At 46.0% G+C, this 72,089-nt stretch overlaps 1 protein-coding gene across 1 annotated transcript; it reads right to left on the bottom strand.

Annotated features, from left to right (window-relative positions):
- Positions 1-3,618: 3,618 nt before the first annotated feature.
- Positions 3,619-46,755, bottom strand: TTI2 (TELO2 interacting protein 2). The gene is made up of 7 exons (XM_082254558.1): positions 46,029-46,755; positions 40,569-40,755; positions 38,406-38,498; positions 34,929-35,119; positions 11,036-11,179; positions 8,831-8,993; positions 3,619-3,720 (listed from the first exon to the last, which is right to left on the bottom strand). The coding sequence occupies exons 1-7, from the start codon at positions 46,703-46,705 to the stop codon at positions 3,634-3,636; spliced, it is 1,542 nt and encodes a 513-aa protein (XP_082110684.1). The 5' UTR covers positions 46,706-46,755; the 3' UTR covers positions 3,619-3,633.
- Between the last annotated feature and the right edge of the window lie 25,334 nt (positions 46,756-72,089).

Genomic DNA, 72,089 nt, shown 5'->3' on the forward strand with positions numbered 1-72,089 from the left:
ATCGGATCAGGTTGGTAGCCGATGAGAATCGGATCCCTTGTTGCCGATATAAAAAATCGGATCAGGTTGGTAACCGATGAGAATCGGATCACTTGTTGTTAGGGTGTCTGCTACATGGACCCCTCACTAGAATCGGACGCATAACCATCCGAAGTAATCCTAGTAGACCTAGCAACCAATGCTTCTTCAAACATCCTCAGATCCTTCCTACATACCACCGTGCCATTAGAAGCACGTACGCAGTCAGGTGCAAGAATCTCTGTATTTTCATCGGAAGCCAGAAATGTGCTTGCAAAAATAGGAGTATCCTCAGGAGGTGGTACAGGAGGGTTTTTTGAACGTGGTATAAAGTTCACTGGAGTTGAAGGAATATCTATTCCAATATTTGTTAATTTCTGGGTGTCCTTCACTGATATAGAACGGGGACAGGGCTGGCAACAGCCTTGATAATTTCCAGGCTGTTTTTCAGGGAAGACCCTTCGGATTCGCCTGGCCTCCATTGGGAGAGCCTTAGGCCTATGGGGTCTGGTTGGGCAGAATGTAATGAAATGTCCCCCTTCACCACAATAAAAACAAAGGCCACAGATTCTCCTGTGATCTCTTTTTTCTTGTGAGGACAACCTAGCATGTATGGCACCAATCTCCATAGGCTCCTCATCCATCTCTGTAGGATCAGGGTCCAAATGGGATGTGTCAGAGTGACAAGGTCGACTGTTTGAGGCAGGCTCGGACCATGACCAGGCAGGATCACCATATCTACTAGGTCTCCTTTTTTCCTTAGGTAGCCGGGGTCTGTGGTTACCTGGAGCGGGTTTAGGAGTGGGGTCAATAGCTGAATTCTGAGAAGAACTGGATAATGGCATTTCCATTTTTTCAGACTTCCTTTCTCGTAGTCTTCTATCTATGGTGATACTGAGTTGTATCAATGTATCCAGGGTTTTTGGCATCTCTGCTCGGGCGAGCTCGTCCTTGACGGCTTCTGATAGGCCAAGCCTAAATTGGGTTTTCAGAGATGCATCATTCCATCCTGAATCAAGGGTCCATCTCTTGAATTCTGCGACAAAGTCTTCTACAGGCCTTTTTCCTTGTTTCAAGGATCTTAACTGAAGATCAGCAGTACTCTGCCTATTGGGGTCATCATATAGGCTAGTGAGCTCTGCCAGGAACAAGGCATAGGAGTTGAGAAGCTGGTCGTTTTTTTCAAAAAGAGAATCTGCCCAGGCTCGAGGATCGCCTGATAGGTAAGAAATAATAGTACAAACCTTAATGTGATCAGTAAGGTAGGTACGAGGTTTTAGCAAAAAAAGTAACTCACATGTGTTTTTAAATTCGCGAAATTTTTTGCGATCGCCTGTAAATACCAAAGGGGGATTTATCTTGGGTTCAGGAGACTGTGCAGAGGTAAGTTGTGTCAGTCTAATTACCTGCTGCGACAGAGCCTGATTGTCGTTTTTCAATTCAGCAAGTGCGTGTATTAACGCAGATACCTGCTGTTTTAATTGTGTCACCTGAGTGGCTACTTCTGCTGAATCCATTTTTTGGGTTCGTTCAATCTGTAACGCTCCTTGCGTTTCTTATAAGGTGTGGATTTTCAGCTGCAGAAGTAGTTCCACGTCAGTAGTCATGTAGGAGATATGCTGAGATACCAATCCCAACCTCAATGACTCATCATGTATGGAAGGTCTTATTTCAGCAAGTAAATACACACAGTAATTAAGCTGGTTCCTAGTGTGACTTTATATACATGTGGTAGTACAATGATAAAGGTCTTAGGGATAGGTTTGAGTGGAAGTGGTAGGTGACAGACACTTGAGGTGAGACAGTGCAGATGGATGCAGGAAGGGTTAGCGATCATGTATGATAACAGATGACAGAGTAGCAGGTGCATACAGGAGAGATCAACCCAGTGCAGGAAATAGCAGCAGTAGCCTCAAGAGCTAGCAATCTAGTTATGCAGATGTAAAAGACAGTCCTTGCTATGCAGAGCTAAATAGTGTAAGCCTAGTACAAGTCTATAGAGATTTCCCCTGTGGGGTACTTAGCACTAATAGCGATAGCCGAAGGATCGCTCAGGAGATGCGGATGATCCAGTAGCAGGATGCAGGGATCAGCGCAGCGAGGTTTGTCAGCGAGGAGAGCTTGCAAGCATGGAAGCTTCAAGCAAGATTAGTATCCAGGTACTGGTGTTTGAACGAACACGTGAGTGAGAACCGACGCCCTAAATAGCCATCTAGTCCGGCGCTGGGTGATGACAGCTTCAGCCTTAAAGGGAAACACACCTATATGTGTTTCTTCTGTCTAGGTAGATGGAAATCACCCGGAATAAATGTGATAGGAGGCACTGAGAGTGCCAGAACCTTACACATGTTCCCAAAGGTGAACTTATCCTTTAAACTGTCCAATCAGAGACGTCTATAGAAGGTCACTTATTCTGTGTTGCCTAAAGTGGAACTTTAGTTAGAAAATTAAGTCTTGCTAGATCACTTCATGCTGGCCCCTTTTGCAGGAAAAGTTATGTAAAAATTAAAAATAAGTGCCTATACTATCTCACCCTGCCTTACACATGCTAAGTTGCGCTTAATTTTTCAGCCTAAAATGTGGAGTAATAAGAATAAAAAGCAGCGCTCAAACATCAAGAGACACATGAAGTACAATGTGCAAAAAAATATCTAAGAGATGCAAATTTATGAATGTGTGATGCATGCATCCAAAAAATAATTTTGAGTAAAAGGAGACTTGTATAGGAAAGTTTATTTATAATATATACACATATATATATAAGCAATATGAAATATCCAAAAAGGTCCAATGGGACTTAATGAGGAAATCCATTACTGAACACCAGATGGGCTACAGCAAAAGACCACAGGGGGTGCCACTCCTGTCGGCTAAGAACAGGACACTGAGGCTTCAATTCGCACAGGCTCACCAAAATTGGACAATAGAAGATTGGAAAAAACATTGCCTGGTCTGATACGTCTCGATTTCTGCTGAGACATTAAGGCGATAGGGTCGGAATTTGCAATACAAACATGAAAGCATAGATTCATCCTGCCTTGTATCAATAGTTCAGGCTGGTGGTGGTGTAATTGGTGTGGGGGATATTTTCTTGGAACACTTCGGAAATCTCTGAAGAATGTTTCCAACACCTTGGTGAAACTTTGCCAAGAAGAATTAAGGAAGTTCTGAAGGCAAAAGGGGGACCAAACTGGTACTAGCAAGGTGTACCTAACAAAGTGGCCTGTGAGTAATATACACACACGCACTGTCAGATATAAACAGTTCCCGTATGTATTTTAGTGGTGCATCTACAAGGGAGGAGCAACTTTCTTATGTCCAACCTCCTATACTAGGCATGTTAAATACCCCAGATGCAATTCTGTGTTCCCAGTGAATGGAACAAGAAAAATGTATGCTCGTGATGTACGGTGACAAGCAATGGAATTACTATGAAATGGTCAGGTCACTAGTGCTTATCTCTGCGATTCTGGGACAGAAGTTCTAATGCAATCCATTTCTGGAGGCAGTGACCACAAATTTCATAGTTTTGGCTTGGGAAAAATAAATAAAAGTCAACTGACAGCAGAATAAAGACCGAATATATTTAAAAAATGGAATAAGAGTTTATTTTGGTTACTGGTGTGCATCTTGCAGCACTCTGTTAATGTACTTCTCCATGTCATGATCCTTACAAATTGTGGGGATTCCCTCCAGTGCAATCTGCAGAAAATAGGAAACAAACAACTGATTATGATTCACAGTCGAGACAGTTTTACAATGGTTTTAAATGTAAACAGGAGTAGATAAAGTCATTTCAGAAGAGATTTGAGAATCCTAAGCTGCACACTATATCATTCATTTTTGAGTGGAGAAATAATGAAGCGAGGTGGGTGAGAATTTACTTTGCAGCTAAAGCAACACAAAATTTCTCCCTCTCCCGTTAGTCACAATTTAGGGGTTCAGGGTGAACTAACGGAGCCAAGCAGGACTAACAGCAACCAGGAGGAGTAGTTTCATGGCTCTGAAACTAAAGTTGCTCATTTAGGACAGCATTTGACCTACTTGACTTTTGTCTACCAAGTTAAAAGTAATCTTTACACTGTATAAACCACCCTAAAACTCATACATATTACCGTTCTTTGTAGTATTGCAATCATTTTTAACTGTGTACACATTTCCCCCCCCAATTACCAGATAGAAAGGAGAATGATTAGAACCCCTGCCAAATTTTACTGCTATCTGAGGCTTCACTGGACAGATATACCTAGGGCTGGGCTGAGGCAAAAGGTAAAAGAGGCACCTGCCTTGGGTGCCTTAGCTGCGGGTGTAGGGCATGCAGCTGGGGCAGGAGCTTGACCTATTTCTGCATCAAATGGCCATTCCTGCACTGTGCAGGACTGAGCTGTCAAAGTGACAGCTCCTTCCTGCAGATTACAAAGGGAGATTGCGGTTCTCCATGTATAACCTGAAGCACTTTTGCTCCTTGTCAGTGTAACAGCCATCTGATCTGTATCAGGACCTTCCTGGGCTCTTCATACACAGAGCACAGCTTTGGTAGATGGGGGTCCTGCCCTGCATTAGCTTATGGATGAAAGCCACTAATGTATTGGTTTGTTTTATTAACCCTTTCATTTTCTTTATTTCTGACTTTAGTTTTTTTTTTTTTTTTTTTGGGGGGGGGGGGTGATTTCATTCCTGTTTGTAGTGCCAATTTTTAAAAAAATTTGTATCACAAACTTGATTCTAATCCTTTTGTAAAAGGGGTCAAATGTCTGAACAAAAGAATTCTGGTGAACTACAAATTTTATGCCAATATACAATTTGTAGGGAAAAAAATGGAGCAGACAGGTCAGACTGGGGCCAAGCCCCTATTAGTGGGTGGAATGGGGAAAGATGGGGGGAGAGTTATGGCAGAGGATAAGAAGGTTCCCATGTTACAAACAACCATTGGAAATGGTACCATTTGTACCAAAATAAAAAATATGCAAAATAATTGTGTGAATTGTGAAAATGAATTGGTGTGTTTGTCCACAAATGCCAGAAGTCTGCCAAGCAAAATAGGCGAGTTGGAAGCTCTGGTACACAAGAACTAGGATTTAATTGATATTGCCGAACCTTGGCTTCATTGTTAACATGACTGGGCTATTAATATTCCTGGCTATGCTCTCTTTCGGAAAGACAGGGTAAAAACGGAGGGGTGGTGGTGTTTGTCTCTATGTGAGAAGTGATCTCAAAGTGAGTGTGAAAGGTGACCTAGTTGATGGAGAGTGTGATGAGTCTGAAGCAGTGTGGGTGGAAATGTACATGGGTGTGCGTAATACAAAGATTATCATTGGAGTTTGTTATAGACCCCCCAGTATTAATGAGGAGGTGGAGACTCAGCTCCTGGCACAGATAGAAAGGGCTGCAAGGGCTGGGACAGTGATAATAATGGGGGATTTTAACTACCCAGACATTGACTGGAGTAATGGCACTGCTGGAGCAGTTAAAAGGGCAAAAATTTCTAAGCCTATTACAAGACAATTTTATGGTGCAGTTTATTGAGGCCCCCAACTAGGAACTATGCTCTACTGGACCTGGTAATCTCAAACCATGCAGAGCTTATTAATAATATTCACATAAAAGAACATCTGGGTAGCAATGACCATAATATGATTTCATTTATTGTTAGCTGTAAGCAACAAACGCATACAGGAAGTATAAAAACACTTTGAGAGTAAATTTTCCAAGATTGACGGCTGCTCTACAAGACTTAGACTAGGAGGGAATATTGGCATCGATGAACACAGAACAGAAATGGTAATTCTTTAAAAAAAAAAAAAAAACTGTTTGTGAACTCACTGCAAAGTATATTCCCATGGGAAATAAGTTTAAAAGACTAAAAGAAAAACCTGTGGCTCACGGCCAAAGTTAGAAAAAAGCTATAAAAAATAAGAAAAGAGCTTTAAAAAATATAAAAATGAAGGAATAGTATCATTGTTTAATTGTTACAAAGAATATAACAGAATATGTAAAAAGGAAATCAAGGACGCAAAAATTCAAAATGAACGACAGATTGCAAAAGATAATAGGATAAACCCCAAAAAATTCTTCAAATGTATTAAATAGTAAAAAAGGTCAGGCCCAAGCATGTAGGCCCTTTACAAAATAATCAGGAGTGGGTGACTGGGGACAAAGAGAAGGCAAATTAATTAAATACTTTCTTCAGCTCTGTATATACGAAGGAGCATGGGGGAGCTCATGTCCATAATGAGGACGTATTGACACAGCCCCAAATGATCCACAATGGTTCAAAAGTGATATGGTCCAGAAATATATAGACAGAGTAAGGGTGGATAAAGCGCCTGGACCAGATGGCATCCACCCACGCATCCTAGAAGAATTGAGCTCTGTCATTTCAAAGCCTTTGTTTCTAATTTTTAGGGACTCATTAAGGACTGGAATAGTACCACTGGATTGGCGTAGGGACAATGTGGTGCCTATATTTAAAAAGGGATCAAAGTCTTTGTCAAGTAACTATAGACCTGTTAGTTTAACTTCTATAGTTGGGAAGATATTGGAGAGTTTAATAAAAGACCACATAGATGAGTTCTTGCTGGAAAAAAATATTTTAAAGCAACAGACAGCATGGATTCATGAAAGACAGAAGTTGTCAAACAAACCTGATTTCTTTTTATGAACCATTTACAACCTTGGACAGAGGAGTGGCTGTGGATGTAGTATACTTGAATTTTGCAAAAGCGTTTGACACAGTTCTCCACACACGGCTAATGTGTAAGGTAAAGTCTACATGCTTAGAATTCAGAGAAATGCCAAGCTGTGGTTTCCAAAGCAAGCAAAGTCCTTTCTTGTATTAGCAGAGGCATTGACTCCAGAGAGAGAGATATCATTTTACCCCTGTACAGATCATTATTAAGACCTCATCTGGAATATGCAGTTCAGTTTTGGGCACCAGTTCTCAAAAAGGATATCAGGGAACTGGAGAAAGTGCAGAGAAGGGCAACCAAACTGATAAGAGGCATGGAGGAGCTCAGCTATGAGGAAAGATTAGCTGAACTAATTGTATTCTCTCTTGAGATTAGGGGGGGATATGATCAACATGTATAAATACATAAGGGGTCCATATGATGAACTTGGTGATGAGTTGTCCACTTTAAGGTCATAACAGAGGACAAGGGGGCACTCTTTATATCTAGAGGAAAACAGATTTTGTCTCCAAATACGGAAAGGTTTCTTGAAAGTAAGAGCTGTGAAAATGTGGAATAGACTCCCTCCAGAGGTGGTTCTGGCCAGCTCAGTGGATTGCTTTAAAAAAGGCCTGGATTCTTTCCCATGTGTACATAAAATAACTGGGTACTAATATTTATAGGTAAAGTTGATCCAGGAAATATCCGATTGCCTCTTGGGGGATTAGGAAGGAATTTATTTCCCCTGCTGTTGCAAATTGGATCATGCTTTGCTAGGGTTTTTCACCTTCCTCTGGATCAACTGTGGGTATAGGATTGTAGGCTTGTGTTTTCTTTATTGTTTTTTGTTTTTTATTGGTGGAGCCAGATGGACTTGTGTCTTTTTTTAACCTAACTATGTAAGACTAACTATGTAAATATTGAAGCGACATGAAAGCTTTATTTTTTAAAATTAAAATAACAAACTTGCTATACTTACCTCCTCTGTGTAATGGTTTTGCACAGAGCAGCCCCTATCCACTTCTTATGGGGCCCCCACTAGTGCTCCAGCCCCCCACCCCATACCCCCATCGAAATCTGCTTTCCATGGGGGGGCATGCTTGCGTGCTCGCCCCCGAACCACCCTGTCTGCGTCTATTGACAAGTGGGTGGCTCAGCCCCACCCCCCAGCTCACGCGGGACAGTATTTGATTGACAGCATCGGTTACTTTCATTTAACTATGTAGATAAACTCTTTAAATTTGCCCTTTTTTTGTAATGCTGGATTAAAGAGTTGGGGGGTTAGTCTGCACAGGGCAAACTTTGGCATCCTCAATTTGTGGCTGCCAGATGACCTTGTCCTCACACTACATATGCTGTTTTTTTACTGTCAGTTTCATGAGGTAGGAAGTGAAAATAAAGCCTCGTACACACGCAACGATTGTTGGCCGACCGATCGGCCGTCTTTTGTCCAGTGTTGTTGTGTTGGTTGAAATGTGCTCTAGACTGCACACGAATTTTATCGGCCAACAAAAACCAAGTTCAGAAGTGATGTCATGTCCTGGTTTACTTTTTGTGTGTTTTTTCTTCTCTGAGCATGCCCAGTCTTGCTCATCAGATTTTTGTCTGCCGAAATCTGTACTGACTGAAGAACAATCGGCCATTCTGTTGACGGCCAACAAAAATTTTATAGCATGCACACCAGATTTTGTTCGGCCGAAAAGTCGCAGTCGGTTGTCGGAAGCATCATACTAACAAGCCGACAATCGGCCGATTGGACGTTGGCCGAAAATTCACGGCCAACAATCGCTGCGTGTGTACGAGGCTTAAATCTCCAAGAGCAATACAGACATTTTTTATTTATTTTTTTTTTTTTTAGATAGGGTAAGCTAGAACCCCATTTTTATCTCTGTCCCTGTGTCAGATTTGTCTTCACTTCCTTTCTGGTGAAACAGTTTTCACCATGACAGTAAGAAGAAATTTCTCAAATGGAGTAAATGTCCATCACAGGTTTCTAACCTTTACCCACATTATTCAAAATTAAAAAAAAAAAAAAAAAAAGCCGTGGCTGGATATAAACTATTGCTCCTCTTCTCCAAGGTTTGCTTATACGTTTTCTTTTTAGCGAACTATAAGACATCGCTATGTGTAGTCTGCTGGCTCACCTTGACTTGTCCTTTGGAACAGCAATTCAGAAGCATCAAACACTCAGTGGCACTGTGTAGTAAAGCTTCTCGGACTGGCTCAGAATGCTGACCTGGGTCAGCGGAAACGTCATACATCAGTTTCAGCAGTGCCTTCACTAGTACTGGTAGTCTTGGTGGGATCCTAGGAAACAAAGAAGGGTGCATTTTTTAAATCTGAAAGCATAATGCAACTTTTTAGTGAACTCTAATATTGTAATATTAAAAGCCATTGCTGGTCCTGCATTATCATATTAAAGCGATTGTAAAGTCTCATTTTTTTCCCTATAAAAATAAACATATTATATTATATTTACCTGCTTTGTTGCAGTGGATTTACACAAAGCAGCCTGGATCCTCCTCTTCTCGGGTGCCTCTTCTGCTCTCCTGGCCCCTGCCTCCTGTTCAGTGCCCACACAGCAAGCAGCTTGATGTGGGGGCACTCGAGCCAAGACACAGAGCCCCAACCCGGCCCCATACCCTCTCGCTCCGGATTGGCTAGCTGACTATGATTGACAGCAGCGGCAGCCAATGGTGCAGAAGTTTTTTTTTATCTTTATGCATAGAATGCATTGTACATGTAGACCACAAGAGCTTGCAGTGTTTATGTTCATTTGGCTTATCCATCTGACGAGTATAAGGAGAAGTGGGAGTGCTGTAGAGTTACCATCTTTACAGATGTAATGACACTGGACTGCTGACCGGAGCTTGGATGTGTGTACTATACACTCAGTCTGTCACCCTAACACATGCCCTTTTGACCACACCTAACCGAGGGTCAATTGTTTTGGTAAGGAGACACCTTCTTCAGAGCACATGGTGTTGTATTGTCGTCTGTGGACCAGATTCTATTGGTGCTAGATTCTCCTCCATTTCTGCTGATCGTTGTCATCAAAAGGGGAAAATTATTTGCTGTGGACTTATGGACTGTTCTTGGGGCTGACCTTTGGCTTTCTATGGGCACAGATATATGAATTTTTTCCTCCATTATTTTCTCTGTGTTTCATGTATGTGGCATTGTACACCTTATTTTCATTTATCTGTGGTCTGATCTTGCCTATTGTACCGGCTGCCTTCATTGATTGACCAAGCGCGGTTATTTTTGTTTTCAATTAAGGTAAAAACCTTCTGATTTTACAACTTCTTTAAGGATCATTCAGAGGACACTGAATTAAGGTAATAATGCCACTTTTTTCGAGCCCACTAGACTAAAATCCGCATTACATCCCTTTTAATTCTACATTTCATTTCTTTTATGCAGACCAGAGTTCAGCTTTAAGCTTCCTATAGCCATAAGATGGTGGAAGTTTGTTTTAAATATCTCCTATAAATATGAAGCTTGCACAGCGATAACCTGCTCATTTGTGCCTATGAAGGAGGGAGGGGGAGTGCTGTAGGTACCAACTGGCTCAAAAGAAGCAATAGATAGGCCAACCTGGCCATTTACCCCCCACACCCTCTTCTAAACACCTTTTATCTCACTTCCTCTAAACATCAGTCAGAGTTATAGAGGGCCCTGAAAACTGTTGATTTCCTAGTCCGAATGTATTTTGCCAGATACTAGGAATGATCTGTAGGCACCTTAATTTACCTAATCTGGGAAGAAGCTTCTTAAAAATATGACACCGTCCATAACCAATCCCTCCCAACGTTCCATCAGAAATGGAATGCTTGGATGGAAACCTACAATCTAGAATCTAAATGGTAATGAAAGCAGAAGTGTAAAATATTGGAACTCATTGTGATGTGTGAAAATATATCTGAAAATTCTACTTTTTCTTCTGATTACTGATATAATGATAACATAATGCATGCACCAAACCAGTTAGCCTGCTATAGGGAAAAGGCGGCATGGTAAAGAAAATGAATATATCCTTCTACTAAATGGACACCGAGGTAACTGGTTCGTTTTACATTCCCACTCAACAAAGTTACCTTTATGGGCAGCAATGAGGAGACATGATGTTGCTCCGAGTTCTTGCTTTAGGTTATGTTTTTGACTTTAATCTAAATTATTTTTATACTCATCAAGCCAATCTTACTTATTGTACTCTTATAAAATGTGAGTATTGTATACACTCTCGGGATATCTGAGAACATTGCTTTGTTCAACTTTTTAGGTGTTAAAACTTTCAAATAAAAACTATTGAAATATAAAGATATGATGCCGTCCATGAATTAGCTCACCTAGCCCATGCATACTTGATGGTCCCCTGTAAGGTTTCCAGGATACACAGCCGGGCCATTTCTTCTGGCCCATCATAAACTTCCAGATAACTAACTATAACACGCAGCAGCCTTTTCATGTGGCGGACTATCCTTACACCCAGCCTGCAAGGAGAAGAGAGATTAGAGGCAAAAGGTGTTAAATAGGAGGGAAAACAGCTGTCATATTATCTTCTATCAATGGTCTTTCTATACCACTAAGTGCCCTAACTTGCATGTAATGCAAACAGTAAACATTACAGTCTGGTTGTATGACTTTTGTTAGATGCACTAACAAATATTTAAGGGCCTAACTAAATGTATTGTTTAGTCAGGCCTTCATATGACAAAGCTTTGGTAAATCTAAAAGCGGGTTGTAGAACCAGAAAGTAATGTTGCACTTCACGCCACTACAATGCCTCTTCAGCCCCAGAAGGTTTACCCCCCTTCTTGGCTAGGCCATTTTTTGCGATAACGAAATGCGTTACTTTAACTGACAATTGCGCGGTCATGAGACGCTGTACACAAATAAAATTGAGGTCTTTTTTTCCCCCCACAAATAGAGCTTTCTTTTGGTGGTATTTGATCACCTCTGCGGTTTTTTTTTTTGAAAAATGTAAAAAAATCTAATTCTTTTTCAATTCAGGACAATATGTATGCTGCTACCTATTTTTGGTAAAAAAAAGTCCCAATAAAGCGTATATTTATTGTTTTGCGCAAAAGTTATAGCTATCTACAAACTATGGCATATTTTTATGGAATTTTTTTTTTTACTAGTAATGGTGGCGATCAGCGACCTATAGCGGGACTGAGACATTGCGACGGACAAATCGGACACTAAGTGACACGTTTTGGGGGCCAAGGACACCACTACAGTGATCCATGCTAAATAATATGCACTGTAACTTCCCTAGAAAGTGCTTTCTAATTGTTGGGGGAGGGGGTGCTTGTAATGTAAGACGACAGAGATCAGTGTTCCAAACACAAGATCAGCTATCTGCCTTGTTTACATAGGCAGTCCGCCATTCTGTCTGCCTTGGGAACAATCAGGGGGTCCTGGCAGACATCAGGTCCACCAGACCCACTGATTGGCTCCCGCTGTGTCCAACCACCAGTCACCGGCTGCACACATGCACGCCCCAGACCAGGAAGAGTGAAATCACGTACAGGTACATGATTTTCCACAGAGAGGTCACCCCACTGCAGTAACTGTACGTGGGTCAGTCCAGAAAAGGTTAATGGTGCTCCCTGTATCTCTATACATGCATGTATTTTTGTTGGTTTGTATTACCAGTGGAGCCAATACTGTACCTACGCTGTTGTATGCTTGATGTAACATGACATACTTGGTTATTTGTAGCTTTTGTATAATTTGTATGCATCTTTCTAATACAACTTTATAGTAAAAGCATTTTTTGTTATGTGGTGTGCTTATTCTATATTTAAAAATCCTCTGTATTTCCCAGGATCTCTCTAGTAAAAGGGAGATGCAGGAGCCATTGCTGGATGACAGTGGTAAGGAAGCCAACTTTACTATACATGTACCGTTTTGGACTGAATATTATAAGGAGATTTTACAGGGGAAGTCTGAACATTTTAAGTGGACCCTGCATCTTGCTGCAAAATCCGATTTAAAGTATTATGTATAACCAAAATATTTGGAAAAAGCATTTTTTAGTTTTATATTTTGGTCTAAGACCTCAGTCAGTTTTCATACACCTATCCAAAAGACACTAGCACCCACCTATCCAAGAAACATAGCAGAAAGTAAGAAAACATCTCCCCAAAGCATGGTTTACGTGACAACTCAAATAGTCACCACAACCAGTAGCAGTAGAGGGTGAATCCCCCCACAGACAAAATCCTTCCCCATTCTATCCCAAGCTTTACCTAGTGTTTAAACTCCATTGCATCCATGAAATAAAAAAAAAAAACGGAATTTTTGTAAAATCTTACCTGTAAAATTCCTTTCTCTGAGTCCTCCGACAGTCGCCGCCTCTTCATATTCGTCACATATGGGGTATTAGACTGCTCCGAAGGAGTAGCTAGGCAACAGAATATGTTAACATTAAAGCTTTTAACATATCCCACCCTCAAGGGGTGGTCCCCTCAGTCAATACCCTCCTACTTCCTGCAACCATATCTCAGTTTCAGTGGAATAGCAGTAGAGTATACAACCAAACCCCAAAAGAGGGGCGGGGGCAGCGACTGTCGGAGGACTCAGAGAAAGGAATTTTACAGGTAAGATTTTACAAAAATTCCGTTTTCTCTTATGTCCTCCGACAGTCGCCGCCTCTTCATATTCGTCACATATGGGGACGTCCCAAAGCAGTGCAAAACATGAGGGGTGGGAAACGCATCCGCGCCGAAAGGCAACGCAGTCTCCGCATCAAAGAAAGGAACCTTACCAAAGGAAGGAAACCAGCTGAGCAACAGGAAAAACAAGTGCTCAACAGGAGCAACAACCCAGGAAAAGACAAATAACCAGGGGATAAAAAACTTATCCCAACAGCCAGAGGTCCCCAACAAGGGACCCTAGGGAACTGCCGCACTAAGAACCTTGCGGCCAAAGGAAGCATCCGCCGATGCCTGAACATCTACTTTGTAGAATTTTGCGAAAGTGTGCACGGTCGACCAGGTCGCCGCCTTACACACCTGGGCTACAGAAGCCCCATGACGACAGGCCCAAGACGTACTCAGAGATCTAGTAGAGTGCGCCTTCACAGGCACAGGGGGAACCTTCCCCTGCAAAGCATAGGCCTGTTCAATGGTCTGCCTGATCCATTTGGCGATGGTAGAGGCCGACGCCGCCATGCCCTTCCGAGGACCCTCTGGAAGAACAAACAAAGAGTCCGTCTTTCGAAAGGACTCAGTCGATTTAAGGTAAACCCTTATCGCCCGAACCACATCCAAAGAATGTAGTCTCACCTCCTTTGGTGGTTTAGGCTTCGCGCACAGCGAAGGCAAGACAATATCTTCATTAAGATGGAATTCCGAAACTCGCTTCGGAAGAAAAGAAGGATTAGGTCGCAAGACCACCTTATCCAAATGAACAACCAGATACGGAGACTTGCAGGACAAAGCCGCCAGCTCCGACACTCTGCGAGCCAAAGTGATCGCAACCAAAAAGGCGACCTTTTTGGACAACATAGACAACGAGATCTCCCTGATCTGTTCAAAAGGAGCACGTTGTAACACAGATAGAACGAGATTCAAGTCCCAAGGGGGCAGAGGATCCCTCCTAGGAGGAGCCAGATGCCGCACTCCCTGAACAAAAGTGCCAACCAAGGAGTTGGAAGCCACGGGACGTTGAAACAGAACGGCCAGCGCAGACACCTGACCCTTTATCGTAGCCAGCGCCAAACGCTGATCGACACCCGTTTGAAGGAAGGACAGCACTCTGGAAACCGAGTACGTGCGGGGTGAAAACCCCCTGGACTCACACCAGGCAAAATAGGCCTTCCAAGTACGGTAATAAACCTTCCCCGAGGAAGACTTCCTCGCGTTGATCAAGGTATGAACGACCTCTGGGGAGAGACCCTTCTCCTTCAGGACCTCGGTCTCAACAGCCAGGCCGTCAAAGCCAGCGACCGTAAAGCAGGATGGTATATCGGCCCTTGAGACAGGAGATCGTCTCGAAGAGGCAGACGCCACGGGTAGTGTTGAGCGAACACGGACTGTATTATTCGTGTTCGTACCGAATAATTGGATTTTTTGTACCCGAACACGGACACGGACACTTTACTGTATGTTCGGGTAAAAATCCGTGTTCGGTCGTTTTATTTCCGGGTTTTGCATGCTTTGGCGCTCTTTTCATGGCGGGCTTTCAACAGCCAATCAACAATCGTTTAACTGGTGTGCCTTAAGCCATCCCAGCCATGCCTGCAAATGTCTCGGTAGCTGAAGCATGTGACCAAGTCTTTATAAGTTCGAGGCAGCCGCAGCGGCGTCATTATGCTGCTTAGATTCAGGGACAGAGAGCACACATCAACGTGCTGGCTGCTGATTAGGGAAAGATAGGCAGGAAAAAACCATTTGTGTCCGGATAGAATTGAGGGACAGGTCGGAGTGTTTAGGCAGGGCGAGTTGTAGGCATTTTAGGGATAGAGTCTGCTGAATTATATAGGGTCAGTGTCTTCTACAAACTACAATCGATATTGCTGTGTGGGGGGTGGGGTGAATCTGCACTCAATCCTGATCTACGATCTCTTCTCAATCCTGTTAGGGACAGAGTCTGCTGAATTTTAGGGAAACTGTGTTCTACAAACTACAATCGATATTGCTGTGTGGGGGGTGGGGTGAATCTGCACTCAATCCTGATCTACGATCTCTTCTCAATCCTGTTAGGGACAGAGTCTGCTGAATTTTAGGGAAACTGTGTTCTACAAACTACAATCGATATTGCTGTGTGGGGGGTGGGGTGAATCTGCACTCAATCCTGATCTACGATCTCTTCTCAATCCTGTTAGGGACAGAGTCTGCTGAATTTTAGGGAAACTGTGTTCTACAAACTACAATCGATATTGCTGTGTGGGGGGTGGGGTGAATCTGCACTCAATCCTGATCTACGATCTCTTCTCAATCCTGTTAGGGACAGAGTCTGCTGAATTTTAGGGAAACTGTGTTCTACAAACTACAATCGATATTGCTGTGTGGTGTGGGATTGGAGATAGGCAGGTGTCAGTGATCCACATCCATTTTTCTGTGTGTGAGCTGCAGTGAACACAATCTTTTTGGGCTGCAGTGAACACAATCTTTTTGGGCTGCAGTGAACACAATCTTTTTGGGCTGCAGTGAACACAATCTTTTTGGGCTGCAGTGAACACAATCTTTTTGGGGTGCAGTGAACAAAATCTTTTTGGGGTGCAGTGAACACAATCCTTTTTGGTGTGCAGTGAACACAATCTTTGTGGGGTGCAGTGAACAAAATCCTTTGTGGGGTGCAGTGAACACAATCTTTTTGGGGTGCAGTGAACAAAATCCTTTTTGGGGTGCAGTGAACAACATCCTTTTTGGGGTGCAGTGAACACAATCTTTTTGGGGTGCAGTGAACAAAATCCTTTGTGGGGTGCAGTGAACACAATCTTTTTGGGGTGGAGTGAACAACATCCTTTTTGGGGTGCAGTGAACAAAATCCTTTTTGGGGTGCAGTGAACAAAATCATTTTTGGGGTGCAGTGAACACAATCTTTTTGGGGTGCAGTGAACACAATCTTTGTGGGGTGCAGTGAACACAATCTTTTTGGGGTGGAGTGAACAACATCCTTTTTGGGGTGCAGTGAACAACATCCTTTTTGGGGTGCAGTGAACACAATCTTTTTGGGGTGCAGTGAACACAATCTTTGTGGGGTACAGTGAACAGAATCTTTGTGGGGTGCAGTGAACAAAATCTTTGGGGGGTACAGTGAACACAATCTTTGTGAGGTGCAGTGAACACAATCTTTGTGGGGTGCAGTGAACACAATCATTGTGGGGTGCAGTGAACTCAATCTTTGTGGGGTACAGTGAACACAATCTCATACTGAAGGTTTGAGGGTGCTGCCTGTTCCATACTCCCCCTACTCCTCATCTAGCCTTTTAGGGGTACAAACAATAGTAATTGGGGCCTAGTGTGGTTGTGTACGTGTGATATACATACACTTTTTTGGGATCATATTTTCTATTCCGCTATTTAATCAAAAACCTTTGGGGATCAGTTAAATTGGGGGATAGTCTGTGTTGGTACGTGTGAGAGAGATCCACCTTTCCAAGTTGTTGGGGTTCATCTCATACTTCTGAAGGTTTGAGGGTGCTGCCTGTTCCATACTCCCCCCTACTCCTAGCCTTTTAGGGGTACAAACAATAGTAATTGGGGCCTAGTGTGGTTGTGTACGTGTGATATACATACACTTTTTTGGGATCATATTTTCTATTCCGCTATTTAATCAAAAACCTCTGGGGATCAGTTAAATTGGGGGATAGTCTGTGTTGGTACGTGTGAGAGAGATCCACCTTTCCAAGTTGTTGGGGTTCATCTCATACTTCTGAAGGTTTGAGGGTGCTGCCTGTTCCATACTCCCCCTACTCCTAGCCTTTTAGGGGTACAAACAATAGTAATTGGGGCCTAGTGTGGTTGTGTACGTGTGATATACATACACTTTTTTGGGATCATATTTTCTATTCCGCTATTTAATCAAAAACCTCTGGGGATCAGTTAAATTGGGGGATAGTCTGTGTTGGTACGTGTGAGAGAGATCCACCTTTCCAAGTTGTTGGGGTTCATCTCATACTTCTGAAGGTTTGAGGGTGCTGCCTGTTCCATACTCCCCCTACTCCTAGCCTTTTAGGGGTACAAACAATAGTAATTGGGGCCTAGTGTGGTTGTGTACGTGTGATATACATACACTTTTTTGGGATCATATTTTCTATTCCGCTATTTAATCAAAAACCTCTGGGGATCAGTTAAATTGGGGGATAGTCTGTGTTGGTACGTGTGAGAGAGATCCACCTTTCCAAGTTGTTGGGGTTCATCTCATACTTCTGAAGGTTTGAGGGTGCTGCCTGTTCCATACTCCCCCTACTCCTAGCCTTTTAGGGGTACAAACAATAGTAATTGGGGCCTAGTGTGGTTGTGTACGTGTGATATACATACACTTTTTTGGGATCATATTTTCTATTCCGCTATTTAATCAAAAACCTCTGGGGATCAGTTAAATTGGGGGATAGTCTGTGTTGGTACGTGTGAGAGAGATCCACCTTTCCAAGTTGTTGGGGTTCATCTCATACTTCTGAAGGTTTGAGGGTGCTGCCTGTTCCATACTCCCCCTACTCCTAGCCTTTTAGGGGTACAAACAATAGTAATTGGGGCCTAGTGTGGTTGTGTACGTGTGATATACATACACTTTTTTGGGATCATATTTTCTATTCCGCTATTTAATCAAAAACCTTTGGGGATCAGTTAAATTGGGGGATAGTCTGTGTTGGTACGTGTGAGAGAGATCCACCTTTCCAAGTTGTTGGGGTTCATCTCATACTTCTGAAGGTTTGAGGGTGCTGCCTGTTCCATACTCCCCCTACTCCTAGCCTTTTAGGGGTACAAACAATAGTAATTGGGGCCTAGTGTGGTTGTGTACGTGTGATATACATACACTTTTTTGGGATCATATTTTCTATTCCGCTATTTAATCAAAAACCTCTGGGGATCAGTTAAATTGGGGGATAGTCTGTGTTGGTACGTGTGAGAGAGATCCACCTTTCCAAGTTGTTGGGGTTCATCTCATACTTCTGAAGGTTTGAGGGTGCTGCCTGTTCCATACTCCCCCTACTCCTAGCCTTTTAGGGGTACAAACAATAGTAATTGGGGCCTAGTGTGGTTGTGTACGTGTGATATACATACACTTTTTTGGGATCATATTTTCTATTCCGCTATTTAATCAAAAACCTCTGGGGATCAGTTAAATTGGGGGATAGTCTGTGTTGGTACGTGTGAGAGAGATCCACCTTTCCAAGTTGTTGGGGTTCATCTCATACTTCTGAAGGTTTGAGGGTGCTGCCTGTTCCATACTCCCCCTACTCCTAGCCTTTTAGGGGTACAAACAATAGTAATTGGGGCCTAGTGTGGTTGTGTACGTGTGATATACATACACTTTTTTGGGATCATATTTTCTATTCCGCTATTTAATCAAAAACCTTTGGGGATCAGTTAAATTGGGGGATAGTCTGTGTTGGTACGTGTGAGAGAGATCCACCTTTCCAAGTTGTTGGGGTTCATCTCATACTTCTGAAGGTTTGAGGGTGCTGCCTGTTCCATACTCCCCCTACTCCTAGCCTTTTAGGGGTACAAACAATAGTAATTGGGGCCTAGTGTGGTTGTGTACGTGTGATATACATACACTTTTTTGGGATCATGTTTTCTATTCCGCTATTTAATCAAAAACCTTTGGGGATCAGTTAAATTGGGGGATAGTCTGTGTTGGTACGTGTGAGAGAGATCCACCTTTCCAAGTTGTTGGGGTTCATCTCATACTTCTGAAGGTTTGAGGGTGCTGCCTGTTCCATACTCCCCCTACTCCTAGCCTTTTAGGGGTACAAACAATAGTAATTGGGGCCTAGTGTGGTTGTGTACGTGTGATATACATACACTTTTTTGGGATCATATTTTCTATTCCGCTATTTAATCAAAAACCTCTGGGGATCAGTTAAATTGGGGGATAGTCTGTGTTGGTACGTGTGAGAGAGATCCACCTTTCCAAGTTGTTGGGGTTCATCTCATACTTCTGAAGGTTTGAGGGTGCTGCCTGTTCCATACTCCCCCTACTCCTAGCCTTTTAGGGGTACAAACAATAGTAATTGGGGCCTAGTGTGGTTGTGTACGTGTGATATACATACACTTTTTTGGGATCATATTTTCTATTCCGCTATTTAATCAAAAACCTCTGGGGATCAGTTAAATTGGGGGATAGTCTGTGTTGGTACGTGTGAGAGAGATCCACCTTTCCAAGTTGTTGGGGTTCATCTCATACTTCTGAAGGTTTGAGGGTGCTGCCTGTTCCATACTCCCCCTACTCCTAGCCTTTTAGGGGTACAAACAATAGTAATTGGGGCCTAGTGTGGTTGTGTACGTGTGATATACATACACTTTTTTGGGATCATATTTTCTATTCCGCTATTTAATCAAAAACCTTTGGGGATCAGTTAAATTGGGGGATAGTCTGTGTTGGTACGTGTGAGAGAGATCCACCTTTCCAAGTTGTTGGGGTTCATCTCATACTTCTGAAGGTTTGAGGGTGCTGCCTGTTCCATACTCCCCCCTACTCCTAGCCTTTTAGGGGTACAAACAATAGTAATTGGGGCCTAGTGTGGTTGTGTACGTGTGATATACATACACTTTTTTGGGATCATATTTTCTATTCCGCTATTTAATCAAAAACCTCTGGGGATCAGTTAAATTGGGGGATAGTCTGTGTTGGTACGTGTGAGAGAGATCCACCTTTCCAAGTTGTTGGGGTTCATCTCATACTTCTGAAGGTTTGAGGGTGCTGCCTGTTCCATACTCCCCCCTACTCCTAGCCTTTTAGGGGTACAAACAATAGTAATTGGGGCCTAGTGTGGTTGTGTACGTGTGATATACATACACTTTTTTGGGATCATATTTTCTATTCCGCTATTTAATCAAAAACCTTTGGGGATCAGTTAAATTGGGGGATAGTCTGTGTTGGTACGTGTGAGAGAGATCCACCTTTCCAAGTTACATAGTTACATAGTTACATAGTAGGCGAGGTTGAATAAAGACAATAGTCCATCCAGTTCAACCTGTGTAGGTGTGTGTGACTGTAATCATCTAACATAGCCCTCAATCTCCTGATCCTTGAGATGTAAGTCTAAGAGTCTTTTGAAAGTCACCATACTACCCGCAGAAACCACCTCTTGTGGTAGACAATTCCACAATCTTGTAGCCCTAACAGTAAAGAACCCCCCACGTTGCCTGAGGTTAAAACGCTTCTCCTCTAATCGCATTGTATGTCCTCGAGTCCTCATGCAATTCCTTCGAATGAACAGCTTTTCTTCTAAGCTGAGATCCCCATTAAGATATTTATAAATTGCTATCATGTCCCCTCTCAGACGTCTTTTCTCCAGGGAAAATAAATCGAGCGATTGCAGCCGCTCTTCATAGGTAAGGTCCTCCAACCCCCTAATCAGTTTAGTTGCCCTTCTCTGGACTTTCTCCAGCTCCAACACATCCCTCCTGAGGACTGGCGACCAGAACTGGACAGAATACTCCAGATGCGGTCGGACCAGAGTTTTATAAAGTGGAAGGATTATAGTCTTATCTCTGGAATACATCCCTTTCTTTATGCATGCTAATATTCTGTTGGCTTTGGAAGCTGCCGCTTGGCATTGCATGCTGTTGCCTAATCTATCATCAACTAAGACTCCCAAATCTTTCTCCATTTTTGATTCCCCCAAGGGTTCCCCTCCTAACGTGTATTGTGTTTTTATGTTTTTGGTCCCCAAGTGCAAAACCTTACACTTCTCCACATTAAACCTCATTTGCCATGTCGTTGCCCACTCCGTAATTTTGTCCAGGTCATTCTGTAGGATATCTGCTTCATGCTGTGCAGTTATTGCCCTGGCCAATTTTGTGTCATCTGCAAAAACTGATAACGAACTACTGATCCCTTCCTCAATGCTGTTTATGAATAAATTGAACAAGGTTGGTCCCAGGACTGAGCCCTGGGGCACCCCGCTTACTACCTCAGACCAGTCTGAGTATGCGCTGTTTATTACTACCCTTTGGACACGGCCTTTTAGCCAATTCCGTATCCAAGAGCAAACCCTGCTGTCGATACCTGCAGACCTTATTTTATAAATTAAGCGCTTGTGGGGAACTGTATCAAACGCCTTAGCGAAATCCAAGTACACCACATCCACTGGTCTCCCCCTATCTAGCTCACAGCTCACTTCCTCGTAGAATGCTAAGAGATTGGTTTGACAAGAACGCCCATTTGTAAACCCGTGCTGGTTACTACTGATGATGTTGTTGTCTTTAGCATACTCTACGATATAGTCCCTTATCATCCCCTCCAAAAGTTTACATATTATTGATGTCAGACTGACAGGCCTATAATTTCCCGGGATATGTCTCTGGCCCTTTTTGAATATCGGAATCACGTTAGCCTTCCTCCAATCCCCTGGTACATCTCCTGTCCTAATACTGTCAGCAAAGATCAGGAACAGTGGTCTAGATATAACCATACTGAGTTCCTTGAGCACTCTCGGATGTACGCCATCCGGGCCTGGTGATTTGTTTGTGTTAAGTTTATCCAGTCTTTCCCTGATTTCCCCCTCTGTTAGCCATAGTGGCAAGTCCTGTGTATTACTACTAACCATACAGTCATGGTCAGTGTACCCTTCCTTTTCCTGCGTAAAGACTGACGAGAAAAAAGAATTCAGCACGGTTGCTTTTTCAGTGTCCTCTGTAACCATCCTCCCATCATCGTTAATTATGTGTGCAATATGCTCTGCCCTAGTTTTTTTGCTGTTGATATATTTAAAGAATTTCTTTGGGTTTTTTTTACTATCCTCCGCTATTTGTCTCTCAAAGTTGATTTTAGCCATCTTGATTTCGTGTTTACACTTCTTATTTTCCTCCTTGTATTGCTGGAAGGCCGATACTGTGCCCTCTGATTTATATTTCTTGAAGGCCAATTTTTTTCCCCTAATAAGTTTTTTAACGCTACGGTTTAGCCAGCCAGGTTTGGCTTTGTCTCTTCTAAATTTATTCCCCATAGGAATGCACTGCAAGATGCCTTTGCTTAATATTGTTCTAAAGCATTCCCATTTTTCCTCTGTGGTCAGTGATCCCAGGGTTTGGTCCCAGTTTACCCTTTCCATCAATGAGTACAATTTTGGAAAGTCTGCCCTTCTGAAGTTTAGGGTTCTTATGTTCCCCACTTGCCTTTTTATATTGTTATTTATACTAAATGTGATCATCCTGTGATCGCTAGAGCCCAGGTTGTCCTGGACTCCTACCTCCGAGATTATGTCTGGGTCATTAGTGATCAATAGATCCAGGATAGCATTCTCTCTAGTAGGGGAATCCACCAACTGCGACATGTAGTTATCCTGTAAGGTTTCCGTGAATAGCCGGGCCTTATGCGAGTGTGCAGTCCCCTCTTCCCAGTCAATGTCGGGATAATTGAAGTCCCCCAATATGATGACTGATCCTAGTTTTGCCGCTTTACCTATTAGTGCTAAAAATTCCAGCTCTACCTCCTCCCCTTGGTTAGGTGGCCTATAGCAAACCCCCACAACTACTTTTCCCTTATCTTCTTCCCTATCGAGTTCAACCCACACAGATTCTAAATCCATGCTCATCCCATCCGTAATGTCACTCCTTTCTAGCACCTTTATATTGTTCTTGACATAGAGACATACCCCTCCCCCTCTTTTACCAACCCTGTTGTTGGGGTTCATCTCATACTTCTGAAGGTTTGAGGGTGCTGCCTGTTCCATACCCCCCCTACTCCTCATCTAGCCTTTTAGGGGTACAAACAATAGTAATTGGGGCCTAGTGTGGTTGTGTACGTGCGAGATACATACACTTTTTTTGATCATATTTCCTATTCCGCTATTCAATAAAAACCTTTGAGGATCAATTGAATTGCGGGATAGTCTGTGTCGGTACGTGTGAGAGAGATCCACCTTTCCAAGTTGTTGGGGTTCATCTCATACTTCTGAAGGTTTGAGGGTGCTGCCTGTTCCATACCCCCCCTACTCCTCATCTAGCCTTTTAGGGGTACAAACAATAGTAATTGGGGCCTAGTGTGGTTGTGTACGTGCGAGATACATACACTTTTTTTGATCATATTTCCTATTCCGCTATTCAATAAAAACCTTTGGGGATCAATTAAATTGCGGGATAGTCTGTGTCGGTACGTGTGAGATCCACCTTTCCAAGTTTTTGGGGTTCATCTCATACTTCTGAAGCTTTGAGGGTGCTGCCTGTTCCATACTCCTCCTCCTCCTCATCCATCCTTTTAGGTGTACAAACAATAGTAATTGGGGCCTAGTGTGTTTCTGTACGTGCGAGATACATACACTTTTTTTGATCATATTTCCTATTCCGCTATTCAATAAAAACCTTTGGGGATCAATTAAATTGCGGGATAGTCTGTGTCGGTACGTGTGAGATCCACCTTTCCAAGTTTTTGGGGTTCATCTCATACTTCTGAAGCTTTGAGGGTGCTGCCTGTTCCATACTCCTCCTCCTCCTCATCCATCCTTTTAGGTGTACAAACAATAGTAATTGGGGCCTAGTGTGCTTCTGTACGTGTGAGATACATACACATTTTTTGATCATATTTCCTATTCCGCTATTCAATAAAAACCTTTGGGGATCAATTAAATTGCGGAATAGTCTGTGTCGGTACGTGTGAGATCCACCTTTCCAAGTTTTTGGGGTTCATCTCATACTTCTGAAGCTTTGAGGGTGCTGCCTGTTCCATACTCCTCCTCCTCCTCATCCATCCTTTTAGGTGTACAAACAATAGTAATTGGGGCCTAGTGTGCTTCTGTACGTGTGAGATACATACACATTTTTTGATCATATTTCCTATTCCGCTATTCAATAAAAACCTTTGGGGATCAATTAAATTGCGGAATAGTCTGTGTCGGTACGTGTGAGATCCACCTTTCCAAGTTTTTGGGGTTCATCTCATACTTCTGAAGCTTTGAGGGTGCTGCCTGTTCCATACTCCTCCTCCTCCTCATCCATCCTTTTAGGTGTACAAACAATAGTAATTGGGGCCTAGTGTGTTTCTGTACGTGCGAGATACATACACTTTTTTTGATCATATTTCCTATTCCGCTATTCAATAAAAACCTTTGGGGATCAATTAAATTGCGGGATAGTCTGTGTCGGTACGTGTGAGATCCACCTTTCCAAGTTTTTGGGGTTCATCTCATACTTCTGAAGCTTTGAGGGTGCTGCCTGTTCCATACTCCTCCTCCTCCTCATCCATCCTTTTAGGTGTACAAACAATAGTAATTGGGGCCTAGTGTGCTTCTGTACGTGTGAGATACATACACATTTTTTGATCATATTTCCTATTCCGCTATTCAATAAAAACCTTTGGGGATCAATTAAATTGCGGGATAGTCTGTGTCGGTACGTGTGAGATCCACCTTTCCAAGTTTTTGGGGTTCATCTCATACTTCTGAAGCTTTGAGGGTGCTGCCTGTTCCATACTCCTCCTCCTCCTCATCCATCCTTTTAGGTGTACAAACAATAGTAATTGGGGCCTAGTGTGTTTCTGTACGTGTGAGATACATACACTTTTTTTGATCATATTTCCTATTCCGCTATTCAATAAAAACCTTTGGGGATCAATTGAATTGCGGGATAGTCTGTGTCGGTACGTGTGAGAGAGATCCACCTTTCCAAGTTGTTGGGGTTCATCTCATACTTCTGAAGGTTTGAGGGTGCTGCCTGTTCCATACCCCCCCTACTCCTCATCTAGCCTTTTAGGGGTACAAACAATAGTAATTGGGGCCTAGTGTGGTTGTGTACGTGCGAGATACATACACTTTTTTTGATCATATTTCCTATTCCGCTATTCAATAAAAACCTTTGAGGATCAATTGAATTGCGGGATAGTCTGTGTCGGTACGTGTGAGAGAGATCCACCTTTCCAAGTTGTTGGGGTTCATCTCATACTTCTGAAGGTTTGAGGGTGCTGCCTGTTCCATACTCCCCCTACTCCTCATCTAGCCTTTTAGGGGTACAAACAATAGTAATTGGGGCCTAGTGTGGTTGTGTACGTGTGATATACATACACTTTTTTTGGATCATATTTTCTATTCCGCTATTCAATAAAAACCTTTCTAGGGCAAGATCTTAAATTACAGAAATATGAGGAGACCGTCAAATAAGGGCCGTGGCCTGGGTCGTGGTGCTGCTGGTAGAGCTCCTGTTGCAAGGAGAGGACATGGTCGATCTGTGCCAGCTACACGCACAAGTGAAACACCTTCCTCAAGTGTGAGTAGGCGACAGAACCTGCATCAGTATTTGGTAGGGCATCAAACGCCCCTAGAAGTGATGAGGCCAGAACAAGTTGAGGCGATAGTAGATTGGTTTGCTGCTGACAGTGCCTCCAGTTCCTTCACATTGTCTCCCACCCAGTCTACTGCAGAAAGGTCAGAGTTGGCACCTGCAGCCAATGTCCAACCGTCTTTCACCTCACCCCCTTGCAAATCAGGCCAGCAGTCTGAGCCCCAAGCCATACAGCAGTCTCTTATTCTTTTTGAGGACTCTGTCAGCAGGGTTTCCCAGGGCCATCCACCTAGCCCTGCCCCAGAAGTGGAAGAGATTGAGTGCAGCGATGCCCAACCACTTATTCCTCAAGATGAGTACATGCAAGGATCATCGCAGCACGTCTCCGATGATGACGAAACGCAGGTGCCAACTGCTGCGGCGTTCAGCATTGTGGAGACCGACAAGGAGGGCAGGGGTGAAGACTGGGTGGAAGATGATGTGGAGGACGATGAGGTCCTCGACCCCACATGGAATGAACGTCATGCAGGTGAACTGAGTAGTTTGGAGGAAGAGGCGGTGGTCGCACAGAGCCACCAGCACAGCAGAAGAGGGAGCAGGGTGCAGAAGCGGAGCGGCCGTGCCCTAGACACTACGCCCGCTACTGCCCAACGCAGCAAGGGAACGAGCGCACCAAAGTCAGCTCAAAGGAGTTCTCTAGCGTGGAAGTTCTTTAGAAAATGTGCTGATGACAGGACACGAGTGGTTTGCACCCTGTGCAATCAGAGCTTGAAGCGAGGCATGAACCTTCTCAACCTGAGCACAACCTGCATGATCAGGCATCTAAGTGCAAAGCACGAGCTGCAGTGGAGTACACACCTTCAAAACCAAGAAACGTCTCTGGCTCATCCTGCTTCCTCTTCTGCTGCAGTCTCGGCCGCTCCAGCCACATCTGTAGTGATACCGGCACCTGCCACCCCGCAAACAGACGATCTGTCAGCAACACCACCACCTGGGTCACCAACAACCATCTCCACAATGTCCCGTGGAAGCGTTCAGCTTTCCATCTCCCAAACACTTGAGAGGAAGAGGAAGTACCCCCCTACCCACCCGCGATCCCTGGCCCTGAATGCCAGCATTTCAAAATTATTGGCCTTTGAAATGCTGTCATTCCGTCTGGTGGAGACGCACAGTTTTAAAAACCTTATGTCGGTGGCTGTCCCACAGTACGTCGTGCCCAGCCGCCACTACTTTTCCAGGCAAGCCATCCCTTCCCTGCACAACCAAGTGGGGGAAAAAATCAGGTGTGCACTGCGCAACGCCATCTGTGCCAAGGTCCACCTAACTACGGATACGTGGACCAGTAAGCACGGTCAGGGGCGTTATATCTCCCTAACGGCACACTGGGTAAATGCAGTGGCGGATGGGCCTGAGGCGGATAGCAATTTGGCGCATGTCCTTCCACCACCGAGGATTGCAGGGCGCTTCAGTTTGCCTCCTGTTCCTAACTCCTCCTACTCCGCTTCCTCATCCTCTACCGCCTCCTCATCCGGACAGCGTAACACCTTCACCACCAACTTCAGCACGGCCAGGGGTAAACGACAGCAGGCAGTTTTACAACTTGCCTGTTTGGGGGACAAACCACACACCGCGCAGGAGTTGTGGAGGAGCATGGAACAGCAGACAAATGAGTGGTTGCTGCCAGCGAGCCTCAAGCCCGGCCTGGTGGTGTGCGATAACGGGCGAAATCTCATAGCAGCTCTGGGCCTAGCCGGTTTGACGCACATCCCTTGCCTGGCGCATGTGCTGAATTTGGTGGTGCAGAGGTTCCTTAAAAACTACCCCGATATGTCAGAGCTGCTGCAGAAAGTGCGGGCCGTTTGTGCGCACTTTCGGCGTTCTCACCCTGCTGCTGCTCGCCTGGCAGCGCTGCAGCGTAACTTCGGCCTTCCCGCTCACCGCCTCATATGTGACGTGCCCACAAGGTGGAACTCCACCTTGCACATGCTGGAAAGACTGTGCGAGCAGCAGCAGGCCATAGTGGAGTTTCAGCTGCAGCACGCACGCGTGAGTCGCTCTGCGGAACAGCACCACTTCACCACCAATAACTGGGCCTCCATGCGAGACCTGTGTGCCTTGTTGCGCTGTTTTGAGTACTCCACCAACATGGCCAGTGGCAATGACGCCGTTCTCAGCTTAACTATCCCACTTCTATGCCTCCTTGAAAAAACAATTCGGGCGATGATGGAAGAGGATGTGGCACAGGATGAGGAGGAGGAGGAGGATGAAGAGGTAACATTTCCAAGGCTTTCAGGGCAGTCATTCGCAAGGGGCTCCGAGGGTGGGTTCCTGCACACGCAAACGCCAGGGACGCAATTGTCCAGCAGGGGCACAGTTCTGGAGGATGAGGAGGATGAGGAGGAGGAGGAGCTGGAGGAGGAGATGGAACCATGTTCACAGCAGGGTGGCACCCAGGCCAGCTCATGGCCATCACTGGTGCGTGGCTGGGGGGATACAGAGGACACGGACCATACACCTCCCACAGAGGACAGCCTTTCGTTGCCTCTGGGCAGCCTGGCACACATGAGCGATTACATGCTGCAGTGTCTCCACAACGACCGCCGAGTTGCCCACATTCTAACTTGTGCTGATTACTGGGTGGCCACGCTGCTGGATCCCCGTTACAAGGACAACGTACCGTCCTTAATTCACTCACTGGAGCGCGATCGCAAGATGCGCGAGTACAAGCGCACGCTGGTAGACGCCATGCTGCTGGCATTCCCATCTGACAGCGGGGCCACAGTGGAAGCACAAGGCAGAGGAGGAGGAGGAGGAGGTCGCCAACGCAACCAGGGCACCGCCAGCACCTCAGAAGGCAGGGTTAGCATGGCCGAAATGTGGAAAAGCTTTGTCAGCACGCCACAACAAACAGCAGCACCAGCAGCTCAGATGGAACGTCTTAGCAGGAGGCAGCATTTTACCAACATGGTGGAGCAGTATGTGTGCACACGCCTACATGTAGTGAATGACGGGTCTGCCCCCTTCAACTTCTGGGTCTCCAAATTGGGCACATGGCCTGAGCTTGCCCTTTACGCCTTGGAGGTGCTGGCGTGCCCTGCAGCCAGTGTATTATCTGAACGGGTATTTAGCACGGCTGGGGGCGTTATAACAGACAAGCGCAGCCGCCTGTCCAGAGACAATGTGGACAAGCTCACGTTCATTAAAATGAACCAGGCATGGATCCCACGGGACTTTTCCGTACCTTATGCAGAATAGCAATGGATACCGACCTTACCCACCCATTGTTCCATTTTTGCTCTTTCTCACTCTTTTGGGGTGTACCCTCATTTAAAATTTGTGAAAAGAAGCAGTGTTGGCTACCTCGTCCTCCTCCTCAGGGCCAGATTAATGTAGGGTCTATTGGAGCTGCAGCTCCAGGCCCCTACCTTTTATATAGGCCCCGGGTTGGCCATATTCACTGTTACCGCTCTTCTGTCACTTGTAAACACAGAAGTCTGGCTTCTATGCTCGCTTCCCCAGGCAGCACCCTCAGAACCTCCCCACACAGCGTGAAGGCCGGACAAGGAGGGACAGTTGGCGATGCATGGATGTGTTTATGGGCTTCAGAGACAGCATCCCATGTTGAATTAGGCATGCATGGCTGCACCCTTCCTCCTCTGGGTGCATGGCAAGGCACGGCCCTAAGGCCCTTCAAAATCCTCAGCACCAAGCCCATGATGCTGTTAATCCGGCCCTGGTCCTCCTCCACCGCCGCTTCCACCTACACCGCCCATAGGTGTGCGCAGCCTATTGCATTAAGGTGTGCACCCCAAAGTTGAAATACACATGCATGTGTTTGCCAGCAGGGAGAGTAATGTATCGGGGCCATGTACCTGTAGGCAAGGAGAAATAGAGCAGAGCAGGTCCCAGGGAGATCTTTCCCATCTCCTCACTGGCAATGCTATGTGCCCTAGGTGATTAGGGTGTGCCCAGGCACACCCAGCACACCCTGTGCGCACGCCTATGTCACCGCCACATCCACCACCACCTCAACCTCCCTCCTACTCCATATGGGCCTCGTCCTTCAGAGATGAAGAAGAACATTGTTTTATTTTTCTGTTTTTTTTTGTTGTTTTAAGTTATTTCCCTATCCACATTTGTTTGCAGAGCACTTGCCATGCTCTTAATTACGTTTTGCTGCCATTTGCAGCACTCTAGCCCTTTCCTTTGGTGTTTTAGAGCCATTTTAGTGCCTTAAAGTTCGGGTCCCCATTGACTTCAATGGGGTTCGGTGTCCGGGAAAAGTTCGGTAAAAGTCCGGGACACGGACCCGGACTTTTTTTTAAAGTTCGGCCGAACCCGTCGAACACGGACATCTAGGTGTCCGCTCAACCCTAGCCACGGGGCATCAACCGCCAGATTCACGAGATCTGCGTACCAGGACCGGCGAGGCCAGTCCGGTGCCACAAGAATCACCGTGCTGCGTTCCGAGTGTAACCTGCGAAGGAACCTGGACAGCAACTGAATCGGTGGAAACGCGTACATCAGCTCGTACTGATGCCACGGGGCCACTAACGCGTCCGACGCGTCTGCCCGAGGGTCGCGCGTCCTTGCCACGAACCTTCTCACCTTGTTGTTGAGACGAGACGCGAACAGGTCCACATCTGGAAGACCCCACTTCGCGCACAACATCTGGAAGACAGCCGGGTGGAGAGACCATTCCCCCTGATCCAGGGTCTGGCGACTCAGATAGTCCGCCTGCCAGTTCTCCACCCCCGGAATGTGAACCGCCGTTATCGCCGGGACATGAGTCTCAGCCCAAGACAGAATGTCGGCCACTTCTCGAGCCGCTCGGGCACTCCTGGTGCCCCCTTGGTGGTTGATGTAGGCCACCGCCGTGGCATTGTCCGTCTGCACCCGAACCGGGCAGCCCTGCAGCCGGTCCGTCCAGCGATGAAGACAGAGATTTATCGCACGCAATTCCAGAATGTTGATCGGAAGGGAGGACTCCCCCTCCGACCAAGTCCCCTGGGCGGACAGAACGCCCAGAACACCACCCCAGCCCGACAGGCTGGCATCCGTGGTGATTACCGTCCACGAGATAGGACGAAACGACTTGCCCCCGGACACCATCGGGGACTGGAGCCACCACAGAAGGTCTCTTCTGGTGCGATGACTCAACGAGATTTGAAGATCCAGAGATTGAGGTCGCCCGTCCCACATGGACAGGATCTCCGCTTGGAGACCCCGCGTGTGAAACTGGGCGAAGGGAATCGCCTCGAAGGCCGAGACCATCAATCCCAGACATCTCATGCACGTCCGCAGAGACGAGTGCGGAACGTCCCTGAGGGACCTGACTTCCTCCTGAAGAGTTCTGAGTTTGTCTTCCGGCAGGAAGACCTTCGCCTGCACCGAGTCCAGGATCATTCCCAGGTAGGGAAGACGAACCGACGGACTCAGTGTCGACTTTTGGAAAATTTATCGTCCAACCAAACTCCTGCAGAGTTTGCATCGTGACAGACAGGTCCTTCTCCAGACCCTGGCTGGTCGCAGACCGAACCAGAATGTCGTCCAGATACCCCAGGACAGAAATGCCCTGGGCTCTCAATAATGCCAGAACCGGTGCAAGCACCTTGGTGAAAACCCGCGGAGCCGAGGCGAGACCAAAAGGCAACGCCACGAACTGGTAGTGATTCTCCGCAATGGCGAATCGAAGGTACCTCTGGTGACCCTCGAAAATGGGGATGTGAAGATACGCATCCTTCAAATCGATGGAGGCCATGAATTCCCCCGGACCCAGGGCAGCCACCACCGACCGCAGGGATGCCATGCGGAACTTGCGAACCCGCACAGAGCGGTTCAGAGCCTTCAAGTCCAGAATTGGACGAACCTTGCCCTCCTTCCTGGGCACGGTGAACAGATTGGAATAAAACCCCCGAAATCTGTCCCGATGAGGCACCGGAACCACCACTCCCTGAGCCCCCAGGTCCCGCACCGCCAGGTGCAGGTCCCGTAAACGCTCTGGAGACAGTTGAAGATTTGAGGGAAAAAATCTGCTCTCCGGCCGAGAGAGAAACTCGATCTTGTAACCAGATCGAAAGATCTCCTGAACCCATCTGTCCCGCACGCGGGCCAACCAGGGTTGAAGAAAACCGAGCAAGCGTCCCCCCACCCCAAAACTGGGTGAGGGCGCCCCTTCAGGCCGCACTGTTATGGGCTGCGGATCCGGATTGACCGGACTTCTGTTTCCCAGACCAGGGCTTCTTCTGAGAGCCTTGACCTTTGAACGGTTTGCCCTTGTAGTGCGACCGAAAGGCACGAAAGGACCCCTGAGGGGGCCGAAAATTAGCATGCTTCTTCCCAGAAGCCCCCTTAGCCTTGGGGAAATGGGGCAAGAGAGTGCTCTTACCTCCGGTGATCCCCTTAATCAACACATCCAAGGACTCCCCAAAAAGGCGAGACCCATCATAAGGCAGATTGGCTAAGGTCTTACGTGAAGATTGGTCCACCGACCAACATTTCAACCAAACCAGGCGGCGAGACAACACCGCCACGCTGTGCACACGTGCAGCCAACGGGACTAAGTCCAAGTCCGCATCACACAGATACATGACACCCTGGTGGATTTGATCCACCATATCCAGGGTCGCCGGCGAGGCCGAATCGGCCACTAGGATGCGCCTAAGCATCTGCGTCCAACTTGCGACAGCCTGGGCCGCCATGAGAGAGGCAAACAGAGCCTTAAGCATAGAACCCGTAACAGAATAAGTATGACGGGCAAGAGACTCCAATCTCCTATCCGTGGCATCACGGAACACAGGGGAATCCTCTGCAGGAATTGCAGTGGATTTGTTTAAAACTGCAATTGCGTGATCCACTGGGGGTGGCACACACCACCTTTCATCAGTGGAAGGCGAGAAAGGATAACGCAGCTTGAACCTACTTGGTACAGCAAAAGGTTTGCGTAGATTGCGCCATTGTTCCTTAACAGCGCGCTGAAAATCATCATTGCAGGGAAAAACCTGCGGCGTCCTGCGTTTTCTCTGCGTCCCATAAGCCGCCAAGGCAGCGGGGGGACACACTTCATCCTGCAAACGCAGCGTTTGTTTTATGGAAGCAATCAATTCATCCATGATTGCAAGCTCTTCAGGCGAGCCAGGGGGAGAATTATCAACCCCTTCCAACTTCAGCCTCCACCTCGGACCCCACTAGATCCAGGGAGGAGCGGGACCCCGATAAGGAGGCCCCCGCCATAACAGCCCCATCACCTTCACCCTCAGAATCAGAGGAAAGAGAAACTCTGGGTCTCTTAGTAGATTGAGCAGCCACCAGCATCTGCACCTGAGCAGCAAGGCCAGCCACAATAGTGGCTAAATCCCCCCCTGGGGGGGAAACAGCGGTCCCCTGGCTTTCCACCAAGGCGGTAGGAAATTTGCCCTCCTGAGAATCCATTGCCCCAATATCAAATGCCGGATAATAAAGGGTTAACTGCCCCTTTAACAAGCACGGCGAGCGCAGCCCACCGCACCACACACAAGCACAATGAGACCCCCACAGGGACAATAAAACTGACACAGGCAATGGATAAGAAGGATATAACCTGAGGAGACCCTCGCCGCTGCTGCTGCTGCCTCGATCGGTGTATCCTGGAGAAGAGGAAGTGATGCGGCCAGGGCGCTCTATTAAAGCCTATGGGAGGCTACAAGAAAATGGCCGCCATGCATGTAGAACATGCGGCCGGAGCGAGTGTAGGCAAAATGGCGCCGTTTGGCGCCGAAACCGCAGCTCCACAGTACAGTAATGCACACATGTTATCCATGTATATAAAAAAACATGTTAGATCGCAGGAGCGATCGCTGTATAGTGCCCAAACATGCCACAAAACATGCCCCACAGCACACAGCTTCTCACACTGACAAGGCTGACACACACAGTGTCACACAGCTCCCCCCCCCCCCTTGCAGCCCACAGCATGCAGCCGAGTGATAGGGAGACAAACAGTGAGAACAGAGGCAGGTTACACAGTCCCAGACTGACACCCCCCCAGACAGACAGGTCCCCACATAGATACACTTACCTCACAATGGCGTGGGGGACCCGCACAGGCGAACAAGCCGCTGCACATGAGGCAGGGAGAGTCGCATACAAGACGCACAGAATTGGGGTTAAGAAACCGCACAGCGTCCAGTGAGGTAGCCACCTCACCAATCATCCCTGCACCGAACAGGGATGGGTCGTTCACTGTGCCAGGAGCGTTACCTGGCTGAACACTCGATGGCAGGCTGGGAAGCCACTGACCCACGACCTGCGACCAGGGGGATCAGCCCGAGACCCAGCCCGCATGATCCTCTTCATCCGAAGAACTAACTAATGCTGACAAAAAGAACAGCTAAGTAAAGGTAGAGAGAAAACTCAAACAAAAAATCAAAAAAGAAGAAAAAGAGTCTGGGGCACAAAGCCCCAGCACAGAGAGAGCCAGCCACTCCTGACAAGCTAGACATTGAAACTGAGATATGGTTGCAGGAAGTAGGAGGGTATTGACTGAGGGGACCACCCCTTGAGGGTGGGATATGTTAAAAGCTTTAATGTTAACATATTCTGTTGCCTAGCTACTCCTTCGGAGCAAAGTCTAATACCCCATATGTGACGAATATGAAGAGGCGGCGACTGTCGGAGGACGTAAGAGAAAAAAGGTTTGTGCACTTGCCTTAAAATCCCTTGCACTATCAATCAATTCAGAAAATATATTAAATTACCCTTACCTCCAAGCTGTTCTTTCTAGATACAGCTCTCCAAAAACTGTCAGAGTGGCACAATCAACTCAATGTGGTTGATGGGCACAGTAGCCATTTAGCTTTTAACTTCAGCTTATTCATTAAGGCTTCGGCAAAAAAAAAAACATGGAAGCTGATTGGTTTCTATGCAGAGCTGCACCAGATTTCACACTCTCCAGTTTTAGTAAATCCCAAATGTTTCTGGTCTCTGCTAGTTTAGGGCACGCCAGCCAAAAACACGGAACAGGAGAGCTGCACTCCTCTGATGTTTTTGCAAAGAACTGTTTGTTGGAAAAGGAGGCCAGCATTGAGGTAATTATTCTTACTTCCCACAATTCCTTCCAAAAAGTTTAATAGACCTCTCCTCTAATTAATAAATAAAAAAAAAATATTAAGAAAGTGCTTAGGGTGGTTAAGGCAACCAACTTACCTGCATTTCAACTTTTAAAAAATAAAAGAGAACGCTCAATTGGATATGGCTCTCCAACTGACGCCCCCCCCCATTCTTTTTTAGCTGAGAGGTACTGTGCCAGGAAAGAGTCCATCAATATCATTACTTTAATCTACACATAGTAAACATGTATATGAACCTTTCTTGGAGGGCGGGCAGGTTGCGGGCATACAGGCGCCTCAGGACTATCTTATGCTCCATCTCCATGTGAGTGAGGATCAGCTGCATCACCTGGTCTGATGGGTTCTCTCCATCTTTCTGAAATGAGCCCAAAGCTGGGGAAGGTTTGTGTAGGACTGGAAACAAGTCCAGAAGGCAGGGCAGGACCACCTGATAAAACAGAAAACTGAATTACCTGCATATCATGTCTGCCAACAATCTTATGGAAAGATCCAATCCAGCAAAAATAATATTTTAGTTATACGTGGACATTGGTAGACTATATTAGAGACTCACAATATACCGTACTTATTTATATATTGAACTAACACCAAAATCACTTATCCTCAATCCTTTCCTGTCTGCAAAGCTTTATCTTTTGATCTTCAGTAATGACAGGATTGCAGGTAAGCAGCTCAGGTATGGTGCATGGGTTGGAGAATCAAAATGGGGTGTTCCAGATCTCTGATATGAAAATTGTCCCAGACCTCCTGCTATAATTTCCACACAATTGTAGGTAAAGTCCCATTACCAGTATAGAAAAACCGTATTGTATATGTGCAGAGCCCCAGAGATCTGTCAGGTAGTAATACAAGGTACGGAAAGGGGGGTAGTACCGAGCCGGGAACCATTGCTGTATCAACACCCAACCCTGGGTTTCGGAGATCCTCAGTTGCTGTACAGGGCATCCTTAAACTGGCTATACACCCAAAGATTTCTTTTGTGGTTCAGAATCTAAGATTCTTCGCAAAATCTTATTCATACCCTTTATGTATATACAGGCTTAAATAGCATCTCCCCTATCCTCAAGATTGTAGATATTATGTTCCCGAAGTTTCTCCTTCTATATTTATTCCCCAGACCGGTCACCATTTTTGTTGTCCTTCTCTGGTCTCCAGAGTGAACAAGGTCTAACTAAACTAAAATTACGGGGACCCGCACCTCCTTTCTCATGCAGGTAATCCCTCTTGCAATACACCCCAGAATTCTATTCACTTTTCGCACTGCCTGGTCACACAGTTTGCTCATTTTGCAATCATCCGAAATAAATACCCCAAAAGTCAGCACTACAGAGGAAAACTCTGTAGTGCTGACCAACACTGTACCCCCAATATTGTACTCTCTCAATTGATTATTTTTCTCTAGGTGCATTATTTTACATTTAGAAACGTTGAACTGCAGTCTACACTGCTTTGACCAATCTTCCAGCAATGCTCCGTGTTACAAACACCTCCAGGGATATCACCCCTAGTGCACTGCACACCCCTTGTGTTATCAGCAAAAGACATACCTTACCCAGCAAACATTTAGTTATATCACTTACTTAGAGATTAAATAGAACAGGACCCAGTACAGAGCCTTTTTTTTTAGTGATCAAGCACGTAGCAGTCGTGTGAAACGCGTCTACTGTCCTTCCCTGCTGTACCTCTTACCACTTATGTGAATAAAGGAACTTTTCTTCATTGGATTCCGTGGTGGTATGCGACCATTTTCTTCTTTTATATTAGACTATTAGTGACTGGGCTTTGTTCTGAGTGAACCCCATATACCAGTGGTCCTCAACTCCAGTCCTCGGGACCCACCAACAGGCCAGGTTTGCAAGATAACTAAATTACATCACAGGTGATCTCATTTGCTGCTCAGTGATTGCAGTATTCTAGTCTGCATCTCCCCAAGGTAATAATTTAAAATCTGGCCTGCTAGTGGACCCCGAGGACCAGGGCTGAGGACCACTGCCATATACAACTACACTCTGGTATCTATCCTTTAGACAAATGCATATCCACTGAACCACCCAATGGTTAAGTCCTAAATTGTACAAATTTTTATGAGGTCATTAAATGGAAATAGATCAAAAGCTTTGCTGAAATCAAGATGGGCTAGATCCACAGCACCGTGCTGGTCCAAAACGTTTGTGATATAGCCAAAAAATACCATCAAATTAGTTGTACATCATCTGCCCTCAGTAAAGCCTTGATACTTTGGGTCCAGAATGTTGTGTTTTTATGTGATCACTGACCCTTCTTTTCAGAAGTGATTGCAATAATTTAACTACAACAGATGTTAAACTCACTGGCCTGTAGTTGCCAGTTTCTTCCTTGCTACCCTTCTTGTGGGCAGATACAATATTAGCTGTCTACCAGTCACTATAAACTTCTCCAGTTATATAAGAGATTGATTAAAAAGATCAGTTAATAGTCCTACAGTAAAGTGGTATTTTAGTCAGAAGATTAAAGCGGAGTTCCGCTCCCCCCTCAAAAAATTAAAAGTCAGCAGCTACACATACTGTAGCTGCTGACTTTTAATATTAGGACACTTACCTGTCTTGGAGTCCAGCGATGTCGGCACCGCAGCAGATGTTTCCATTGGCTGTCGCCGGTGAGGGAACCCGGCAGTGAAGCCTTGCGGCTTCACGGGTGGGTCCCTACTGCTCATGCGCTGCACATTCCTATTGGCTCAGCAGCGGAGGAGGGGGCCGAACTTCTGAGGGATGGCACCGCGGCGCCGTATACCGGAAGTGGAAAAAAGGGTACCTATCAAAAACAAGTACCCATTCCCCCCTGAAAGGTGCCAAATGTGGAGGGGGGGGGGAGAAAACAAAAGAGCGGAAGTTCCACTTTTGGGTGGAACTCCGCTTTAAGTCCTGCTAAATGACTTCAGGATGGCCCCTTTTGAAGATATAGCAATGTGAACGATAAAAAGGTATCTATACTGTATAAAATCCAGTAATAAACGGCCTCACCCTGCTCTGCACATGCTCAGTTGTCCTCTATTTTTAGGCACTGCCGAAATTTGTAGAGGTGGATTTGCTGACAGCCCTAAAGCAGAATTAAACTCTCCTATTTACAGCCAAGGAAGCTACTTCTGTTTGATCTGCAACTGCCAAGGTGCTGCACATGTGATCAGTTATGACACCATCCATTTGACGGTTTGACAGTTTGGTTGAGGACATGAGCAAATGTGACCGTTAGCAATCCCATCATTCCAGGAATGTAACTTGTTTTGGAAACTGTTAAAAATCGACTGGTTTGGTTCAGCTTTACGATTTACTGCTGTTCAGGGGCTTGCTGTTCTTCAGTAAAATGGCAGCCTTTAGCAAGCAGAAACAGGAGCAATGCTGGAGGCAATTTATAGCACACACAATTTTGGTAGCACAATTATTAATGTGGAATTTATGTTCCTTGCTAAAGAACATTATTTTTTATCAAGCGGTTATGTGTAAAGTTCTGCTTTAATGGTCACTTTGAAATGTTACTGGATCCCACAGGTTAGCTTTAAAAAACAAAGAATTAGACAAGAACAAGAAAAGTGCATCAGCAACCTTTGAGCTTTTAACAGTTACCCAATTGACTGGGCCTGGAACAGGGTTTTAAATCAGAGGTCAGTAAGCAAATAAGCTCGAGAGGACAGAAATGCCTTTTAGAAGAGAATTTGTACTTTAAGTTTAATTCCTTACCTCAATAACATCGGCCTCTGTTGTGTATAGGTGGTTACGCAACGCATGATACACAACCATTGCCCGGTTGTATTGTCTTAAGTCTGCTGCTGGCTGCACAAAGCAAAATATGTGCATTAGCTTCATACTGACAGAATGACTAGAACATAATGGTCATCAGAATTACAACAGATTACCCTCCAACAACCTGAGGAACATGTTAAAACACCCTAATATTAAGTCTGTAAACAACTTACAACAGCCAATCTCATTCAAAGCTACACTGGAAAATGTAGTCTACTGAAGAACATTTGTGAGACAGGATGAAGCCCAACCCCATAAGCAAGACTGACTTGACAGAGTATGCCAGGGCAGAGGTATACCTGCACCTAGGGCATTTCAAATCAACATAGGTAAAAATAAAGGCCAAGTTCATCCCCCCAGCCTAACAGGATCAAGCATTCTCCCTTGGGTACAGTGTAGGGAATGCACTCCCCATGTTGCAGTAGCGGCTGAGCTCAGCGCTGATGGTGGGTGGCACAACAGGTGGACAGAGAAGGTACCGCACATGCACGGGTCTTGAAAGAGAGCATGTTCCTTCTTGTAATGCTGGGGGTGCGCCTAACACACAGTGGGGCAGATTTACCAAAACTGAAGCGTGCAAAATCTGGTGCAGCTCTGCATAGAAACCAATCTGCTTCCAGGTTTTATTGTCAAAGCTTACCTGAACAACGTGAAGTTAGAAGATTGGCTACCACGCACAGCTGCACCAGATTTTGCACTCTCCAGTTTTAGTAAATTTTCCCCAGTGAATCCCGGATCCTGGGCAGGAGGAGGCGGATCACTCCCAATGAAAGCTGTGAGGAAGCCAAGCTTTGCCTACTGGTATGGCATTTAAACTAAGGACCAATTTTCTAAGCTGCACAGCATTTTTAGATATACTGGGGCCCCTTGACTGCATAGTACCTTTTATTACAAAGGTGAACTTGGCCTCTAACCTACCATGGCCTCTGTAAAAAAAATATACAAGTGGATCCATTTTTTTGTGTCTCTTGAAATCCAATCTAATGGCAATTCTAATTCATGCAATCCTGTGTGGCAGTTTACAGCAGTTACCTTTAATCTTGCTTGTGAAGTACTGAAATTACTGCCTGCACCATACAGTTAGCACCAGAACACTTAGACAGCTCTATAGGTGCTCAGCACAGTAGCCCATTAACCCCCAATCTAGTCAAAAAGTTTTCTTTGGATTGTGAGATGGAGTTAGAACTTCTGGGGTTATTACTGCAGTTTGTCCCACCCAAGGAGATTCTCCCACACCCCCCTTTTTCCGGGATAGGGTTAGAACTATGTCATATTTTATTGCTGCCTCTTGTCTTTTTTCAAGAGTCCCAACATGGAAATAAACTACAATAAAAAAATGGGCAGAAATTCTAACTCTTCCCTACTCCAAGCTAAACAAAAAAAGGTACTGGAATTGGTTAAACAGGCAACACATAATAGGAACCCCTAATGTGCCAATGCTATACCTAAAACACTGTCAAGGAATTCCTATCTCCTTACTGTTAACCTTATAATAAAACCTACATCTGCTGTATTGGAAAAGTTACAAGAACCTGGGAACATGCAACTCCTCTCCATCCTCCCTATAAAGCTTTGGGTACCCAAGTAGTCAATCACCAGGCCCCTGCATTTTTACTTGGGGGTGGAGAGAAACTAGCCAAGCCCTCTAAAGGTTTTCACAACTTGCACACAGATTTGGAACACTCTGGCAGCAGATCAGGGCAGAGGGGAAACTATGGGGCTTTCTATGAAGCCACTTGGTTACTTTACCCAAGAAAGCACATCAGTTGCTCTTCCATAATGCCAATTGGATCATTGACCCAAGAAACATAGCCTGCATTTTTACAATAAGTTCAATGCAATTCATCCATAAAGGACTGTAGCAATCATAGAAATGTATGCATCTGGTTGAGCAGTCGGGTATTGTAGATGAATGCCAGGGTGTGAACTGGAGCAATTTATGAGAAGGCTGTGCCGAAATTATAAACATGGCCCGACTATTACCTACACATCCCACATGAAAAGGTCCTAAACTTTTCTTACTAACCTCACTATACCAAATGCTGATGAAAGAAAGACATCTGCTCCAATAACTGTACAATGAATTGATAGCCACCTTACCACATTCTTGATGATGTGATGCAGGCATTGTACCCCCAGCACCTTGTTCTCCGGCTTGTAATCATCAGAGAAGAGGAGTGATGGTGGCATAACTCTACCAAGGAAGTCAGCAAGCCAGGGCCGGGGGACCTGATACAGCATCCAGGAGAATACAATCTTTGCATCTGGGTACGATTCCCATGTGTCTCTAAAATAAATAGGCAAAAATGTTAAATTACTTTCTTCAGGAATATTTAAAAGAGAAGTTTGGGAATAAAAAAAAAAAATATGGGATTTTTGACTTACTGTAAAATCCATTTCTCTGATGTTCATTGAGAGACACGGCTCCTTTCTTCTTGACAGTTGGGTTATACTGCCCCCTACAGGAGTAGGACACTAGGCAGGAAAAAGCTTGACTATGCCTATAGGGCAGTCCCAGGGAGATATACTCCCATTCTCAGCTTTAGGCACTTAGTTTTGTTACAGTGTCAAAAGAAAGCCAACTCCACAGAGCGGTGGATGCGGTGTCCATCAATGAACATTAGAAAAATGGATTTAACGGTAGGTGAAAAATCCCATTTTCTCTTTCATTCATTGACGGACACAGCTCTTTATCTAATTGACAGTTGGGACACACCAAAGCAGTCTCAAACATGAGGGGTGGAACAGCAAGAAAAAAAATTTAAGGCTAAACCGTGGCCAACCAGGTAACAAGGAGCTCAACCAGAAAAAAAAACAAAAAAAACAATACACCCTCAAAGAGGACCAGTTCCTCTAAACAGCAGCCTGCTAAATCTTGCGGCCAAAAGAAGCATCCGCAGATGCCAACACATCCACTTTATGAAACTTTGTGAGAGTGTGCACAGATGACCAGGAAGCCGCCTTGCAAAACTGCAGCACTGATGCCTGATGACGGAAGGCCCAGGAGGCACTTATTCGCCCGAGTAGAGTGCTCCTTAACAGGAAAAGGAAGAACCTGACCCTTAATTGAATAGGCCTGAATCACCGTCTGTCTGATCCATCTGGAAATGGTCGCAGCAGAAGCAGCCGACCCTTTGAGGTTCATCCGTGAGTATAAATATGGAGTCTGACTTCCGAAAAGACTCAATAGCTGCCAGGTGCATCCTGATTACCCGAACCACATCCAAGGAATGCAAGGCAATTTCCTTAGGATGTTTAGGCCTGGGACATAGAGAAGGCAACACAATATCTTCATTCAAATAGAAATCAGAGACGACTTTTGGAAGGAACGACGGACAGGGGGGGGACAAAGAACCACCTTATCTCTGTGAACCACCAGGTAAGGTGAACGACAAGACAACGCCGCCAGCTCCGACACCCTGCACGCAAAAGTAATAGCCATCAAAAAGGCCTCCTTCTGGGACAAGGTAAGCAGGGGAACCTCCCGAAGACTTACAATGGCATTGTCGGATCGAATTCATACCGGACACCCCTGAAAATGTATTGTCCAATGATCCAAAGTCTGATCGCTCAGGGATCCAGTGCATTAATCGGCATCTGGACTCTTCTAGAGTCCAGACCCCCTGAGCACAATCTGTGTCCAGTACAGAGGGAGAAAAGATTTTCCCTGTCGAAGCGCCGGAGAACGAAGCCACCTCTAGAGACTCTGGATTCTTGTAATCTCTTTTTGCAGAAATCTACTGTGGAACTGTGTAAATGGAACCACCTCGAAGGTAGACACCATCAGGCCCAGCAACCGCATGCAAGCTCAGAGGGATGACTGTCTGCTGGACAGCAGTGAGGTGTGGATCCGCGAATGCTAAACCATCACCTCAGGGAGGGGGTGGGGGGGTAGACCCACAGTGACCACCGAAATTTTAGAGGGGCTGGGGGGGGGTAGAAGGGGAACCTGGGGGTCCCACCTTCTCAGGGAGCACCCACGTCCACCCCAAAACCCTTCAGGGGGAGAGGGGGGGGGGACAGCTACTTACCATACCAGGAACAAGGTGGGCACTGCTCCTGACAGACCACGGCTCCATCAGAATGTGGGTGGCTGTCAGCCAGGAGGAAGGCTGCAATTTAGGGCCGAGGCTGGGTCCTATGCGCCCTCGCGAGATGTTTAACTAGCAGGCCAATCCCCATCCAGTGGGGCTATGTCGCGGCCGACTTAGCGCAGAGCTGAGGCCTGCTTGCACTCGCCAGACTGGGGGGACCCTCTGGATCTAGACTATGCAGTCCATCGCGCAGTTCAGCAGTTGATTGTAGATTCTCACAGGAACAAAACAAAGATAGGAAAAAGTTAAATTGAAAAGGAAAAAAAATTGCCAGGACCAGAGATCTCAGCAAGGAATTAGGTCCTTACTCCTGACTAGCCCATAGCTGAGAGTGGTTGTATACTCCCTGGGACTGCCCCATAGGCATAGTCAAGCTTTTTCCTGCCTGTAGGGGGCAGTATAACCCAACTGTCAAGAAGATAAGGAGCTGTGTCCGTCAATGAACGAAAGAGAAAAAATAAATTATACTCACCTAGGTAGAGGCACATGTCTGATGTGGAATCTGTCCCCCACCACCTCCAAGATCAAAAGCTGAGCAATTGCAGACTGCTGGTTGAAGAGTTCCTAGGCTTTAGTGAGCAGAGAGCTGGTGAGTGTCAGTCAGCGGCTCTCTGCACCTCCAGTGATTACTGGAGTGCTGGGCTGTGGATGGAGCAGGAGTGATTGGATCAGGCTTGCAGAGAGACTAAGCCAGCTACAGGTCCAGGCATTTGAGTGGATCTCAACATTAAAGTAGGGATTGATCCAGAGCCTGGACCGGCTGAGTGACATCAGGGTCACAGGAGTGCACCTCTGTAACCCACAGGAGAAGAATGGCCACAAGAGCTTTGGCCCTATTTCTCCTTTAAAGTGGCTGTAAACCCATCCCTATACCCAGTGAAGTGACTGGCCTCAGGTGATATACAGAGATGAAACAAATCATCCTACAGAAGTTGAAATTGTCTATCTGCAGTGTTCTCTTCCCTATATCCATTCAAAGTGCTGAATTTATAAGCTTGTCTGAAAGGTCAGAAAATGGGGGTGGAGAGAGTAGGGTACACTCTGCAGAGCACAGTGAGGGGAGCTCCGAGAGCTGATTGGAGGGAAGGGACACGCCCCTTTACACAGCACACAGGAACAGAGCTGGGGCTGTCAATCTGCTAGGAGGTCCCTCCCGTCACCATCTTTCTCTTGGTGTCAGGAAAAATTGCCATAAATGATTCATTCTGATAGCGGAGGAAAAAAGTAGCAGACAGAAATGACACTTAGGGGTTGATTTACTAAAGGCAATTAGACTGTGCACTTTGCAAGTGCAGTTGCTCCAAAGCTTAATAAATGAGGTAAAAGTTCAATTTGAAAAGAGTTCCCAATCACATAGAAGGAAAAAAAAAAAACATTTCTTTCTTGCACATGATTGGATGATGGAAGTCAGCAGAGCTTCCGCTCATTTACTAAGCTCTGGAGTAACTGCAATTTGCAAAGTGCGCAGTCTATTTGCATTTAGTAAATCAACCCCTTAGTGCTTTTTATTGAGACAAGTACACACTATAGAGGGGTTGTAAGCTCTAACGAGCAGGGCCCTCCCATTCCTCCTGTACTAAAATTGTATTGTAACTGTACTGTCTGCCTTCATGTTGTAAACTCTAGTGCAAACTCTAGGCGCTATATAAATCCTGTATTATATTATCTTACTATATAAAGTATAAGTGTCTCTGCGTCCAGTCCCTGTGTCCGCGGGATTGCGCTACTGGCCACGGACAGCCGTTGGGACTTGGAGCACAGAGACTTCGGCCGGCCGGGCCAAAATGTTGAATCGGCGGGCGCCTTTGCCCCGCCCTACTTCAGTCTGTTAGGGCATGAGCTGAGCCCTGCCTCCCCCCGTAATGCCCCGCCCAGTCTGCCTGCGCTGCTCTCTGGGAGATGTAGTCCCGGCGCCTCGCTCCCCAGAGAGAAGCCGGCGGTGTCGGGAACTACAACTCCCAGAGTTCACCCCGCGGGGGTGCTCGGCCAGTCTGTGTGTGTGAGAGAGAGAGAGTTGAGATGGGGGGTGGAAGGTGCGCGGTGCTGAGTATCAACATGGCGGCCGGGAGACAGACAAAGACGAGTCAGGCAGCTGGGATGTGAGCGGCAGGGGAGCGCAGAGGAGCTCGGGCGAGGAGGGCGGATATCCCCACCCGGAGAGGGCCCGTCGCTGCCCGGATACAGGGCTGTACACTGCTACTGTACAGGTGAGCGACATCCCCTCCCCCTTCCTCCTGTCATATCATCACACAGGTGAGCGGCCCGACACAACTTCACCTCACCGTCACCATGGAGACCCCCCCCATTACACAGACAGGTCACCCCCCCTCCCCCCATTGTATCTTACTATATAAAGTACTAGTGTCTCTGCGTCCAGTCCCTGTGTCCGTGGAATTGCGCTACTGCAATTTTATTATTTCATGCAGAGTTGCCAAAATTGTCAGTTGAAGGAATGCAGTGCCATATCGCAAACAATCGTCTGGTCATGAAGAGGGGGGGGGGTAAAACCTACTTATGTAGGGATCATCCCGGTATTCTTTGCCGCAACAATCCCCTTTCAGGCATAAGTGATCTGCTGCGGGAGGCGGAAGGGGGGTCCCACTCCCACTCCTGTCCCGCCTTTCCGGGCTCTACCGTACGATCACGGTGCCTGGGAGCAATGGCTGCCCTGTACAAAGAGAGGAACGGACGTTGTTCCCCTTTCTCTGTAACCATGGAAACCAGAGCGACTAGTTTGTCACTTCCGGTTCCGCCCCTTTGTTTACCTGGCCACCAGCGGCCAGAGAAGCAGCCAATCAGACTGATCTCGGTCTAATAAGCTGCATGGGGGGCCAGAGGAGAGATCTGGGGTCTAATAGACCCCAAATCTCTCTATAAAGTGGACCTGTTATTGCCAATGCTGTCACAAGGGATGTTGATTTCTTGTAATAGCAATATAGTAAAAAAAAATAAAAAAACATTTGTTTAAAAAAATTAAAAAAAAAAATGTAAAGTGCCTCTGTGCTTACGTGCAAATGCATACGTTACTCCCGCACGCACATGTAAACAGTGCTCGCACCACACATGTGAGGTATTGCTGCGAACGTCAGAGCAAAAGCAATAAGCACCAGACCTTCTGCAGAACTCTAAACTGGTAATCTGTAAAGGCTTTTAAAGCGTTGCTTATGGAGAATTTTAAGCACAGCCATTCCACGAGCAGACACAATTTTAAAGCATGACATGTTGGGTATCTATTTACTTGGCGTAACATCTTACATATTATACAAAAAAATCTTCATATTGTAAAAAAAATAAAATAATAATATTATATACGTTTGGGGGTTCTGAGTAACTTTCTAGCAAAAAAAAAAAAAAAAAAAACACAGTAGATTTTTACATGTAGGAGTGAAGGGTCAGAACAGGCTTGGAAAGGAGGTAAATAAAAAGGATCTAAAAACAAGCGGCCATTACACAACCAAGGTCTCACTTGCGCAGACGCGGTCCAAGAAGCCCCAAGGCCTCCCTGAATATAACATAGTCCGGCTCCTGACGATTGGGTCCCTTCAGAAGGTCCCCTATAGACTCGCAGTCGGACATCCTTAGTAGTGTCTGCAGCAACCGCTCAGCCAGAGAGCGGGAATGTGAATCCGTCCATGGCTTCTCCTGAAGGTGCGCCCCACACAGCAGGAGGAGCGGAGCGCTTACACAGGCCAGGACACGTCGCACGTCTACAGATCCAGCCCCCGAGGAATCCAATGTACTCCCAGAGGAATCACAGGCTGCTTCTTTATTGGGTTTAGATGCCACATCCAAGGGTGATTCAGAAACATTTTCTTTTCCACTCAGAAGCTGCACCTCCTGGTTCAGTAATAAGTCTCCAGGTAACTCCAATGGCGCTGACCCCGCCCCTGCGGTAGTGCGGTGGTCACGTGACGTCGTTCTCAAAGCATCCAGCACACTGATGACGGCCTTTACGGCGGCACTCGCTCTGTCCGGTGTTCTCTGCTGACTATCTGGGTCTGCTCCGGGTGCTGTCCACACCACCACCGCCTGGAAGAGCTCCGCATAGCCGGCCGGGGTGCGGGGGATAACGATAGAGCGTTCAAGACAGGAGGACAGCTCGGACAGAGCCTGCGATACCACATGCCCCGGAGCCGCCTCCATAGTGGAGGTAGAAAGCAGCACACCCGGAAGCACAAAGACATGCGGGCGGCCATTTTAACTGCTGGCAGGGGCGCTGCGGACGCCATTTTTGTTAATGGCAATCGGTAACCTGGTCGTTGTGTATCGAGCAGAAAAATGTAAAATAAACAAGCCGTTTTACCCTGGAAACAATATTTTTACACGATTTATTGCCGTATCACCCCTCTTGCAGCCAACATTACACTGTAAGATGAATAGTAGTTCTGAAATTAGAACAAAAGTGAGAGAATTATCATAGCACCCAATCGAGTTTGGGACAACACCCCCCTTCCTTTTCTGTTCCCCTCTTTGTGATCTGCTGTATAGGCCCCCTATAAAAATGCAATATTTACCTACAGAGGGTGTTATACTACCTGAACCCCTTCATGACCAGGGCATTTTTTGCGATACGTTGTTCTGTCAGAATATTACCTTTATTTTAGCAGTAAACTCAGCTTATATACTGAAATAGACTATTTCACTGCGACCGAGTGAAATAGTCTATTTCGCTATATAATCAGTCTGTCGCCGAGCAGTGCTGGGTGTACCAAGATGGCCGTCAGCACCTTCTTCCTGCAGGTTTCTCGCTATACTTACTAGAATACAATAATAATACAAATGTAATCCTGTCATTCAGTCTATAAGGTGAGATCACTGCTAAAATAAATGTAAAATTCACCACTTGCTCAGGTGTAAGAAGATGTCCGCCTCTGCTTCGTGTCACATTAGGAAACATATTGGAACGCATAGCGGCCATGTTGGAATGCATGGTGCATGCGCAGTAAGTAGTTCTAGTCCGTACGTCACTTCTTGTTGCAGAATCTGATAGGTAGCGGTATTCTGATATAACACCGGTGTCCTGTCAGAATTACCGCTACCCAACAGAAGTGACGTCTGAGCAAAAAACTGTTTACTGCGCAAGCGCCATGCATTCCGACATGGCCGTTATGCGTTCCAATAGGTTTCCTAATGTGACAGAACACAAAGGCAGCAGCAGACATCTTTTTACACCCAGGCAAGTCTTCAATTTCACACTTATTTTAGCAGTAAACTCACCTTATATACTGAAATACAGTATTACATTTTCATTATTATTATTATTTCAGGTACTTATATAGTGCTGTCAATTTACGCAGCGCTTTACATCTACATTGCACATTCACATCAATCCCTGCCCTCAAGGAGCTTACAATCTAAGGTCCCTAACTGACATACATAGTAGGGCCAAATTTTTTATACAGGATCCAATTAACCTAATGCCTTTGGAGTGTGGGAGGAAACTGGAGGAAACCCACGCAGGCACAGGGAGAACACGCAAACTCCAGGCAGGTAGTGTCGTGGTTGGGATTCGAACCAGCGACCCTCTTGCCGCTAGGTGAAAGTGCTAACCACTACACCACTGTGCCGCCCTATTATAGTAAATACAGCAACAAGCCTGTAGGTAGAAGATGGGGTCAGCCATCTTGGTACACCCCACACTGCTTAGCGCCAAACTTCACTCGGCTCTGTGAAAGTGTCTATTTCATTATATAAGGTCAGTTAACTGCTAAAATAAGTGGGAAATTGAAGACTTGCCTGGCTATAAGAAGATGTCCGCTGCCGCCTTCGTGTTCAGTCAGATTAGGAAACCTATTGAAATGCATAGCTGCCATGTTGGAACGCATGCGCAATAAGCAATTTTTTTTTGCAACGTCACTTCTGTTGCATTTCCTGATGGGTATCAGTATTCTGATAGAACACCGACACTGCGTTACTTTAACTGACAATTGGTCGTGTGACACTGTACCCAAATAAAATATATGCCCTTTTTTCCCACAAATAGAACTTTCTTTTGGTGGTATTTGATCACGTTATTTGATTGGGTATTTTTTGCTCTATAAACAAAAAAATATATTTTTTACTTTCTCCTAGAAAACATATCCAATAAAAAAAGGTCAAATATCTAATATATAATTTCCTCTATGGGATATATTTATATATATATATATTTTTTTTTTACTAGTAATGGCAGCGATCAGCGACTTATAGCGGAGACTGCGATATTGCGACGGACAAATCGGACACTGACTGACACTTTTGACACTTTTTTGGGATCCAGTGACACTAATACAGTGATATGCTAAAAATATTCACTGTGTCTATACTAATGACACTGGCTGGGAAGGGGATAACATCAGGGGTGATCAAAGGGTTAACTGTGTGTGCCAGCCAGTGTTTTATTATAGTGTGGGAGGTGTTTTTACTGGGAAAGACATGGATCCATGTCCCTGCTTTGCAGAGACATGCCTTCCCTCCTATCAGAATGGCGATCTGCCTTGTTTACATAGGCAGACTGGCGTTCTGCCTCTGTGCAGGATGATTGGCGGGTGCCAGCGAACATCGAGTCTATGGTACCCTCCAAATAGCTCCCATTGTGTATTCTAATTATACACAGCGGGAGCGAACTGCTGGTGCACAGCAGCAGCCCTGTAACAGTAAAACTACTATAGGGCAGTCAGCAAGTAGTTAAAGTGATTCTAAAGGCTTGAATTTAAAAAATAATAATAATAATAATAACAAACGTGTTATAATTACCTGCTCTGTGTAATGGTTTTGCACAGAGCAGCCCCGATCCTCTTCTCTTCCTCTCCGGTCCTATCTCTTCCTCTGTGCCGAGTTCCCCCAATAACAAGCCTCTTGCTGTGAGGGCACTTGAGCAGGCTTGCTCCCAAGCCACACTCCTGTGAATGGACATTGTCCGGGGGTTGTGGGGAGGGGGCGGGGGAAGCTGCACCTAGAAGGTTTTTTTCACCCTAATGTATAGAATGAACCTTCTGCCTTTAGAACAACTTTAAAGCAGAATTTCAGTCTGCCTCCCATGCGGCTCTGCCCCCTGAGGGCGCCACCATTGTGGCACATGTGCAGATGCACCTAAGGGCTCTGCCCAGCCTTCAAGTCCTGGCAAAGCCTGTCTGTGCATGCACAGGGGACTTTCTACATACGTGTAAAGACAAGGTTTGGATCACCGTGGTAGCAGTCTTTGTGTGTGAACAGGAAACCCATATCTAGGTGCACATTACAGAAGTGCTGCTATGCAGCTTAAAGCGGAGTTCCGGGCACAGATGTCATTTTTTAATAAACATACCCCCGGGGCAGTCAGGGCTAGCACATTCCACAATGGCTAGCCTCTGATCTGTCCCGGTTCGCACATACCTTTTAGAAGAAATACTTACTTATAAAATTTCTTCCACAGCGTTTCCATCTCTCTTGTGAGCAGCTAAAGCCGGCGCGGTCTTCTTCTGTGTCTTCTTCCGCGTCTTCTTGTCCCAGAATGCGCCGCACCGGCCCCTCTCGTCACTTCCGGCGCGCCGCCGCATTCCTCCACAGCTTCTGGGCATGCCCAGAAGCTGTTTAGCAGGGGAATGCGGCGTCGCCCGGAAATGACGAGCGGGGCCGGTGCCGTCGCATTGATTCCTGGGAGCTGTGACGTTCAGCTCCCAGGAATCATAGCGAGGCAGGAAGTGACAGGGTAACCTACGGCGCCGAGGGAGGAAGTACTCTTAGGTGAGTATCTTCGATCTTCAATTGCAAGGTAAGTAAACAAAAAAAAAAAAAAAAAAAATAACTATCCAATTCCTTTTCAGGTGAGGCATACCTAGCGGAGGGGCACAAAAAAAAAAAATATCGTTTTTGTGCCCGGAACTCCGCTTTAAACACTTCAATACCACATCATAGCCGAAAGACAGCTACAACGCAGCTCTGTTTTTCTGGGATGGGGTCCATTAACTTCCTCCCAGAACACACCTCCTGCTCGCCTCCTGTCCTTCAGATACCGCTGATCAGAGATCAAGGTAAAGGGCCAATCACAGCGGCCCTTTACCATGTGATCAGCTGTGTCCAATCACAGCTGATCACATGTAAACAAACTTGTCCGTTATCGGCATTCCTTTTCTCAATTACAGCCTGACGTCTGGAACGCATAGACATCACCAGACGCTGGGTTTTATCCCTGGTGATGCTCTGCCAGGCCTCTACTGCAACTGTCTTCAGTTCCTGCTTGTTCTTGGGGCATTTTCCCTTCAGTTTTGTCTTCAGCAAGTGAAATGCATGCTCAATCGGATCCAGGTCAGGTGATTGACTTGGCCATTGCATAACATTCCACTTCTTTCCCTTAAAAAACTCTTTGGTTGCTTTTGCAGTATGCTTCGGGTCATTGTCCATCTGCACTGTGAAGTGCCGTCCAAAGAGTTCTGAAGCATTTGGCTGAATATGAGCAGATAATATTGCCTGAAATACTTCAGAATTCATCCTGCTGCTTTTGTCAGCAGTCACATCATCAATAAATACAAGAGAACCAGTTCCATTGGCAGCCATACACGCCCACGCCATGCCACTACCACCATCATGCTTCACTTATGAGGTGGTATGCTTTGGATCATGAGCAGTTCCTTTCCTTCTCCATACTCTTCTCTTCCCATCACTCTGGTACAAGTTAAACTTGGTCTCATCTGTCCATAGGATGTTGTTCCAGAACTGTGAATGCTTTTTTAGATGTTGTTTGGCAAACTCTAATCTGGCCTGTTTTGGAGGCTCACCAATGGTTTACATCTTGTGGTGAACCTTCTGTATTCACTCTGGTGATGTCTTCTCTTGATTGTTGACTCTGACACACATACTACACCTACCTCCTGGAGAGTGTTCTTGATCTGGCCATCTGTTGTGAAGGGTGTTTTCTTCACCAGGGAAAGAATTCTTCGGTCATCCACTACAGTTGTTTTCCGTGGTCTTCCGGGTCTTTTGGTGTTGCTGAGCTCACCGGAGCATTCTTTCTTTTTAAGGATGTTCCAAACAGTTGATTTGGCCACACCTAATGTTTTTGCTATCTCTCTAATGGGTTTTTTTTTTCAGCCTAATGATGGCTTGTGTAAGGGATTAGCTCGGTGGCGGGTGTGGATGACCCCTTGGGGGGTGCGTTTTCCCAGAGAGGTAGCCGACAAGTGCTTGCAAACAAACAGTGTGGTTTATTAAATGGTGTTTTCTTCACCAGGCTGTATGCAGCAAAACATCCAAAATAAAATAAAACAGAAAATAAATCCTTGCCTCTGTGGGCGGCTACCTTCTCACAACTGGAACCTGCCTAAGTGTCTGTCTCCAACCTACCGTCGGGCAGACTTCCTTGTCCTACAGCGGACACTCAATAGTCCTTTTATAATAGCTTCGCAGGGCAACACAGTCCTTTATTTCTTTCACATCAACAGTTCGTCTTCTCACCTTTGAGACGTATTCACCCTTGGTTACCGTCCCGGGCACACATCACTCCGGGGGGTCTTCTCCCAGGCCCACACATCCTGTCGGGAGGCACACGCTGACTGTCCTCCTGCTCCCAGCCCACATGGCTTCAGGACACAGCTTCTGGAGGCAGCAAACAATAGGAATTTCTCTGAACAAATTATAGAGCCTTAACTCCCTCATTCTGAACAGGTGAAGGCCTTTCAACTTCCTGCTGGCTAGCTCTGTAGCCAACACCCTAAATTAATTAATGGACTTTCTAAATCAGGTGGAAATGTATCTCCTTCCTGTGACTACATTCCCAGATTTAGCTGACTTCCTGTTACATACCCCCCCCTCTTGTTTCAACCCTAGGGTTGGGACACAGATTTCCAGGCACGCATGTGTCAAGCACTGCTGACTCACTGATAAGCCTCCTATTATCCTCAAGCTTCCGGATGAAACTGTTTTGTCATCTTCATTGACGGATTTCTCATAAATGCCACACAGTTTGTCTCTCATCTCATATACACATTCTTCAACTGCATTTTTGGCATCATTTTGCTCCTTCTCGTTTCTGTCATCTTCATTGACAGCTTTCTCATAAATGTCAGACAGCTTGTCCCTCATAACCGTCTGTCCAATCCACCATGGAGGACCGTGATCCATAGGCAACTCAATTGGGCTAGTCTTAATGTCTTCAACATTCTTAAGACGCCTCTCTCTGCAATCCATAAATGTTTTCCACAAAACTTTGAGAACCTTTGCTTCACTAAGCTTTGTTCCAAGTAGGGACTCTTGACATCCCTCTGTGACTTGAGTTGCCTCTCCATACATCTGTACACAATCATTGACTTTTTGTTGTAAAAGGGAATGATCTTCCTTCTTGAGCTTTGCTTGCTCTAAGATGCTGTGCAGAGGATTTTCCAATTGAGACAACAGGCTGTCACACATTTCTTCAAAGTGACCCCTGTTCCTTTTCCCAGAGATATCAATATCATTCACCAAACATTTCATATTCATAGGCAGATCTGAAGCATTTGCACTCATCAACTTCTTAAACTTTTCGCCCTCCTGAGCGAGTCGCAGTAAAGGCCTACTATTTGATTTGATATTCAGTTTATATTTCTTGCCAAACTCTTCACAGAAGAAGCCAACCAGAACATCATCAACTTTCCTTCCACCAACATAGGGGTCAAAGGCAACAACACAGTTGAACCCAGCGATCTGGGTGGTATCCATTATAGACCTCTCTGCATCAGTGAAGAAGCATGGAACTGCAACACATTCTTTTACAGGTTTCTTCAATGCACTTTCTGCTGAACTATTTGACCGCTCAAGGTCACCTAGTTCTTTTTCTCTATCTGAATTCCACATGGAATGCATCTCAAGATCACGATCAAACTTCTGCCACCCGTCTTTCACCAGTTCCATTTTGGAAACACTCCCTGAAAGGCACTTATTCATTTGCTTCACGTTTTCACCAACAGCCTTAGTTTTCTCCACTAGGTTTTCAGCCTGAACTGAGAAATCACCACATTTCTTACTCAGCTCCTTTGTTTGCTGAAGCTCTAATGATACATTTTCCAATGCTTGAAGTTTTTGAAGGAACGGTTTATTCCAAAGGGGTGATTCAAGCCACATGTCGTCACATTTCTGAGGCTCACTCAGGACAGACCCCAAAACACTGATCCTTTTAAAAACTGCATCAGGCACACTATCCCCTCTTTGGGACAGATCCTCTGTTGCCTGGAATTCCTCTTCCAGTTCCTGCAACGGAATCTTCATCTCTTCTAGTTGCTGTTCTAAGGCTCGCTTAGACTTTTCTAGCTCCTGAACGCTTTTCACAACATCATCCTTGGAGCTGACCAATTCTTCCATTTCTGTACGCAGCTGTTTAACACTTTCTAGTTCAGCCTTACACTCTAGAGCTTCCTCCAAAGAGCGAGCCAAGAACAGGGCTTTGCTCTCGTTATCACGCACCTCCGTTTCTGCACGTGCGCGTTCTTCTGCATATTTTGCAGACACATTCTTCTCTTCACCAAGCATCTGATCAAACTTCTTTTTCACATCTTCAACACACTGTAATGAACCAACGCTTTCTTCCATGCGTTTTTTCATAACCGCTATCTGAGCTTGCAATGTTGCGACTTGCTCTGATAGGTTTTTCTTTGCTTCCGCCTCCTCTTTTAATTGTTCCAGGAAGCCATTTTTCTCATCTTCCATTTGTTTGAGCTTTGTGCTAAAACTCAGCCTTTGACACCTCTCTTCCTGTAAGAGTTCCTGCGTGTCTTGCAGCTGCGATTCCAAGATAGAAAAATCTTCCGCAATTTCTCTAGATTTGCTGTCTGCTTGAGAAAGCTGATTTGTAACATTGTCCAACTCAACCTGCAGTCGGTTTGCCTTCTCTGACAGCTTAGCACACAATCGGTCACCTTCTGACACCTTGACTTGCGATTCCAGAAGCTGTGCCTCTACTTTTTTTCTCTTGTGTTCAGACTCTCCTTTTCCCTGCATAAGAGCTTTCACCTCACTGGCTAGCATCTGGGAATAAGAATGTAATTCTGCCACACAGGCTTCTTTCTCCTTTAACTGCTGCTGGACACGTTGGGCTTCCCCTTTCCAACTTTCACAGTCCGCACGCCATTCATCTACCACATTGCTCAAAGTAGTGAGCTCATACACAGTACTCAGTAATTTAGCCTCTCTTTCACTTTTCTCTTTGTCGCTGAGAGACAATGTCGCTTTCAGAGCAACATTCTGTTCCTGCGACTCCTGCAGGTCTATTTTTGTAGCTCCCAAAGACTGAAGACTTTTTTCCAGCTGATTACGCAACTCCAACATATCAGCCATACTTTGCTTCTGCAAAGTCTGAATTTCACTTTCCTTTTCCATGAGGATGGTATCTTTCTCCATTATAGTCTCTCTGCGTTTTTGCAACTCGACCAAAAGAAGAGCAGTGGATTCTTCCCACTGTGACACATGAGACTTGAGTAGTTCATTCGTTTCCTGCAAGTTTCTATGCTCCATTTTAAGCAATTCCAAGGCTTGTTCCTTTTCTTCCATTTTCCGTTGCAAGGCATCCAACTCAGCCCTGCACACATACTCGGTTTCTTCCAAACCGATGGCCTCCATTGGCTGCTGGCGTCTCTGTTTCCAGCCTGCCATGCTCTCTTGATGAGCCTTTTGTTGAGCTGCAAAGCTCCGCTGAAAATCCGCATTTGCCTGCTGTTGAGCTGCATTTGCTTTCTGTTGAGCTGCATTTGATATAATCAGATGTTTCAACATCTCCTCCATTTTGAGTTTACTTTTCATCTGAGCACACTGCGTCTCCATAGCAGTTTCATCAGTGTTGCTAGGGACAACAACCTTCCTCTTTAGTAGACTCTCTTTAGGCATGGATGGGGCTGGTTCAGACGGCAACATCCCCTCCATCCATAGAATCCGGTCTCTCATTTCATCTATCTTTGCATTTTTCAGGCGTTTGGACCGCCCCATCTTCAATAACTCCACAAACAAATTTTTCACAGTCCAGCAAACAATTTTCAGACCACTGTCTCTTCAACACATGTAGTTTTTCTCTCTCTTGCAGGATCTCTTTTCCTGCGCACACAGTTTGTGCAGTCACTTGCACCAGACACAACAAAGTTCATCAAAAAATTTTGAGACCCCTGTCTCTTTAAAACACTTTTTTTTTTTTTTTTCTGTCAGGATCTTCTCTCCTGCACACATAGATTGTGCAATCTCATGCACCAGACAAAGTTCATCAAACATTTGCACTTCCTTGCAGGGATCTTCGCTTCTGCCCACTGCATACCTCCACCATATGTAAGGGATTAGCTCGGTGGCGGGTGTGGATGACCCCTTGGGGGGTGCGTTTTCCCAGAGAGGTAGCCGACAAGTGCTTGCAAACAAACAGTGTGGTTTATTAAATGGTGTTTTCTTCACCAGGCTGTATGCAGCAAAACATCCAAAATAAAATAAAACAGAAAATAAATCCTTGCCTCTGTGGGCGGCTACCTTCTCACAACTGGAACCTGCCTAAGTGTCTGTCTCCAACCTACCGTCGGGCAGACTTCCTTGTCCTACAGCGGACACTCAATAGTCCTTTTATAATAGCTTCGCAGGGCAACACAGTCCTTTATTTCTTTCACATCAACAGTTCGTCTTCTCACCTTTGAGACGTATTCACCCTTGGTTACCGTCCCGGGCACACATCACTCCGGGGGGTCTTCTCCCAGGCCCACACATCCTGTCGGGAGGCACACGCTGACTGTCCTCCTGCTCCCAGCCCACATGGCTTCAGGACACAGCTTCTGGAGGCAGCAAACAATAGGAATTTCTCTGAACAAATTATAGAGCCTTAACTCCCTCATTCTGAACAGGTGAAGGCCTTTCAACTTCCTGCTGGCTAGCTCTGTAGCCAACACCCTAAATTAATTAATGGACTTTCTAAATCAGGTGGAAATGTATCTCCTTCCTGTGACTACATTCCCAGATTTAGCTGACTTCCTGTTACACTTGCTTCACTGATAGTGACAGCTCTTTGGATCTCATATTGAGAGTTGACAGCAACAGATTCCAAATGCAAATAGCACACTTGAAATTAACTCTGGACCTTTTATCTGCTCCTTGTAAATGGGATAATGAGGGAATAACACACACCTGGCCATGGAACAGCTGAGCAGCCAATTATCCCGTTACTTTTGGTCCCTTAAAAGTGGGAGGCACATATACAAACTGTTGTAATTCCTACACCGTTCACCTGATTTGGATGTTAATACCCTAAAATTAAAGCTTAAAGTCTGCAGTTAAATCACATCTTGTTTGTTTCATTTCAAATCCATTGTGGTGGTGTATAGAGCCAAAAAGATTAGAATTGTGTCAATGTCCCAATATTTATGGACCTGACTGTATAAATATTAGTACCCACATATATTAAGTCCTCCCAGGAAAGAATCCAGGCCTTTTTTTAAAGCAATCTAGTGAGCTAGTCAGAACCACCTCTGGAGGGAGTCTATTCCACATTTTCACAGCTCTTTCGGTGAAGAAACCTTTGCGTATTTGGAGACGAAATCTTTTTTCCTCTAGACGTAAAGAGACCTCTGGGTCCTCTGTGATGACCTTAAAGTGAATAACTCGACACCAAGTTCACTTTATGGATCCCTTATGTATTTATACATGTTGATCATATCCCCCCTTATCTCCTCTTCTCAAGAGAGAATAAATTCAGTTCCTCTAATCTTTTTTCATAGCTGAGCTCCTCCATGCCTCTTTTCAGTTGCCCTTCTCTGCACTTTCTCCAGTTCCCTGATACTCTTTTTAAGAACTGGTGCCAAAAACTGAACTGCATATTCCAGATGAGGTCATACTAATGATTTGTACAGGAGCAAAATTATCTCTCTCTCTCTCTCTTCTCTCTCTATCTCATCATTCCTAGTATTGGTGCCCATTTCTGCAATAATAGCCCCTAGCATTGGTGCCTGTTTATGCAGTAATTTCCCCATAGTATTAGTGCCAGACTGCCAGTTTATGCAGTAATAGCCCCTAGTATTGGTGCCAGTTTACACAGTAATAAGACCTAGTAATGGTGCCAGTTTATGCAGTAATAGCCCCTAGTAATGGTGCCAGTTTATGCAGTAATAACCCCTAGCATTAGTACCAGTTTATGCAGTAATAACCCCTACTAATGGTTGCAGTTTACACAGTAATAGCCCCTAGTATTGGTGCCAGGTTACGCAGTAATAGCCCCTAGTATTGGTGGCAGTTTATGCGGTAATAACCCCTAGTATTGGTGCCAGTTTACGCAGTAATAAAGCCTAGTATTAATGCCATGCTCTCAGCGTGCAGGAGGTAGGGGAGAATAGTAAGAACTGCCAACTACAGTGATGAAAGTGTTAAGGCTAGCCGTGACAGTGGTGGCGTTCTTAACACTTTTATCAACTTCATAGGAGATCTTTATGATTTCCCCGTGGGTCTCTTGATGCGCTACACTACAGAGCACCTCTCCATGCGGGGCTTCTTTCCTCCACCACACACTGCAGCGAAATTAAGGGGGAAGGCTGCTACAGCATACCTCTCCATCCGGGATGCATGCCCTTACAGCAGGTGTGCCCAACCTTTTGAGGAGCGAGGGCCACTTTAGCGACTTGGTAACTGGTTGTTGGCCACAATGAGTGGAGCAGGCAGATGACAGGTCTGTGTCCACTCAGCATATGCAGAGCACATACGGACACAGCCCACTCTACTCTATGGACCCTACGATCTGATCCACCCAGACAGAAGAGGGTGGATGCGCTTCTGTTTTTTCAATGGGCACAAGTCCGTTTATATCTGCTGCTCTATAGAGGTGAATGGAGGGTCCAATTGGGTCCCCCTGAAAAACAGACAGGCGGACCCGATTGGATGGATCGTGTAAAAGGGGCTTTAGGCTGCTTTCACATGGATGCACTGCGGTTTACCTGCACCTCAACTGACCTCAATCTTTGCTTTTTCCTTTAGAATTTCTGCAGGTATCACTGGCTGCTGCTGTCCCCAAGGCGAGTATGGCTGGTGGTTGCTGCTTGCTGTCCTCCAGGGCTGGTACTGCTGGCGGCTACTTCTGGTGGCTACTGCTGGCTGGTACTGCTGGTGGGTACTTCTGGCTGGTACTGCTGGTGGGTACTGCTGGCTGGTACTATTTGGGGGTACTGCTGGTGGATACCTCTGGCTGGTACTGCTGGTGGGTATTACTGGCGGGTACTGCTGGTGGGTACTGTTGGTGGGTACTGCTGGCTGGTACTGCTGGCAGGTACTGCTTGTGGGTACTGTTGGTGGGTACTACTGGCTTGTACTGCTGGCTGGTAATGCTGGCTCCTCTGAGACACAAACGGAGTGTTACAAGAGCGGCGCTGGAGGAAGCATGCAGCTGCAGTAGAGAGCAGTGCCAATGCTTCCTGTATCGCTCCTCTCACAGGAGGAGTACATTTGATATCATTCTGCCTGTAACAGGAGCCGGAACTATACAGGAAGCATTGGCTCTGCTTCCTCTAGTGCGGCTCCGTTCTTCACATAATCCTCGTGGATGGCGGGTCAGAAATCCGCAATCTGGGTTTATCGACCCGCCATCCCAGAGCATGAGGTGGGATTCTGTTAGGGGGGCACATGGGGGGGTGCACAGCATAATATTGGGAGGGGGCATGGCCCTCTCTGGCCCCCTCTTACGCTCCACTAGGGATGCCACTGGTCTGAACCCATGACCTCTGCTGCATCCAGCCAGTAGTTCTCCTTGGTGAGCCTGGACGGAGATGCTGGACAGAATCCTGTCTGAGCCCTTGGGTATTCTTGCTATTTACCTTGTGTCTGATGAACCTTAAACTCTTTGCTCCTCCAATGAACTTCCTATTTAAGCCATGCTTTTGCACTTCCTGTTTGCCAGATTATTGTGCTCTTTCTAGCTAATATCCTGTTCCTTTGCATAACTGTCCTTATCTCCACTACCACTCATTACCAACATTTGGTCCACTTGATCCCAACTTGCAACCACTTGTTACCGACCTGCATGGATCATCATGACCCCTACTTGCTATTTCTGCTACTGGACTGCTAGGACACAACATTTCAAGTGGGCTAATCCCCCTGTGACCTGCTACTAACATGCAGCAGAACCCATCTCCATCATCAGAAGCTCTGGTGCTTATAACCTGCACCTCAGGGGTGTCCTTGTCATCTGTCAGGGTGACTTGCCTGTGTACTTATCCAGCTGATCAGTGGAAGCATCTCCCCTGCTATAGCTACTGGTCTCTGAGCCTGACCCCGTGTGTCATGGCTATGGTTCTGTTATGGTTCTTACATATCATCAATGTAACATAATGTAAATGGTGTCTTCCTTGGTCCTACAAAGATGTGCGAAAACTAAAGATAAGCAATCTTATTGATTCAGGCAGGGGTGTCGAATTCAATTTCATCATGGCCGCATCACCATTATGGATGCCCTTACATCACAGTGCACCCTCTTTACCAAGTGCTGCTGCTGGGAAGAAACTGGGGGCAGAGCTGGGAAGCAGAAAGTGCAGGGTCTAGAGGAGGGCAGAGTCAGCTGCTGGAGTTTGCTGAATGCTGAGGCCATGAAAGAAGGAGACAAGGGGGCACTGCAGCTGAACAGAGAGGTGCAGGATCTGTAGAAGAAGTTCTGGCCTCCTCTCTGCTGCCAACTGCTGAGACCGGGGATATTTGGGGGGTACGGGGTCAGAGATGAGCCTCTCCACGGCTGCACAGAGAAGCGCAGGATCTTGCAGAAGAGTTCTGTCCTCCTCTCTGCTGCCAACTGCTAAGACAAGGTAGGGGCGTGGGGTGCGCCGCAGCTGTAGGAGAGGTGCAAAGGGCCACATGGAATTACCTGGCAGGCTGGATTCGGCCCACAGGTCTTGTGTTGGACACATGTGGATTAAAGCGGAGTTCCACCCTGGATTTTTTTTTTTTTTTTTTTAATACCCCCGGGACAGTCAGGGCTAGTGCATTCCACAATGGCTAGCCTCTGATCTGTCCCGGGTTGCACTTACCTGTTAGGACAAATACTTACCTTGCAAACGTCTTGTCCAGCGCTGCCATCTCAGATGTGGGCAGCTTGAAGCCAGCGCGTCCTCTTCGGCGTCTTCTTCCGCCTTCTTTGGTCCCACGATGCTCTGCGCCGGCCCCGACGTCACTTCCGGGTCGCGCGCGTCATCCCTCCACAGCTTCTGGGCATGCCCAGAAGCTGTTTAGAAGGGGATGACGCGCGCGACCCGGAACTGACGTCGGGGCCGGTGCAGGCGCAATGATTCCTGGGAGCTATGACGTCCAGCTCCCAGGAATCATTGCAGAGCCAGGAAGTGACGACGGGCCGCAGCCGAGGAAGGAGGAAGAATGAAGTAAGGTAAGTATATTTTCTTCGCTAAGTAAAAAAAAAAAAAATATGCGATTATCCATTTCTTTTTCAGGTGACCCGGAGCGAGAAGATGGAGGTAAGTATAAAAATAGGGTGGAACTCCACTTTAAGACATCAGATAATACATTTTCCAATGACGAGGTTTTATTATATATGGGAGTTCCTCCAATGTACCCAAGCGGTCCCATAGTCCCATAGGAGTCCCACCTCAATTGGTAATGAGCTCTGTGTATAATAATGATAAGTGAGGGTTGTGAGCAGACAAACAAGTCTTGTGATGTTACTATTTGCCCCATCTATTCATCAGTGAGAGGTTTTGTCTGGTCACACAGAAGGTATCAGCAACAAAGCAGGTGATAAATAGCTGGAACAGCAACCTGCCGGCAACCAATCTGTCACACAGCTCTAAATCCAATATTTGGCCACTTATTGTACAGATTCAATAGAAAAAAAGCAAACAGCTGGGAGCATGGACTCTTTCACTGCCAGGCAGGAACTGTCACATTTACCCTGATTGAAACTAATGTGGAGCACAATGCTCAATATACTGGATACTGTCATCTGAACTCCAGATGGTGTGGTGCTGTGTATATCTCAGGAGGACTGGATGGACAGAAATACAAATCATGTAGCAGTTAACTCAGCTTCTATATTTGAATTTCATTTGTGTACTTACCAGTTTGCCTGGCGTTTTATTCATTATTAATGGCTTGCCAAGGCACAGCAAGAGACCAAAGAATGCACAGGATCCTTTCCTTTTTAGCAGCACAGCGCACCCCAACATACAGTATCATTCTTTGTCACGTGTTTTACATTGCTTTCTATTGTACAGTACCATAGCTCCCAACTGTTCCTGATTTCGAGGGACTGTCCCTGATTTGGAACAATGTCCCTCTTTCCTCCTCATTTGTCCCTCATTTTGGTCTGATCTATATAGTTGTATATAAAATGCACTTTTTATCTTTCCAAAAGTGCGTCATAGTGCTAAACATTTTATCCAATTTCTAAATTGCTGCATTTGTAAATTTCAAAAGCCAGTATAAAGAAATAGTAGTGGTAAAAAAAAAAAAAGCACTGTGGATTTAACTAATCATTTGTTTTAAATAATTCTCCTTTAACCGCTTGCCGACCGCCGCACGACTATTTACTGCGGCGGTCAGCCCCTCACAGGCAAAGCGACGTAGGGCTACGTCGCTAGCCTGTGAGGCTCTAGGGAGCGAGCGAGCGCCGCCGGAGGGGCGCCCCCCCCCCCCCCCCCCCGCGTGTGCCCGGCGGACCCGATGTCCGCTGGGCACTCGCAATCGTCCGTTACACCGGAAGAAAGGCAGGCGGCTGATGTAAGCAAAGCCGCCTGTCATTCTTCCCTGTGTAAGAATGGAGATCAGACGGTTCTACTATGTAGGACCGTTGATCTCTGTTCTTACACTAGTAGCCACAGCCAATCACAGTTAGAAGCACGCCCCTAGGACACACTTAACCCCTCCTTCTCCAATAAAGTTAACCCCTTCCCTGCCAGTGTCATTTTTACAGTAACAGTACATATGTATAGCACTGATTACTGTAGGAATGTCACTGGTAACCCCAAAAGGGTCAAAAATGTCAGTCAAGGGTCCGATCTGTCCGCCACAATGTCGCAGTCCCGCAAAAAAAATCGCAGATTGCCGCCATTACTCGTTAAAAAAAAATAATAAAAATGACAAAAATCTTTCCCTTAGTTAGTAAACGCAATAACTTTTGCGCAAACCAATCAAAATACGCTTATTGCGATTTTTACCAAACATATGTAGCAGAAAAAAAAATTTGCATAAAATGTTAAAAAATTTTGATTTTTCAATTTTTTTGGGGGAATTTCATGTGAAAAAATGTGAATAATATTGTTATTTTTGCAAAATTGACGCTATTTTTTTGTTTATAGCGCATGATCAAAAAAATCGCACAGGTGATCAAATACCACCAAAAGAAAGCTCTGTTTGTGGGGAAAAAAAGGATGTCAATTTCATTTGGGTACAGTGTCGCACGACCGCGCAATTGTCCGTTAAAGTCACGCAGTGCCGAATCGCAAAATAGGCCCTGGTCAGGAAGGGGGTAAAATCTTCCAGGGCTTAAGTAGTTAAGGATTTAGAGAAGATCTGTAAAGAAGAGTGGACCGAAATCCCTCCTGAGATGTGTGCAAACCTGGTAACCAACTTACCAACCAACCAAGAAATGTCTTATCTCTGTGCTTGCCAACAAGGGTTTCTCCAGCAAGTACTAAGTCAGGTTTTGCTCGGGGATGAAATACTTATTTTACTTATTTTACTCACTGAATCCAGCCTCAGACTTCAACTTAATTCATAGCATTTGTTTTATGTGTTTTTTTTCTGGATTTTTGGTGTTATTCTGTCTCTATCATTTAAAATACTCCTATGATAAAAGTTATAGATGTTTAATTTCTTTGTTAGTGGGCAAACTTACAGCATCTGCAGGGGATCAAATAATTATTTTCCCCTCTGTACTTACTATATTGAAAATAAAATAGGATTTTTCTTTTGCCTTAATATCTACCTTAACCACTTCTCGCCCGCCCTATAGGCGATTGACGGCAGGAAGGTGGTTGCATTATCCTGACCGGACGTCATATGACGGCGATCGGTGATGTGTCACTCTGAAACACTGCATCTCAAATCTCGGTTAAGAGCCTACTGACGTAGGCTCTTTACCATGTGACTAGCTGTGTCTAATCACAGCTGGTCACATAGTAAATAGGAAGTGCTGTTGATTGGCTTTTCTCAGTTCGTGCCCGATAGGCACAAGTAGTGGAGAGCCGATTTGCAGCTCTCCTGACGGGGGGGGGGGGGTCTGCACTGGTAATCAGAGCATTGATTACTAGTGCAGACCCTTGTGGGGGGGGGGGTGCCACTAGAACCACCAGGGATGCCCACCCATGACCCCAGGGATACCCACCCATGACCCCAGGGATGCCCACCATGGCCACCAGGGATGGCAATCAGGGCTCAGGGAGCCCCGCCAGTGCCCACCCCATCAGTGCTGCCCACCAGTGCCCATCATTGACATCTACCAGTGCCGCCCGCCAGTGCCCATTATTGCCCACCAGTTCTGCCTATCAGTGCCCATCAGTGCCACCTATCAGTGCCACCTATCAGTGCCCACTATTTGTGCCTATCAGTACCACCTATCAGTGCCCATCAGTGCCACCTATCAGTGCCCATCAATGCCACCTATCAGTGCCCAGCAGTGCCGCCTATCAGTGCCCGCCAATGCTGCATATCAGTGCTACCTATCAGTGGCACATATCAGTGCCCATCAGTGCTGCCTATCAGTGCCGCATATTAGTGCCACCCCATCAGTGCATCCTCATCAGTGCCTGTCAGTGCAGCCTCATCAGTGCTCATCAGTGCAGGAAAAAACGTATCTATTTACAAAATTGTATAACATAAACAAAAAAGCTTTTTTTTCAAACTTTTCGGTCTGTTTTTATTTGTTTAGTAAAAAAGAAAAAAACCTGGCGGTGATCAAATACCACCAAAAGATAGCTCTATTTGTGGGAAAAAAATGACATAAATTTGTTTTAGGTACAGTGTTGTATGACCGCACAATTGTCATTCAAAATGCAACAGTGCTAAAAGCTGAAAATTGGCCTGGGCAGGAAAGGGGTGAAAGTGCTCCGATGTTGAAGTGGTTAAATCACATTGCTAATTGCATATCGTTCTTTTTTTTGTAGCCTAAACACTTAATGTTGCACTTAAAACTGTAATTTTATCACTTTTGGAAATGCCAGTAGAAACTTTAATTTAAATTCAAGTAAAATTTGGGTGTTGAGTCAATAAATTTCAGTCTGGTAGGTTGGCAACGCTGCCACCAGCCAACTGTGTGATGTGTGCGCTTCAGTTCCAAGCTGGTTCCCGGGTGTGCTGTTCCAGCCATGGTTAAAGCGGAGTTCCACCCTAAAATTGAACTTCCGTCCATCTTCTTGCTCTGGGTCACCTGAAAAACAAATGGATAATCGCAATTTTTTTTTTTTTTTTTTACTTACCTTGTTTTAGAAGATAATATACTCACCTTACTTCCTCTTCCTCCCCTCGACAGCCACGGCCTGCACCGTCACTTCCTGGATTGCAATGATTCCTGGGAGCTGAACGTCATCGCTCCCAGGAATCAATGCGCCTGCGTCAGTTCCGGTGCAGGCGCCGTCATACCTTGCTAAACAGCTTCTGGGCATGCCCAGAAGCTGTGCAGGGATGACGCTGCAGCCCCGGAAGTGATGGCGGGGCCGGTGCAGGGCATCGTGGGACCGAAGAAGAAGGAAGAGGACGCAGAAGAGGATCGCGCTGGCTTCAAGCTGCCCACACCTGAGATGGCAGCGCTAGACAATACATTTTCAAGGTAAGTATTTCTTCTTGCAGGTAAGTGCAACCAGGGACAGTTCAGAGGCTAGCCATTGTGGAATGCACTAGCCCTGACTGTCCCGGGGGTATTTTTATGTATTTTTTTTTGTTTTAGGTGGAACTCCGCTTTAAGGGGTTATATCTATCTGGACTGTTCAGTTATTTTTCCGGAGAAAATGCTAAATAATAACTGGAGGTCAGTTCAGGGTCTGGAGGAACAGAGCTGAAAGTTGTGGGGAAAAGATCTAGCTACTGTGTTCCCCAAGAAAGCCAACAGGTATTGCCGCCGGCACCCAAGCCCACTATCATGTTTGGGCAGAATGACATTTTGTGTGTGGAAAGAATCCTTTTCTGTTCTCCTGGTATCTCAGATCGTTCATCTCCTGTCTGGATAAGCCTGCAGACACACAGAGAAGGAGAGCGGATATGAGGAGGAAGCTGGCCATGCACCTGCCTTGTGCTTTGTGTTCTGAATAGAATTTGTAATTAAAAGGTTACAATGGAATGGAACGCACAACACATGGATTTATCACTTCTCTTTTGTTCTTTTTCATATCCTTGTGTTAGGTCAAACACATGGTAAAACGTCAGTAATAACCTAACATTAATTAACAAGGGTGTGTGCATGGAAGGCAGAATAAGCGGTGTAAAGGTCCTTATTTTATGTTCTACCTACAAACTTAATTTATGCTGAGTTCACACTGGTGTGATGCGAGAACCACAACGATTCCTGTGCGGGTTTCCACAACCAAGGGCTGACTGGCAACTTTCAGCCCAGGGGGCAAGTACAAACCAGAGGCTCATGGTGCAGCAACTCAGCCCCCCTTCCATTCACCTTCTTCCGGCCTCCTCCTGACCCCCCATTCCAGGCTGAAGCTCCGCTCCAGGTACTCTCTACTCACAGGGCGAATCCGGGTTCTCAACCTGGCTAGCAGGGGATGGTTGGGGGGAGCTGGGCAGCTCGGTTGGGGCTCCAGTGGGGCATGGAACCAGCCTCTGCTCAGACACAGTTTACACCATCCATGCTGGGGGGGAGGCCCATGCTCTGTCTTTAAATGGCATGCAGTAGGTCAGCGGCAGGGACTTTTTACTTCCCTTCACCTGGAATCCTTTAGTCATGTCGGTGGCAGAATCGGTGCAGCCTTTTTACGGGGCATCAGAGTGCCCCCTGGCCCAGTCTTCCCCTGCCCGCAACGCATCATCTGACTTGCAGGCATTTCACACTGCTCCTTGCAGTTAATGACACCCCCAAATTGGGGTTCGCAGAACGCAGTGCGAACTGTGGAATCGGATAGAATCGGATCGCATGGGTCTGAACACCTATGTGATCCGATTCAAGTGCGGACCAAAAAAAGGGTCCTGCGTCATCTTGGCGCAAATGCAATTTCAGTCATACAAACTGTATGGCTGAATTCACATCGCACAGACGTTGCATGTGATCAGCAATGCAATGCGAATCACATGCGATGTCTGGCATCGTACCAGTGTGAACCAAGCCTAAGCCGAAAGAAGGAACAGTGATCCATGCTTTGTAAAAAAGCATTTTAAGAAACAAAATCCACTCATACACCCATTATATATTCTTAAAGCTGACCTCTGGGAAATTTTAAAATTGTCCCTTGCAGTGGGGCTGCATCCACACTAAAAGGGTTTATTGCTTGTTAGGTCTAGGGGATTTTTTAAAGTGGATTTACTTACTTGATCCTCCGCTCCTCTGAGCTGCTAGACTAGTCCCTGCAGCATCTTTTTCCCCACACTCCAGAGGTCTAAGGGTCCAATGTCATCAAGACCAATGCAGTGTCCGACTCCATAGCCTTGCATTGGATGTAATGATGCTGAGTGGTAGTCCAGTGCTGTAGCATGGAGGAATGGAAGAGTCCAGAGTCCGGTGCAATTCTGTTCACCCATTCAAGTGCAATTCAGGTGCAAATGTTTACCTAAACCAGACCCAATAACGCACAGGACCCTTTTCAAAACTGCACCGTGGCCGCCCTGAACGTGTGTGAACCGGCTCCAGTTATGGAAACTGGATGCAGTTAAAAATGCATCCAATTTGCATATATGTGAACCCAGCCTCAGACTAAACAAACAGTTAACACCTGCAGTGTGGATGCAGCCCCTCTGTATTGGATCATTTTCAAATTTTCTGGACCTGGGCTTTAAAATGTATGTAAATCCCAACAATGAACCTCTCTATTTGGTAAGGCCCTAAATGCTATCAGCCCAAGTGCTCCTGGCACATAATGAGGTGATTATTCCGTAGAACAGATTTCACTTAGTGTTCGCACTTAGTTTCAGGGTTGGGCAAGGCCAGTGATTGGCATAAGGTTGAAAAGCTAAACGTCTGGAAAAATGAAAACTCCTTCTTAGCAGTGTGGCTGTGATCGCTCTGCAAGGGCTAACTGGTCTTTTATGACTAGGGCACTGGGTAAGGCAGTTTCTCTTATGTGACCCTCCACTCCCGCAGGCTCCTCTGCATTGCTAGACCAGGCCTTCCAGTCCCTGCAGCCTCTTTTGCCCTGCACTCAGGCAGTCTAAGGTCCTCTGAGGTCATCAAGGGCCCATAGCTGGGGAGCACCATAAGTAAAAGTGCTTTTCCCGCCCCCTAGACAGAAACAGGCAGTTAAAGCAGAGTCGTCGCCACCCACCCCCCCCCCCCTCCAGAAATTCAAAGCCAGCAGCTACACATACTGTAGCTTCTGACTTTTAATATTACTACACTTATCTGTCCTGGAATCCAGCGATGTCGGCACCCCAGCCTATGTTTCCATTGGCTGTTGGGTGGGTGCTGCCGCCTCCACTGCTGGTAAGGGATGCCTTGCGGCTTCACGGCTGGTTCCCTACTGCGCATGCTCAAAGCGCTGCGCTCTCTTACTGGCCCAGCAACAGGGGAAGGAGGAGGGAGAAGGGGGGCTGAACTGCTGATGTACCTCACCGCAGTGAGGTCAGACGGAAGTGGGGACAGGGTATCTGTCAAAAACAGATACTCGCTCCCCCCTCCTGAAAGGTGCCAAATGCGGCACCAAAGGGGGGAGAAATAAGATGAGCGTAAGTTCGACTTTTGAGTGGAATGTGGCCTAGCAGGTTTGAGCCCAAATGGGAAGGTCTTCCCTTATCATCTGGAACCTCTCCCTGCCACTAATTACTGTCCCTGTCACGGTGAATTGTCCCCACACTACCCACACATGAAATGCGCACCAAACCTGGGAGCCAGGGGTTTAAATAGGCTCTGCCTGACCCAAGATGGATGCTAGAGTCACATGGGGTGACACCATCTAATCCAGGGGTCTTGAAACTATGGCCCTCTAGTTGTTCGGGATCTACAATTCCCATCATGCCTAGTCATGTCTGTGAATATCAGAGTTTTACAATGCCTCATGGGATGTGTAGTTCCGCAACAGCTGGAGGGCCGTAGTTTGAGGATCCCTGATCTAATCGGATAGCTTCCCCAGTGACCCTGGAAACCATAGAGGAACCATGTTCCTTTGTATGGTTGAGCGCCACCTGCAGTGGAGAATGTAGACTGCACCTGTCTACACAAGCTAAACAGCGTGAATGGATGAATCTCTCCTGCTCCAGCTGCTGTATGGCAGGTCTTAGGGTTAATTGTTCTAGTGGTTGTAAACCCAGAAGCTTTCTCCACTACTCTAGGTGAAGTGCGTCACCAGAAATCAATTTAGCAAGCAAACATTTAAAATAGGCTCATAAGAGAACGAGGAGAGGAAGGAGAGAGATAACTAAAATTAAAGAGGAAGGAAGAACAAATACAATAATTTCAATGGAAAGAGGGAAGAGGAGGGGGCGGGGGAAGGGAAATTGGGAAGATTGTTGTAAAAATGTTTGAGAAATATGCTTTTATATTTTGGTATATCATAAATCCAAAAAATATATAATTATAAAAAAAAAAATAGGCTCATAAATACCTTTATTTTTCATCTCATGTAACTGCTAAAGCTGGTCGATTGCTTAAACTGGTTGGCCAGTGAGCTGAACAAAAAAAAAAAAAGCCTTAATTCCCCCATCCACACAGACTGAAGATATTGCCATGTTGTCAGCTCCTCATTGGTTGGTTACACTCAAACAAGATGGATGAAGAAATCCCTACCACTGGGACATTGTATTCTGACAGCTGAACTCTCAGTGTCAGAATATACTTTCCAACATTCCCATGTGAAAGAAGACAATCTAATGATCGACTTCTAGACTGAAATTCAGCTGGCCCCTGCTGAACCGGTCAAATTTCAACTGATCTATGGCCAGCCATACACGGAGCGAATTTCTGTCCTGCAACCACAGGTGCAGAGCCCCCCCTGCCCCAAAGCACCCACACCCCCCCATGTTGAGGGCGTGTGGCCTGGTATGGTTCAGGGGGGGTGGGGCTGCTCTCTCGTCCCCTCACCTTTCCTGGCCTGCCGGGCTGCATGCTCGGATAAGGGTCTGGTATGGATTTTGGGGGGCTACCCTCAAATTCCATACCAGACCCGAAGGGCCTGGTTTGGAACCTGGGGGGGAACCCCACGCCGTTTTTTTCCCCATTTTGGCGTGGAGTTCCCCCTCAAGATTCTCACAGAGTGGCGCCGCAAGTCGGATCACCCTGATCCAACTTGCGGTGCGACTTCCATTCAAATCAATAGGCTCCCATAGGGAACCATTGATTTTTAATGGAGGCAGAAAAAAACGCTGCTAAAAGCTACTGTGGCCAAACGTGCAATAACGCTAATGGAAAAAGCTACTGAAAGCACGTTTTTACAGCTGCTTTTTCCCGGCGTCAAGAAACAGCTTTGGAGCTCGTTTTTATGACGTCCTGTGTGCGTGGAGGCTAAAACTTCTGCAAAGTATTGTATATAGTTAAATGTTGAAAGTGTAGCACCCTCCTAAGTAGGTGCTAGGTAAAATATATTCATGACCCTGTTCTGCTTATCAGGAGGGTCTGAACTGTTAGTTAGCCTGTCACATGTTTCCAGGTTTGTCCTGTTGAGTCTGGGGAGTCTCCCCACTGTATCAAATGAGGGACCTTGTTGGGCAGTGGAGGACACATAGCCAATAGCACAGCAGGGTTTATGACTGTCCCAGTGGGTGGGCATTTCTGCAGTGCATCCTGGGATTGAGAATAAATCTGAGGGGAGCATGTGACAGGGGGACTTTGGGCAGGAAGCCAGGTCCCAGGAGGAGGTGACGGCTGTCTCTCCTTCTGTTGCTGAGAAGGTGGTCCAGGCAGTCGGCCTAGGGACCAGGGGTTGAGCTGTGCTGCAGAGGATCCAGTGTGTGCTGACCAAGTGGAGCTGCTGGGCAGGATTCTTCTGGAAAAACAGTATCGTGAGTACTCAAGTATCTGCCCAGGGGTCTACCTAAGAGAGGGGACCACTCCAGAGAGGTCAAGGGAATCAAGAATCCAGCTACCCAGTGTGTTAGAGTAAAGGGGGTTCCAAGTTGTGAAGCCCTGAAGATTTGGGGTTAAAGGGGGCACCAGGAAGGGCCCTGAAGTTGCTCAGCAGTGCAGTCTGCTATTAAAGTCAGCTACCTCAGGAAAGGAGTGCCTTAGGAAGCTAATAGGACTCTTTCACAGTCAAAGGTGAAATACAGTAAGCGGCCTAGCCGTGACTAGCTCAAACAGCGTTAATCAGCATTTATGAGATTGTCCCTGCTTGTTGTGCATAGTTTAGTTCTGTTGGAGTATCCCACTCATCCCTTCTCCTATCCAAGTTCCTAATAAAATCTAAAGACCAAAGAAACTGGACTGGTCCTTGTCTGAGGTAAAACACTTGGAAACATGACAGATTGTTCTACTGTTGCTAATTGTAACCCAGGGGAACCCGTCTTCAGCAGCTCCCTTGGGAGCAGTGCTACAAAAGTAAGATATTACTTTTAGTCCCCGTTCACACTAAGGCGACCTGTGAGGCGACCTGGTCGCCTCACAGGTCGCCGTAGGTCACCTTCCATAGGGAAGCTGTGGACCCGTTCTAATAGGAGCGACACAAGTCGCTCCGACTTAGAAAAAGGGTCCGGAGCTTCTTTGGGGCGACCCGGCGCGACCGTCATAGACTTCAATGTTATGAAGTCCGTGCCGGCCGCTCCGAGGTCGCGGCGCGCTGCTCGCACCGCGACCTCGGAGGTCGCCCCCCCAAATCGGATCGCCCCAGTGTGAACGGGGCCTTATTAATTAGAACACTTTGCATGTTTTGAATAAACATATTAATACAAACAAGATTAATGTGTATAAATAACAATCCGATGTTTGGTTACTCGGCTTCCTCATTCGAATCGAAAAAAAACTAACATTTTTGATTCAACCGTTTCAAAATTATAATTTCGAACATTTTGTATCGAGAAAAAAAAAAAACGGTAAATTTGAAGAAAATTCAAAAAATACATAGAACAAATTCCGAATACAAATCTTGTATATGAATTGAACGAATTTACCGAAACTAAATAACTAGACTAAATAACGAAAAAAAAAAAAAAATTTTTCACCATGCACATGTCTATAAATCAACCGTCATACTGTAAGCCCAGACTCTTACAGAAGCGCTTTGTAAGTGTCTCCTTACTGCTTCAGGGAAAGGCACTCATGGAGCTGCACTGCTGCTGTAAGTGCAGGAGTAAGGACCAGTCACCACCACCATAGGAGAGGAAGGACCCATGATGTCACTCTACTGACCAGAAGTATATATACTTCATTTATATTTAAAGTGCATGAGAGCTTTGGGGGAAGTAGGAGTGATGGTGGTGTGTGTGTGATTTTTGGGGTGGTTGTAGGAAGTCTTTAAAACCAAACTCCAGGATAAGCATATATATTCTAAATACAAGAGTCATGTGTATTCTTCCCTGA

The sequence above is a fragment of the Pelophylax lessonae genome (assembly GCF_965119305.1).
Source record: "Pelophylax lessonae genome assembly, chromosome: 4".
NCBI lineage: Eukaryota > Metazoa > Chordata > Amphibia > Anura > Ranidae > Pelophylax > Pelophylax lessonae.

Coding starts and splice junctions, on each gene's coding strand:
- TTI2 (XM_082254558.1), bottom strand. CDS start 46,705: ATGGAGGCGGCTCCGGGGCATGTGGTATCGCAGGCTCTGTCCGAGCTG. Junction 11,180..34,928: donor CTGCCCGCCCTCCAAGAAAG/GTTCATATACAT, acceptor TTCTCCTTGCAG/GCTGGGTGTAAGGATAGTCC. Junction 8,994..11,035: donor ATCAAGTATGCATGGGCTAG/GTGAGCTAATTC, acceptor TTTGTTTCCTAG/GATCCCACCAAGACTACCAG.